The sequence below is a fragment of the Pteropus medius genome, unplaced genomic scaffold (genome assembly GCF_902729225.1).
Source record: "Pteropus medius unplaced genomic scaffold, Ma_sr-lr_union100, whole genome shotgun sequence".
In the NCBI taxonomy this organism is placed as follows: domain Eukaryota; kingdom Metazoa; phylum Chordata; class Mammalia; order Chiroptera; family Pteropodidae; genus Pteropus; species Pteropus medius.
The window spans coordinates 9,633,515-9,705,603 of record NW_024345601.1 but is presented as its reverse complement, the minus strand read 5'-3'; positions in this window follow the sequence as shown (position 1 = coordinate 9,705,603).

Genomic DNA, 72,089 nt, shown 5'->3' with positions numbered 1-72,089 from the left:
TTCAGGGATAAGTACATTAACCCCATTTTCAGGCTCATATGTGCAGTTAGTGCCAAATCATGATCCATACTTTTTTTTTTTTCTTCACTAACATTGTAGAAGAAGGAATACTAGATCGAAAATAAAAGGAAATGAATACAATATCTGCTCCACCACTTACTGACTATATGACTTTGGCAAAATCAAGAATCTTTCTAAGCTTTCATTTCTTCATACTTAGAACAGGGCTCAGAATCAGGTGGGGAGGTCATTTATTTTCCCAGCTGATCCTTCCTTAGTGACACTAAGCTGTTCCTAAACTACATCATTCTCACAAGGCTATCAGTCATGATCCATACCCCTAAACCTAGTGGGTCAAGTAACACACACTAATGCAATCACATTTCCTTCCCCAAATTTAAATCTTGAATGGAGATTCAAAGAATGGAAAGCAAAGGAACTAAGTCACTTTAGTGATTCCATGAATTCTAAATATTTTACTGAAGGCTAAGCACCTGGCATTGTGTTTTACATAAATCAGCTCCTTTAGTTCTTACAAGCACTTGATCTATGATACCAATCTATGAGCTACGATATTATTGTCTTAAATTGGATTTCTCCAAAAGCAGAACCCATAGCAGAATTTGAGAGCAAGTAGTTTCTTTAGAAGGTGAACCCAGGAGGTATGGGGTATTTGCAGTGAGACAGGGAAGGGAGAAAAGCCAATAAAGATTATGGTCACAATCTACAGGTTTCATAATGTGCAGTGTGAATTATAACCTCCCAAGGATTCCAAATCATACGTAAAACTATTTCCATGCTTTGTGTGAGTGGATTTTTTAATGATTTTTTTATTATTATTATTATTATAGTGTCTTGTGAAAATCAAAGAATACTTTTCTTTTTGGCTCAATGTGGGGTGCGATGTAATTGGTGTAGATGAAAACAGAAGCTTAGAAACAGAAGACACTAAGTTTTTTAGGGCTCATAGAAGTTACAGGGTGAACTTTAAGATTTCACAGTATATAGAATGGCTGAGAATGTGAAATTGGGAGTTGCACTGTTTTTTCCTAATTTTCAAGATATCTAACTTAAATTAAGTGAAATAAGAACAAAGTCGCGTCTGTCCACTTTTGAACTTTCAGGATCAATATTTATTCAAATTTTAGGCCACAGTAAAGTATAAGTTCTGGATTTGGATTGATTCTCGATATGTTCTACTTGTAAGACCAAACTGGATGAGTTCACCTTAAATATTACAATAAATAGCACCTGGTGCCTTTATAATTTGTACATTCTTTCCTATGATGTCACCTAGTAATATAGCTTTGCCAAAGATTTGAGATCCTTCAAGTAGAAAATCTGAAATATGAAATTTAAATTCTATTTTATTTTTATATTTAAGTATACAAGATGGATCCCAGGAAGGAGAAAAACTGACTTCATTTTCCTTACACACAGGAAAAATAAAGTTTTACTCAGCAAACAGGCCAAATACATCCTGACTACATCATGAGTTTTTCCAACAGCATCTTAAATCTAAGTTATTACTCCAAGTTGTTTATCTGGTACTTTGTACTGCTTAACACTTGCTGCTGACAGATTTAGGATATAGTATAAGTCTTGCTTTGTACTTGAATCTTTGAATAACCTGAAGATGGAAAACAGTAAAGACAGAGCTGGTTGAGATGGCTGCAAGAAACACAGCCCCAGTAACAAGAGATAAGGTACACCTTTTAAGGACATGATCAGGTTCTCAAACTTGGTTATCCATAGAAAGTAAGCATGAATTCTCACTGCTGTCAGAAAATTCACATGCCTAGATCTAAAATCTTATCTCCTTTTCGAAAATGAGGATCAAGGTTTGGTAAAGGCAAGTCAACAAGCATGCACTGAACTCTTGCTTTGTTACCAGCACTGGCACAAGTATTCTGGAGTCAGAGGTCATCTGTGGTGTCCCTAAGTCTTCAGAGCTAGGTATGTCTGCTCACGTTTCCAGTCTATCCTCGATGGAATATCAAAGTCTTTCCTCAAGATACTTGAGGAATACAGGGATGCCTGTACTCTTAGTATATCCCTGTCAATTCTCATATTTGCCATAGATTGGCTTAACATCCTATATATTTAGCATTGGTTAAGCTACATACATTCCCACCCTCCGCACTATGTAAGCCTACACAAGGAACTCATTTTCGTCAACATTCAAGAAACAAACATAAACCAAAAGCACCCACAATGCATGTCAGTGTGCAATGATTTCATTTAGAATTTAGAATGACACATTTTGGGGTTATATTGTAGCCATGGAAACAACTCATATGGAATATTAGGTATTATTCATAAAACTCTTTACATTCTGCACTTCCAGTAATTGTCAGTTCTTTTCATGTACTACTTCATTTAAATCTCACATCACTATATAGTAGGTACAGTTATCATCATCCCCCTTTACAGATGAGGAAATAAAAGCTCAAGAGAGATAGGATTTTGTCAAGGTCACCCATTTACAAAACATCAAGATCTTAATTCACGTTCATCAGGGTCCAATGCTCACCTTCTAATCACACTGCTATTCTCAGACTACTCTGCCTTACTTACTTCCCACCAAATCCTCAAGCTGATGTCACATCTATCTAACATCCTGGACATCCTGCTTATGACTCTCAGCCTAAAACAGTTCTTTCACTTTTCTACCTCCTGCTCAAGAACTTGCAGTGCCTCCCTTAATATTAAGGCGGTTCAAAATCCACCAAACCATCTAATAATACCAACTCCATGTCTAATTCTTTCCTGAATGCCTACCCAGCTCCTCCAGTCCAAAAGGATTTATTTTTCCCAATTGCATTTGTAGACTCAAAGCCTAGTAATTGTTTATCACTTATGTTAGCTTGATATCATGTCTAAATTGAAGGCTACTCTAAGGCAAGAACAGGGGGTTGTTATTTTGTTTTGTTTTTACTGTTTTTCTCCCTTCCTCTGGAACTAAAGAGTATATGACACTTAGTAAGTATTAAATAAATGCTTATTTATTGACCTCAGGGCAAACCATATTTTCTGTTCACCTTTCGTTTTTGTTTTGTTTTGCAAATAGAAGCAAATAAAGTAGGATGATTAGAATCCTAGAAAAGAAAAGATGCCCAGATTATGCACTTTTTTTTTCTTTAGATGTTTATGCCAAGCATTGCTTTGGTCGATGTAGTTTAGGCAACAGATAATTCTTAGAGATGATTAATTCCAGGTAGATCAAACCTTAATATCCTTTTGAGGATGATTCACTTCAATTTGCTGCATCATTACTTTTAGGAGGCAGCAAATGACATCAAACATTATACTCTCTTGCACATTCTCTCCAACTTCCCTCCCAAGTTGAAAACCATTTAAAAATAATTTGAGATAAAGTTCAGTCAGTTAGCTAGTTATAGCATTCTCTTAGGGTAACATTAGCATTAATTAATGTTTGTGGACTGCTTTGAAAATCACAAATGCTATGGAAGTGCTGACTATTAATTTAGTAAAAGCAGAAGCCATGAAAGCTGAAATTTAAACGCAGTTTTGCACTGCTGAAATGTTTTAATATTTAAATGAACCAGCCTGAAGAAAGTCTCTGACATTCCATGTTTATAAATCAGAGGAAAGAAGTCTGAAGTGGAGAAATTTAAAATTATTTAGAAGAAAATACTAAGGGGGAAGTGAATAGGAATGATTGTTGACTTTTAGAAGAGGGTAGCTGCACTCATGGATGACCAAAATCAGGATTGGGCATTCATACATCCAACAATTTGAGATTCTTCCTTGTGCTGGGCACTGATAGTGACTTAGGATGTGAGACATGGGGGAGGAAGAGGAGGAAGAAAAAGAGAAAAAAGAAAACTAAAAGGAAGAAAAAGAAGAAAAAAGAGATGAAGAAGAAAAAGAAAAATGAGGTGGAAAGATAAGGAGTTCTCTTAACTGAGATTTAAAATGATGATGAAACAGGCATTTCTTCCTCGCAAGTCAGCCAAAGGGCCAATTACATCACAATGACTCCAAATTGAAACCACCTCCTGATTCTGTCCTCACTAAGAGTCATCTCTGAATCCCCCTCCACTACTGGTTGACATGTGAATCTGAGTAAGTTTTTGTTCCCCCGCCAACCATAGGTCATCTGCATCCTTTTGCATTTATAACGTGGCTTCCAGAGATATGGCTGGCATCCTATGCTCCTTCTCACCCTCATCCTCCACTTTCACCAAAACGCTCGGAGAAACTGGCCCTGCTGCCTTCCATATACTTCTTGTGTGATTTTTAATTTTTTCTTTAAGACTGTCCTTGATATTCAACTTTTCCAGTATAGTCACGACACTAGGCTTTGTCTACATATAACTGTTATTTTGATGGCTAAGACCTACATGTTCTATCCAATGAAGATTTCCAGGATAATATATTTCCATGACTGCACCCATTGTTAAACCACTGAACTTGTTCCTTGGATGGAACTTTCTAGATAACTTTGCTGTGGCACTAGTAGAAGTTAGGAGCATGAATTAAATGACTAATATAACAACCTGTGATGTTATAAAAAGTCCTTATAGAAGAGGTTAAGGAGGTTAGAAGAGATTGTTTTCTTTCCCTCCTTTTTCTTTCCTCTCTCTTCCAGTTATTTTTTAAAGCATATGTTTATATTGCAGGATATTTGGAAAATAGAAAAAACATATAAAAGTAAAAAGATAACTGTAGCTCATCTTCCCAGGTATTTCCACACTGCATTCATAGCTTCTGTATTATATTTATTCACACTTATATTACATAATAATCCATAAGTTATGTTATATTATATATAACTGCATATTTATATGTTAAATATTTCTAAATATAAATATATTTATTCTTATATCTAGGTATTTTATAATATAAATATGATAAATATGTTTACATGATACATATTGAATATATTATATAACATAGAATATACTCATTATATTTTACATTGATGTCTTTATAAGGGATATTTAATATTGTGTCATATGGCTATACTGTAACCATCCTTTAAATTTAGAATTATACTTTTATTATTCTCACAATATATGTCCTTAATAAATAATGTTGTAATAAATATTAGGCAAATGTTTTTGTCATAATTTTTATTAAGATAAGGCCTATTTTCAACAGTCATTTAAATTTTATATTTTCTACTTTTCTTACCATAACTTTCTATAAATTGTAAAATATGAAATTGAAAAAAGTTTCTCCTAGTCAGGGTAATCAGGTAATCTTTGTGAGTATGATAATCACCGCTTTTTAACAGACTTTCTATTCTAATCAGAGATTTCAAAGCCTGTGTAAAGAGCAAACAAAATGAATTAACCTTTCTAAGACGTCTGTTAAATGCCCAAATGTGCCAGGTGCTGAGAACACCAAGATGGTGCTAAAGAAACCAACGTGAATAAAGCATGATCGCTGCGTGTAAAAGTCTCCTGACTCTTCATTTGATTTGTGTCGTAGACTGATTGCCAAAATTGTCACAGTTCTTCCCTTCCCTGTATTCACAGCAGTGGCAGTGTGATGTTGAAGCATTTTCTGTCTATTCCCTACCTCTTGGGTCTGGGCTGGCCATGTGACTTGCGTTCACCAATAGAACGCACCATATGTGACTATGTGCTGGTTCCAGTCTGAGACTCAGGGATTTTGAGTGCCTTGCTTGCTCTCTTGGAACCCAGCTACTGACATGGACAAGCCCAGACTAGCCTGCTGGAGGATGAGCGACCACATAGAGCAGAGATGAAGTGGCCTACAGAGGTCACCTTAAATAGCCAGCCCCCAGCCATGCCGACTAAAACCAGAAGAACCATTCAACTTCTCCAGAATCCTGAGCTAAACAAATGTTGTTTGGCATGGTTTGTAACACAGGAGATGCCAATAAATACAGCCTATAAACCAATCACAGCAATGTGCTCAGTATCATAATAGAGCAAGAGGTAAGGAGCTATAAGCAGTTGGCTCCTTTTTTCCTCAGCTGTTTTTGATCTTGTTGACACCACAATTTAAGGCAATGAGTGTTACGTTCTTAAGAGAGCTTTCTACAAAGGAGTGAAAACATTCTTATAAAGGAGAAAGTTCATTTTTTTTTTCCCTTAAACAACTTTATTCCAACACACTTACCTTCCCTGGGCTAGGATGCAAGTTTACTCAAGTAAGGTGACTACTGCTGAACTGAGCTACAGATTCTCTTGTTTTGGGATCTGGTGATGGGTAATCATTGATGCTGCCAGCGAAGCAATGGCACAGACATTCTGACTCTGAGAGGCAAAATTATTGAGAACTGTCTGATATGTCCAAGCTAAATCTGTTAATCAAATACTTCTTTTCTGCTCCAAGCAGTAGCTTTAAATCTGTAGCCCTGGTTTAGTTAAGCCAGCATCTGACTTTCTTTCCCAAACTTCTCCTTATTCCCATCAAAATCTAGCAGCCAATTGGCCCTTTCCCCAGACTCCTGCTTTCTGCTACATCAGTGCATCTCAAACTTTAATGTACACAGGAATCACCCTGAGGATATTGTTATATGCATTCTGAATCAGTAGATCTAGAGTGGCAACCAAGATTTCGAATTTCTAACACATTGCCAGATGATATTGCTGCTACTCACAGTATAACATTTTGAATATTAAGTTACTACATTACAAATGAACTAATCTTTGCAAATCAAAGACTTGTTAATGGATAACCTAAGTTAGAGAAGGCCCAATCTTGGTTAAAATCTTCCTGCTCTCATTCATAGTCAGGAAAGCATATCATGACCTCTGCCCTCCAGACTAGCTGTGATAGTTCTGTGAGATGAGTATGCCAATAAAGATGTTTTCTCAGGTATAGAATCTTTTATTTCTAAGGACGCACTCACTAGGGTTCACCTATAACAGGGTGCAACAGTGGTTTTCTATAAACTCCAGAACTCCTACTTGTCTCTTCCTTATTTTATCCCTGACAGTGCTATTTGTAATCATCTCTTATTCCTTTGTCCCTTCCTTGCATAGCCCCTCCAAATTAAAATAGATTTGGCTAATTTCCCCAAAACTCCCAACTCCTATTTAATTTTATGAGTTCCAGGAGCCCCTACTCCTAGTACATTTGTTGGCAGCTCTGCTAGGGTATGGTTGATTTTTAACACTTGCTTCTCCTCAAAGAAGCTATTCTTTTTTAAAGTATAGGCATTAGCTCTTTGCCCAGCCATGCTTTTGACAGTGCAGATGCTCAACACTCAAGGCATGATCCATGGATCAGCACTATCATCTGGGAGCCTGACAGAAATGCAGAAACTCCAACTCCATCCCACTATACTGAATTACAATCCATTTTAGCAAAATTGCCAGGTGACTTTAATTAAAATCTGAGCCTTACCAGCAAAGAAATGTCAAAACATCTAGCTATTTCTGCAGTGCGCATTTCAGGGCAACTCTTACACTATGAGAAAAGACCTGGCTTTAAACTAGTCTTTCCTGTCACTAAGTGTATGATCTTTTATATCTGAGAATAGATAATGGGATTGCAGCTACTTATAAAGTTGTGACAATGAAATGTGTTAAGATATACAAAAACATTTTGTTCATCTGCCACACTGATGGTATGGAATAAAGAATTTGTTTTGTTTAATGAAAGATAAATATGAAAAACTTTGAAAGATATCAAGCTGAAATTAATACATTTAAGAATAAAATGAAACAACAGAGCTGACATTGATTAGTGCTTTCTAAGCACAGAGCAATATATATTTCTTAATTTTGCTTATTAGCTTGGAATGAAATGAGTTAAGAAGTATATAAGTGCACATATTTTAAAAATTAATACAACCAAACCTGACTGTGCTAGAAATGTGAAGTCAGAGATATGTTTGCTTTACCATTGTCCAAAAATTCACATGGTTGCATTTTGCTCACAAATATAACATAACATGTCATTCTAATACAGAATACAGATGTTTATAAAGAGCTAAATTACTGCTGACGATGGCGAGATTTCAAAAAGAAGTTACTTTCTAAACATCCAAACTCAGTGGGGAGTTAGATTAAATAAAATCACATGGAGTTTGATGTTTCCTTGGAACACTGTTTATGTGGTTACAGAAAGGTAGGTCTCCTTGTAAACTGGGATTGTCCTTGAGCAATATCAATTGCCCACACCAGGTTTTGTATATCCTGAAATCAACAATAAACAGAGCAGCTCAACATGATTACACACTTTCGGGCATAAAAAAAAAAAATCCATACAAAGATTTATACAAAGCTTTGTGTATCTTTAAATCAATACAAAGATATTTTTGTATCTTGAAATCAACAATAAAGGAGAAAATCTCCCAATGATCACCTACTTCAACGTATCTCTCTCGAAATTCATTTTGAATATCAAGAAAAAACCACGTTGCTTTCAAAGGCCACAGCTAGAGTTCATTAAACCATTAATTATCCCTAACTATCCTTTTCTATACTAACAGGATAGGTGAGCAAAATCTGTCTTTGTTTCTTTTTTTATAAGCAGATCCATTTTAATATCAAATTGCTCTTAAAATATGAATTGCTCTTTGAGAAATCTCAGGCCATCTACCAAAAGTATCCAAGTTGTTTTTCAGACTCATTTTAGATTTAAACTTTAAAAATAGTCTAAAAACATGTCACATCATCTGTTAGATTGAGCCACATGACACTGCCAATACTTGATTCTTGACCCATGATAATGGCAATTTCATATGGTTCAACTAACAGTTTCCTCTCCCACACTTTAAAAAAATCGCTCCATGTAGCATGTTCTATTTATCGTAATGTTAGTCAGGAAAATGTATTTTTAAGTGGCCAAGGACCTAAGTTGCTTTCTGATTCAATTCCTGTCATTCCTGGGGTCACATAAACTAGAAGTCTTTGCAAATGTAAACTACCTAGTAAGCAGACCAGTCTTATACTGTTCTAATTAATTCTTGGTAGTTGTGTCAGCAGCCATGAGGGTGAATACTCCCTTATAATTAGAGGAGAAAACAAGAAACTAGGTGGCTTCTCTAAAAGCTTCATTTGAGAAAATTGAACAATAAAATGGCTTTAAAAAACGTTCCCTTTAGGTAAATGCCTTGACCAAAAATTCTTATATATGGATCGATTATAACATAACTGAATAACACTCATGTCCCTAATTCTAGTTTTAATGGTTGAATGAACACAGTTGCCAGATTTTTGCTCAATAGTTGGAGTGTGTCGTGGAATGAAACAGAATCAGGCCATGCACCCACCCTTTCATGTTTGCTGTCCAGCACTGAGAAAAGTGTTTTTAATGATTACACAGAAGAATGGGAAAATCCTGAACGGCCTTCAAAGCCATTAAAGAGATTTAGCTATGTTCAGCAGAGCATTAGACATTTATGTATGTCATTGCTTCTCAATTTCCTGAAAACTTGTAAACTGCTGACTCTTACAGAATGATGGTATACAGAATTAACTTTGATGTGGGCTATCTAAAAGTCTATATATACTACTCTTCTGAATAATGAAAAATTCTTTTGAAAAGAGGTTTGTGACATCTCATCTCTTTCAGATGATGAATGAATTCCTGGCCTTCAGATCAAATGTCTTACAAATCAGGATGCACCATTAGAAAGTACAGTGACTCACCTGCCACACCCACAGGAAGCCTATGAAGTTCCTCACTCTAATTAAATACCTTCTTTTATCCTGCTCAGCAGTGAGAGAGCAAGTTTTCTTATATTCAGTGACCATTATTATCACATGAGAAGAGCCCTGGACCTAGTGTCTATATAGAGCTTCAATTTCCTGGTGAACAAGACAGAAAAGAAAGGCCCAACCTCTTAAGAGAAAACTGATCTGAAGCTTGCCACTTCATCTAAACGTAACATCATTTGTAGGAAAAAAAATAATAGACTGAAGGTATGTAAGATTCATCTGCCCCAAATCCAACATATTCGAACTGAACATAAAAGAAATGTGCCTGTTAGCACCTATTAATCTTTCTTTAGTGATCTGTAAATCATCTCTCTCAAGCAATAAAATATCCTTGGAAGAATCTCTAAATATGTCAGAAGGGTAAGTAAATCTGGCCCAGAAAGAAGCTCTACAAATTTATGGACATTTCGAATCTCCTTGATGAAGACAGAAGATATATTATAAAACAATATTAAGCAAGAATCAACTGAAGAAACAAAGCTGGTGTGAAGTTCGCTCAAAACTTTCAAGAAGGAAATACTTTGACACATACCTGATCTAGTTGTATTGAATATGGGATTCATAGGCTAGCACTTATTCAAACAGGAAGCGGTTAGAGCCCACAGAATGGCCATGTGACTTCAAGGTAACTGTAGTACCTAATGGAGAGGCAGGGACATATGCTGGAATGAGCTGAGCATCAGGAGCTGCTCGCAGAATGGCAGAATCGGTGTCCCAAGTGCTGCGCCCTAACCACTCTTCCCAGAAGGACAGCAGGGGAATGCTGGGATGAGACACACCTAGGTGCCTGGGGTGCCAGAGGCCCGTCCTTCCAAGACTCCACGCTAAGAAGTCTAGCTCACATCACCTATCACGTGTACCCCAATACTCCATGGATTCTTTGTACCCGTCCCTCAGCGGCATAGTACAAGGGAGCCTCACCCCCAGAAGCCGGGCCAGGTGCTGGGAAGGGCTCTGGCTCAAAGGCTTTGTAGGAGAGGAACTGCCTGAGGCCATAAGGGGAAGTGGTCTGCGCATGCTCGGGCTGCAAATCTGAAGCTTTCCGGAAGTGCAAAGTGCCTGGGCCACACGGGCCTAAGAGCAGAAACCAGGAGGCCTGGTCCAAACTATTTCTTACGGTTCCGCACAGAGATTAACACAGAAATTTCAAAAAATACTAATAAGCTTTTATTTTAATTCAACTGAATAATTTTATGTCTGTTGAATCTAATATTAATATATTTGGACTTGAATTTTATGTTTTAAAATTTATTTAGTAACTTACATTTTATTTTACAAAAATATTGGTCCACAACAGGTTGGAAATTAAAATAAATAAATGGCAAACGAAAGCAAGAACAAGAAACTGTTCCTTCCTTGTAGAAGTTCTAGTCAATCTCTAGCTTCCAAATTCTTACTAAAGCTGGCCATTGCCAAATGTTTTCATTTTGTTTTTAAGGATACCAGGGAAAAATAATTTTATGACCTCCCTTGGAGTTCATTTTGGTGTTTGATGCCCTCATTAGTAGGAAACCCAGGTTTACAGCAAACGTAAATCTGGAGGCTGCTCTGTGGTAGACATGGGGCACAGGCTACCATATTCTTTCTAGTCCATTCTCCAAAACTGAGGATAATATTGCTTCTGTTCTCTCTGCCCATCTTCCGAGCTACCTCCACCTTCCCCTTTATGCAAGGGAAGAATGTAAGAACAGAGAGAAAGTGAAGCTGGTTGGTTTTTAACTAAACTAAATTTTAATGCAGTTTAGAAAAATAAGCAGCCCACCATTACATTTATTTTTCTTTATTTTTTCTAATTACCATGAGGATAGAGTTAGACTTGCTTTTATTCAAAGCTCATGAGGGGTTCCCAAACATCTGGCCAAGATGTGCTCTTCTAAAGAGGTCGGACCAGGGATATGGCCCTGCGTTAGAGACAGTGTGCCTTGAAATTTGGCTTACTGTGATTGCTTTGTCCTTCAGTCTAGACACTGAGGGTCCTCATCTCTTTATCATCAGTGGGATTTTTTAAGTCAGCAGTGGCTCTCATTATGCATCATTTAACCTTAATATAGTTCTTTTGTAACAGCACAACCAGAGAGTTCACTTAACAAACAGCTTGACAAACACTGTCATTTAAAATTCTTTCCAAACATATCACTTTCTTAATCAGGAAGTAAGGTTGTGAAGACTCTGTATTTACAGACATTATTTGGGAAACCACAGTAGAGAAGATGGGGCCAGTTCCTCTTTACGCTCCTTAAGTGCATTGGTTACAGTGGAATGTGCTGCCATGGATGGATACATGGGGCAGTGCCATGAAGAACACCACTCTGCACATTTGCTCCAGTAGGGCAATAAAATGATATCGAGTTAATAAAGTAAGTTTTATTTTTTGAGGAAAAATTAGAAAATGAAAGGAGGCATTTCATGGAAATAAAAAAAGGATTTGAGACTGATCTTTTTCCTGTTTCTATTAAGAAGAAAGTCACACATACACTATAAATTTAACAGAAAATGCTGACAAGTGCGGTGTTTTAACCTATATCTTTGGAATCTTTAAAGTATGGGATCCAGTTTTTAAAGGATATAATTCTATTTATTCAAGTTATGATTTACAGTATTCAACAGATCTTTTATATTGAACTTGCACATTACTTATTCTTTTGTTCCTTTGTAAATAGAATCATTTCTTTCAACATATTTGATTTTATTTAAAAATAATTTAACATGAAATCTACCATATGAAAATGTAAAGAATATGTGTATGTAGTATTTTAAGAAAACTTATGATACTTAACATCCATCTTAAGAACTAGAACATTAATAGTAGTTTTAAATCCCCGTGTTCTCCCTTATTATACCACCCTCCTTCCTCCACTCCAGAAATATCTTCTCCTAAATTTGTGCTAATAATTTTCTTCATTATGGTTAGAGTTCCCCCACCTATGTGTAGTATAAATCTAAATTAAATGTAATCATACACATTTTTGGCATTTATATAAGTGAAATCACATTGTAATATTATTTAAATTTTTCCATCAATATATTTTTGACATTCATCAAGTATATGTATAACCCAACTTCTTTTGTCTTCACTGTTGTAAGTTATTCTGTCATATAACTATTATTAAAAAATCTAATGATCTACTCTAATGATGCTGAACATTAAGACTGTATCACAGGCAGAATTCCAGAATGACCCCAAGTTTTCCAATCCCTTGTATACACATACTCTCTCGTATTTATTCAATCAAACACTAATCTAGGTATTGCTGTAAAGGGACTTTGCAAATGAAATTAAAATCCGTAATCAGTTGACTTTAAGTTAGAGAACTATTCATGGGTGAGCCTGATCTATTCAGGTGATCCTTTAAAAGAAATCAGAGATCTGAAGCATGAGAGGGCCACATAGCAAGTAACTGCTGACAACTTCTGGAGCTGAGACTGGCCCCCAACTAACAGTCAACACCTTGACTCCAACCTTATGAGAACTTAAGCAGAGAATTCAGCTAGGCCATGTGCAGACCTTTGACCAACAGAAACTGTGAGATTATAAATGGGTGTTGTTTTAAGCCATCTAATCTATGGCCATTTGTTATGTAGCAGTGGAAAGCTAATGTGAGTCATTTGCAGAATTGTGCTATTAGAGACAATGTTGGTCTGAACACTTTTGTACATGTTCCCTGGAGCACATGTGCAGGAGTTTAAGGCACATGATTAGGAACAGAATAGAAAGGAACCATTACATGATATGCACATTACTGAATAATGTAAATTATTTTCCAGCATAATTTTAATTTATACTTTGACCAGCAATCGAAAAAGTTTCCTTTGCTTCACATCATTCCCAAAACATGGTATTGGTAAATTTAAAGTTTAGCCAGACTAATGACTGTGAAATGATATTTATTGCAGGTTTTAATTTGTAGTTCTCTGAATTATTGATGACAATGAGGATCTTTTCATGTTTATGTACCATCTGTATTTCTCCTCCTGTGAAGTGCCTTTTCAAGGAACTTATTCCTTCATGGGAATGGTCAATCATCTCCCTTCTAATCTGCTGAGCCAGTTTGAACAATATCAACTTTCGGATTCATGAATGTGCTTGCTTTTGGGCCTCTGTTTTGTGCCTATAGTATATATTTGTCTATTCCTATGATAATGACAATACCAGGCTGATATATATATATATACACATACATACACATACTTACCTATCGTACAAATTGCATTTATGTCTATTATGGGTCCTTGCTCTTCTATATACATTTTAGAATGAACTTATCACATTTTATTTTTAAAATTATATTTGATTTTATTATGTTGAATCTATAAATCTGAAAATAAATGGCATCTACGAGATGATGAGTTTTTCTATTATTCATGAAAACAATATGTTTGTATATGTAGTTGTTCTTTAATGTCACTTATTAAAGTTTTATAATTACATATATAATCTTATATTTTGTGATATATTTGTCCTATGTACTCAATACATTTATTGCTATTGTATACATCTTTTTTAATTGCTTTTTTGTAATTGTTTATGGATAATGTATGGAAATAAAATTGAACTTTTATGCATTGGTCACAAAATTAAATAAACCCAGAAAAGTCACTAAACTCTTATTAAATCTAATAATTTTTTGGTAGAAACTTTTCTGTGAGAAAAATCACATCATGAGACCATGAATATTTTGTTTCAGACTTCATAATCTTTCTTTGATTTCTTTTTCTTGTCTTATTGCAGTGGTTAGAACCAGTGGCACATGCTGGACAGAAAAGTTAGTAGCAGGCATCGTTGCCATGTTATTGGTTTTAAAGAAAACTCTTTTAAATGTTTATTATTGTAATGATTAATTTCATGTGTCAACCTGGCTTGGCTACAGTGCCCAGATAAATAGTCAAATTTTATTCTAGATGTTTGTGTGCAGATATTTTTGGATGAAATTAACATTTAAATCGGTGGACTTTGAGTGAAGCAGATTCCCCTCTGTAACCTGGATGGGCCTCAATCAATCAGTTGAAAGCTTGAATAGAGCAAAAGACTGACATCTCCCAAGGAAGAAGAAATTCTGCCAGCAGACAGCCTTCAGACTTGAACTGCAGTGTTGTTTCTTCCGTGGGTCTCCAGCCTGCTGGCCAACTCTGCAGATTTGGGACTTGCTAGCCTTCATAACTGGGTTAGCCAATTCCTTAAAATTAATCTCTATTGAGATATCTATCTATCTATCATCTACCGATATAAATACTGACATAGATATAGATATAAAGATCCTAATCCTGTTTGTTCTGTTTTCCTGTACAATCTGGCTAATACAGTCATTAAAAAAGATTTTGTGTTTGTTTCTTTTTTAAATAGAATTCATTATTTTTAATGTACTGATATGGAAAACTATGTCAGATATTAATCTTATATATGAGTAATAAATCCAACTTGGTCATAATGTATTATGCATTGTTTTCTTTTCAATGCTCAATTCATTTTGCTGTTGATTTGTTGAAGAATTTTACATTCATGTCCATGAGTGACTATATTATAATTTTCCTTTATCCCATTGTCCAACCCTGATTTTGGTATCAGGATTTTATTAGCTCTAAGACATGAGTTTCAAGGTACCCTCTCTTTCCAGTCTCTGAAAGAATGTTCTTAAGTTTAGAATTATCCATTCCTAAATATTTGGTATTACTTTCCTTTAAAAGTAAGTAAGATGGGAATAATTCAAGTCAAATTTTCTATTTTCTAGAAGTGTCCACATTTCTAGGAATATGTTTCAATTGCACTAAATTTTCCAATATGTTGGCATACATTTCTCCATAATTATCTCTAATATGATTTTATTATCTCTTTTGCCTTCCTAACATTGTTTGTGTTCTTTATTCTTCACATATTCTGTTAGCTGTCCATTTTTATAATCTTTTTAAAGAAATAGAATTGGCATTACTGATGGTATCTATGGTACATTTGTTTTCCTTTATGAATTCCTGCTCTTTATTACTTATCTTTTCCTATTTTTTTAGGTTTATGATGCTTTATTTTGTTTTGATTACTTTTTGTATTATTTTTTGATGCTTTTTCTTACATTGAAATATTAGCTCATTAATTTTCATCCTTCTTTTCTGGCAAAAGCCTTTGAGGTTATCATTTTCCTTCTAAGAAACATTTCCTGTCACACAAATTTTAACTAGTAGTAATTTTATTATTTAATACTAACAAATTGTTAAATACAAATAAAGTCTTTTGCTTCCTCTCTTTGTCTACATAAACATGTGAACCTTTAAAATGAGATTATCTCATGTTCTGCTTTTTTTATGTTGTGCTTTCCTTCTGTATCCAGACTTTACCTTCCATATGAAACTAATGATGGGTCTCAAGGCTCCCAATTCACTACAAAAATATGATTGGTATTTTGGCCTCACAAGAAATGATTTCTCTTTTTGTAATATTCCTTTCTAAGCTTAGTAATCACCTGAACTTTTAGTAGATACACTTCACAATTACCTATTACTAGTCTAAGAATGTGCTGAACTTAACTTGACCATTCCCTCTCATTTTATTCTATTATCAGTATTCATTTATCTAAACAACTTTAGATTCTGTCTCCACATAGATAGGAAAAACATATATTTTATTCCTGAACTTTTGATTAAAAAATAGTGTCTTCTGGCCCACGTGGAAATGACCATTGTTGTAGGAAAAAACAGACCTCTTCCCCTTTGCTGTGTCTGCCTGACGGGGATTTAACAGGCTTCATGAACATCAAAGGCTGTACAGAACAGAAAAGTCTCATAATGCCTTTCAAATCCTTTATCTTTCTTTTTCAAACCTGCAATGTATAAGTATTCATTTTATACAACTTGCATTCAAATTTCTGCTGTTAAAGCAGAAAAATGGCTTTTATCAATTTTAAATTCTTTAAATATTTCCTAATCCTCAACATGTAGGTTAGCACGAGCAGCCATTTAAGAAGATTGGAATAATTCCTCCTGATACTTGGACTTAGGCAAACTATTTTGACTACAAGTAACAAAAACACAATTGTACAAATAAAACACAAAGAGGGAATTTATTAGCAAATTGCAGGGGGTTTTATGAACTCCTTGATCTGTTAGGTCTGAGAAGGGTCTAAAAGCAGAAGTCGGAAACTACACATAGGCTGTTAGAGCCCAAAAGTCACTTTAAATTCTAATTATAAATTTTCAAGAGAGAGAAACCTCTATTGAGCATGTCTTGAGACAGATGCCTATTTACTATTTAACCAATGATGGTGATAGAGTGAGAACAGAGTATGAAAGAAGTTTGGAGATCAATTGTAAGGCCAACTATTTTTGAAGGAAAAGGAGTGGCTATTCCATAAAGAGCAGAATTGATCCTGCAATAAATGCTTGGAAATTTCTGCCAGAATTTAGAGGGAAAGGAGTCAAGCTAAAAGTGGTTGGAGAGAACATAATGTAATTTCATAGCAGCAAATGGAGAGCAAAGATGTGAATTAACTTTTCTTTAAAAAAAAAAAAAAGAAAGTAAAAAGGAGCACACTACAAACAATTGCTATTAAATCAAATTAATTAAACATAATGAAAAAAATCCTGAGATAAATAAAGATCTGACCAGGGAAAAAATAATTAAAGATATGACTCTAACACATAATGGTGAAAATATTAAATGTAAAGAAATAATGTATGAATATCACAAACACTCAACAGAAACAATACAAAGATGAACAAAAAAGACATGTAAATAAGAAAATTAGTCTGGCCTTTGATTTCTTTTATGAAATTTAGATGCCAGAACCACTTTGAGAACATCTAAAGATTTTGATTAGAAAATATGAGACTCCCATAATTTAAAATGGAGCACTTTTTCTTTTATGTGCATAAACCAAAGAAAGATATCTTTATCGAGGAAAAAGTATTCTAACAACTGAAACAACCTATTTCCTCAGCCTGTAGCGCTCCCACACTTCTCCTTATCTGGCAGCTTCTTTATGCTCATCATCCTTCAGAATCAGTTCAGTGGCAGTTCCTTCCATGGGCCCTCAGACTAAAGCATGTTGCCACGTTACTATCTCTTTCAAAGAATGAAATCATTTTCTAGCACATTTTAGAATTTGTGTTTATATATTAAATTACATTCGCCATTAAATACCAATCTTCACATCAGGTTATAAGACTCGTGAGGGCAGGCACAGTCCCTACATTGTTCAACACTGTATACACAGTGCATAGCACAGTATCTGGAAGAGCAAACACAATAGATGTGTTGAGAAGGAAAGGGAAGGAAGAGAAGGGAGTCAGACATCTCCCTTGAACTGGTGGGGTGCATGGGGGTGGGGCAGGAACCTGAAGCAAAAGGAGAAGAGCAGTAAAAGGCAGTAAGGTACAGTGTTAGGGCAACTCTAACAAAATACCACAAATTAGGTGGCTTATAAACAACAGAAATTCCTTTCTCAAAGTTCTCAAAGGGTGTCAGCAAGGTTGGGTTCTGCTAAGCTCTTCTTCCAGGTCGCAGACTGTACACTTGTTGTTTCCCCACATTGCAGGACAAGTGAGCTTTCTAGTGACTCTTACAAAGACACTAATCTCATTCATAAAGTTTTGACCCTCATGACCTCATCTAATCCTAATTACCTCCCAAAGGTCCCACCTCCTAATTGCATCACATTGTTGCGGGTAGTTTCAACATGTGAATTGTGGGGGGACACAAACATTCAATCCATAATAGGTAGACTGCTGGGCACATGATCTAAAGAGGGGTCCCAAGAGGTCTGCTAGAGAAGGCCTCATTCACATATGAGTATGGGATGTCGGTAGTTATATATGGCTATTCAGAGTGGAGAAAGAGATAAACGAAGGAGTTAATCTGTGAAAACATGGAGAGAGAAGGGATGAAAGATGAGACAAGAATATCTTTCTCTAATCTCCAACTAAAATCCTTCTCTTATAGATTAATTTTTATTGAATAAGTAAAAATTGTTTGTGTGTCTCAAAAAGACAGATTTCAGTTTATAACATCTCTCTAGATAGGGTGTTGTTCTATTCCAAGAGTTGACAATGAAAACTATTTTTTCTCTAAAAAAAAAATGTTTTTCATATTTTGTCTGTTTTGTTTAACTTCAGCCTTAGAAGGAAAACTATATCCAGCAAACCAGAGCATCTTAAAAGTAGTAAGTTCTCTCCAGCTCCCTTTGTAATGGGGGCGCTCTCATCACCTGTGTGACCAGTTCCAGGCTTTGCCTTCCATACCATTACAGTTTATCTGGCTATTAAGGGCTCCATTGTTTGTTGGGGTCACAAGGTAGTATGTCTATGCTTCTAAGTGTCACAGAATATTGTCATTGGAGGATTTTCTACACCAGGCAGTTCAAATAGAATTAGGCAAAATCCTAAGGGACAAGTGGCATTCCACTACTAGGACACTCATGGGTGCTATGCTGATGGAAATTCCAACATCCATAGTGAGAAATGAGCAGGTAACATAACTCTTCTGTCTGGGAAACAGACAGTGTTAGCACAAGATAGTAGCCTGGTTTGGCTCTCAGTGCTGGACACCAGCTGGGCGCAGCTCTCTCCCAGTGCCAATTCCAAGTACTCCTTATGGTTCATTTGGGTCAGAACTCTGACACCGCACCTCCCAACCCAGGCAAGTTTCCTTTAGCTTGGCTTTTTCTAAGTTTTGTTTCTTCAGAAGTTAAGAGTCAGCTTTCTCTTGCAAATTCCAGCATAAAATAAAAAATTAAGTGTTTATAATGCCCATTAAAGTGTTTAATATTTTGGTACATATTTCTTCTTTTATCCATGAATATTATATGTAGACTGTGAAACCAGGGGAAACAGACATATGTCTGAAGTCACATTACCAATCAGTGAGTAAACAATTATATATAAAAATCAATGTTATAAATGTTGTGGTTTAAATAACTTACATGCATTCTCATTTTTGTCAGCTTAATTTATTCATTTTAATAGAGTTTTGTTAAGATCTCCAATGTTTCTTGGTTGGTTAATTTCTCCTCATAGTACTGCAGGTTTTACTTTTATTAGCTTGAAGGTTATGTTTTTGATTGCCTACAAGTTCATGATTAGCATAGTTTCTTATTGGCTTGTTCTCTTTTTTTCATAATTATATGGCCTCTTGTTTTTATCCTAGTAATGCTGTTTTAAATTTTATTTTAACAGATATTATTTTTTTACACTGCTTTTTTTTTTTTTTACTTAGAATTTTGTTTCCATGCTTTTTGAATCTTTCTATATGATGCTGTTTTACGTTTTTTGTTTTTTGTTTTTTTTGTCTCATGGAAGCAGTCTATTTCAAATTCAATTTTACAAACTGTACTTTTTGAAAGGAAAGTTTAATCTATTCACATTTTCTGTGAGTTTAGTGGAGTTTATTTTTATCATCGTATTTTTGGTTGGAGATAACCATGCCTTTTTTATTGCTGTGATTCTCTTTCTCTGCCTTCTGTTGGTTTAGTAAAATGTTCTATTTTTCCTTTTTTTATTTGCTTTGCAATAAATTGTTTTGCTTGAACAATTTTGCTTGTCTGTTTGCTTGTCTGTTTTTGGTTTCACAGTTGTCTCATCTGGCCCTCCAGGGCCCTAATCTAGAGCCAAGTTCTCTTACCAGCAGTCAAATTGCAAATGTGGCAGATTCATGCTCAGATGAGTGGCCCAGTTGACACAGCTCCTGGTCATACAGATGTGTCTACATCCCCAACTTTCTCAGGCTTCAGCTCATTAGAAACTCTATCCCTAAGAAAACATTGGAAGAAGAATTTCACCTTCCCATCATAAATAGGGGTGTCCACCCAAGCATCTGTCATCTACAGAACACTTTTAGTCCACTTTACCTGGAAGCAACCAAAACTTCTTATAAAAACTGCCTGTTTCACATTCAAATTGCAGCAACGTCTTACCTTCTGCTCTACTCACCATTTTGCGTTTCTATCTGTCTACTGTGGCAACGCTTGCCTTTTATTGAGGCCAGTCGTGTTTCTCTATGTATATTTTCTCCCTCTTGCTTTACAATTGGAGCAAAAATGTCATCTTGACCTGAAAACTCTATTCTATAATTATGGCCTAAATATTGACTTGTCTCTCTCGAGCCATCCACTTTGATTCTCAAAAGACTGTTTTGGAAGTCAGAGAGCTGAACATGGACTGTTTCTTTTCCTTTTTTCTCTAATGATCTACTTATCCTCAAGGCAATGTAGATGCCTCTTACTGAGAAGGGGAAAGGTCGTGATAAAAAGGAAACACTAAAAAGCAAAAGCTCAAAAATTACTATTTTGAGATGTTTTTTATATATGTCCTTAATGAGGTATATGCTTAAAAGCCTAGCTTAAGCCACAAATGTGTGCATGGAATTAAGCATAGACCATTCTAGCAACAATTACTGAGATTGAATTAATGTGGCTTATTGACTTTCTCCAGCATTTTCTATTTCTTCTGGTGTGTCAACTACAGGAACTTGAGAAAGATGAGGAGGAGAATGTTGCATTCTTTAGGTCCTGCTGCCTAAAGTGAGGGACAGGGAGAAAGAAAGTTTGCCACAGTGGGAAGAGGAAGAGATGATAGAAGCAGATTTATCCTATGGGGACTGTGAATCCAGACCAATTCTTGGCTTTCATGGGGTTGTATAAAGAGGTAACAATGGAGTAACAGGATCAGGAACCCTCAAATAGGTAAGGGGAGTAAATGACTTTGAAAAAAAAATGTCCTGACATATTAAAATACATATCTACTAAGCTGTCCACTGTGTTCACATCCAAAATCCATTCACTTTCCGTTCTCTTCTGGCTGATCTTTTGTGAAACTCTTTCCTCTTCCAGGCCATGCTGAATGCTCAGGTGAACCAGATTCCATATGGACTTTAATGCCTGTGAAACAATATACGAACAATGTGGTGCCCATGGTTGACCTGGGCATATGGATCACTCAATAACAGTGGATTAAACTTAAAAAAAAAATCTATCTTGATACATATTTTTAACAGTAAATACACTGGGAATAGTGATGACAAAAACTGCAGCAAAACATTGACAGAATTTTACTTTTTAAAATCATATTTAGTGGATGGTGTGATGACCAGTTTTATGTGTCAGATTGGCTAGGCTATACATCCCAATATTTCAATCAAACACTAAAGGTATTGCTATGAGGTATATTATAGATTTGACTAACATCTACAACTGGTAGACTTTAAATCACAGGAATTATCCTCAAAAATCCAAATGCATCTCACTCAATTGTTTGAAAGGCCTTAAGAGCAGAACCAATGTGTCCTTGAGAAAGAAGAAATTCTGCCCATAGACTGCAGCTTAAGCTTGTGCCCAAGAATTTTCACCTTCTCTTTCTGGTTGCCCATCATATTCAGAGTTGCCTATCCAGCCCCCACAATCACACAAGCCAATTCCCTGTAATTAATCTCTCAATATGTGTGTGTGTGTGTGTGTGTGTGTGTGTATGCACATGTGTGTGTGTGTGTGCACACATGCGTGTATGTATCCTACTGGTTCTGTTTCTCTTGTGGAACCTTAACTGATACAGATTTTAATGCTGGAAGTGTTTTGAAAGGGATAGAATCTTAAGAACAAGTTTTCTGACTGGGTTCTCTAGTTTAATTAGATTTAAAAGCATTAATGCATATTTTCAGTGGTAAAGAGGAAACTGATAATCTATAGCATTAGAGATAGGCAAAATATCACCATTGGATACTCCTTATCAAATACCTATAAACAGCAAGATTCTGGGAAAACACATATTTGATACTGTATAACAATTTAGTCAAGCTAAGCAATATAATGGAATTGGCAGGCTGCTTTTTAGCTTACACTGGAGAAAGTAAAAGGAAATGATGAGCTCAGAGCTCAAGCTCTGCATAAATGACTTGAAAGTTTCTATGTCTGCCCTGAAAGAAGCCTTTATCTCCTGTAGCTGCAGGAATGAGATTTATAAAAACCAAACTCAGAGTCTTGTCCTGAGAGTGGCTGGATTAGAATGCAAATTGAATTCTTAGCCTTATGGATGTTTCCTATTAAGGTGATGTCATTGAGTAGAAAAAGATCCTGAAAATTGGAATGGAGACATATGAGAAGATCTCAGTGAAGCTGGGCACATTGAATCCCTAAATTCTGCTGCATTTCCTTTGCCAGTAGAAGAGGACATTGCACTTGTGTCAAGAGAAGTTAAAACTGCTTTGCCCGAAAAGCCATAATGGTTTCTCCTTGAGGTAGCTGCCTCGAAAGACACTTTGATTCCCCTCAGGAACAACCCTCACCATTCCTCTTTGCTTTGACCTATAACTAGACTCAATTCCCAACGGGCTTCAGAGGATGAGATGCGAAGTGTGGCCTGAGATGAAATACGCTACACACCAAAAGGATACCATGATTTTTCCAAATTATACAGACAGAAATGTGAGTAATATGTATGGAAATAGATATTAAAGGTACAGGTGTGGGATAATGGTATAAGGAATATAAAAATGGATCAGGCCAGACTTATTGATATGGGCCCTCTTAATGGAGATTCTGCATTTAATGTTGCAGCTCGAGGGTTTAGAAAAGGCTTTTCTAGTCTGTCTGTTTGGTTTGCAGAAACATGGACCAAAAGGTGACTAAATGAAGTTGAATTGCCAGAACTGCCTTTATATACTGTAGAGGAAGGTATCCAAAGTCTTAGATATATTATAATATTAGAATAGATTTATCATTTAAGATCTGCTCACCCACTCTGGCACAGTCCAGGGGATACTTTCTTTGCCAGGACTGTGAGAAATAAATTTGTGAGGGGAACTCCAGTATCTTTAAGAACTCTGTGGTTGCTCTTCTCTGTAGGTCAGAAATTATAGCTGGAGCTACTGGCTGTCACCAAACTCTGATCCCTAAATGCAACAGGGATAATTAGATGCCAAGGTGGCAAGGTCCACATGGCACAACTTAATTGCCAAAGACAAGGAGGACATGGTTACCATAATGGGCAGTGGAATCACAGCAGTAATCGGAATAGTCTGTCAGATACCTATAATGTTGGCAGTTGATCACAGTGTCCCTGAAAAGAAATAGATGGTTAGTCAAATTATTACTTGATTTGTGTAAGTGGGAGTGTTCTATGTCAAGTGAATAGAAGTCTAACATGAATAATCAAAACAGTCATATCTCCTCAATCAATTCCCAGAGTTAAGTCAATTTATAGACTCAGAACTCCCTCAAGAAAAAGGAAGCCCTATCCTATGGAGGAAGGACCCTCCTATACTACCAAAAATGTGTACCTTCTTACTAGAATAGACATTTACACCAAAATGGATTGGCTTGTCCTGTACGCAATATTTCCACTAAAACTGTGGATTTATAAAATGACTGTTCACTCTCATGGTATTTCACACGGCATTGCTTCTGATTAAGAAATTCACTTTACAGCAAATGAAGTGCAGCAATTGGCCCAGGCTTATGAAATTCACCATGTTCCCCATCATTCTGAAGCAACTACTTGGAAGAACAGTGAAATGGCCTTTTAAAGATTCAGTTGCACTCTCAGCTAGGTAAAAGTACTTTGCAGAGCTGGGGCAATGCTTAACTCAGCATTCAATATATAGTGCTGATTCTCTAATAGCCTAGATTGACAGCTCCAGGAATCAAGAGCTGAAAATGGGAGTGGCATCACTCACTATCACCTCCAGTGTCCCATTAGTAAAAATTTTGCCTTCTATCTCCATGATCTTATGCTATGCTGGTCTAGAAGTCTTAGTTCTAAAGGAAGAATTTCTTCTATCAAGAGACACAACAATAATTTCATCAAAGCAGAAGACTGCCACCTGGCCACTTTGGACTCCTCCTGCCTTTGAATCAACAGGCAAAGAAGGATTTACTGTACTGAATGGCATGATTGATCTTGATTACCAAGTAAAAATTGAATTGTTGTAACACAATGGAAGTAAAAAAGGGTATGTCTGGAATACAGGAGATCCCTAGAATGTCTCTTAGTGCTACAATGTTTTATGATAAAGTCAATGGAAAACTACAATGATCCAATTAAAGCAGGACTGCTAATGGCCCAGACTCTTCAGAAGTGAAGGTTTGGGTCACCCCCACCAGGCGAAGAATTATGACTAGCTGAGGTGCATGTTGAGAGCAATGGGTAGTGAAAGAAGGTACTTACAAACACTGGCTTTGTAACTAAAACCATGTGGCCAGTTGCAGAAATGAAGACTTTAATAGTTATGACTATGTCTTCTTTATTTTGTTATGTATATGTTTATGTGTATACAGCAAATATTTTTGTTTTCTTTCCTGTTTTATCCCCTTATCATACAATATAAGATGCATTAATAGTTAACTTTACATCATTGTACTTAACTTATAGGATATCAAGAAAAAGAGTGAATATCACCCAAAGACTTTGTATTCTCTTCTGGGGAAAGAGTTAGAACATTTTCAGTTGCATTCAGGATAGTTACATTATTTTAGATGGAACTATCTTTGTTATTGTCTTTATTTAGATATTAAATATGGTTTAAGGAGCTGTGTATAGGCACCAAGTTGACAAGGGGTGAACTGTGATGATCAGCTTTATATGTAAGCTTAGCTAGGCTATAGTCCCTAGTTATTAAGTCAAACACTAATCTATATGCACCTGATTGATACAGATGGGCAGAAGAAAAAGAAAACCCAACCTCATGTTTCCATACATAAAGCATTAGTTTTCCAAAATAAGGGTTATGTATAATACTGATTAGTAATAGTTAGGTGCTTTATATATAGTGTCTCACTTAATCTTCACCATGATCTGTGAAGATAAGTGATGAGAATACAGAGGGCAAATAACTAGCTTGAAATCTTTCAATTAGTAAGTTCAAGATCAGGATTTAAACCCAAATTGTCTGATTTGAAAACCCAACCTTTCTTTACTGAGATACATAGCCTGCCCTACAGCAACTAAAAATTCCAAAAACACTTAGAAACAGTATGCTACTATGCAAACTGCTCATTCTAGCTTTCCCTATCATTATCCCTTATCTTATTTACAACAATCGAGATTGTTTTCTGAACCAAGTGGTTTTTTTAATAGCCTTAGGACTATTATTTTATTTGTTCATCTGTTAATTTTGAATTTGAATTCTTGCTGAAAGAAGACAGTATAATTTAAATAATCAGGGAATGGAAGACAGCCCAGCAATCCTCCCATTCTTTGCTTATGTACTTGGGCAAATCACTTAAATCTACTGGGCCCCAATTTTATTCCTCATTTATTAAGAAATAATAATAATAAAGAAGTGATAATCATTATCTAAATTCTTCACACAATTTTTGTGAGGATCTTTTGAGATACCGTAAGTGAAGCCTCAGCATAAATTTAAGAATTGAGTTCTATATTTATATTTTCTATTGACTTAGACTGTAAAGTGCTTGATGATAGTTTCATATCTTGCTCACCTTTGTCAAACCTGTGGCACATGATCCAATGCAAAACAGTTATCACAATAAATATGCATTTGGGTGAATAGTAGGTACTAAGTTATAAAAAGGTTATATACTTCATAAAGGTGATGGTTATGTCTGTTTTATTTTTTGTTTTTACTGCTCTATCTCCAATGTCCAATATTAGCCTGACATACAATCAAAATAAACAAATAACAATTAAAAGAGCATGACAGTCAAGAAGTCTTTTGATGGACATTGAGAAAATAATTATCCAAGCCTGTCTATAACTTCCTATTTTCTCTCTGTCCCTTTCAAGCTTTCATATTTATGTTCATCTTTAAGAAGCCATACTTCTTAAATGTCTGGCCTGAATCACAACAGTCTTCTCCTTACTGTTTATTCTTTCCTGCTTTCTCCTCCTGAAAGTGTGCCCTTAGAGGTCACTAACAGTCACTGGTCAAAGGATGCCAATGAAACTCTGGGATCCCCTTTGACTCTTTAAATTTTTTTCAATTTTAATTTTTTTTATTTTTGCTCTTTTTTCCATCTCAAATCATAAGGGAAATATAAGTTCTTCTTCATCTAGTGGATATGATGTTGACTTGCTACAAAAGGGATAAACATTTGGAATTATTGTTGTGACAAATATCAATAATAAAAACCATTAAATATTTTCAAAATGAATGGATGAAGGTTCTTAATTTTTTAAGGCTCATTTTCTTGCCTACGAAATTGAGCTTTCATAAATATAGTAAATTTAAAAAACACTTTGCTGGTAACATTTTTGTATGAAAGAAGTAGAAAGGGACTTAGATATTTTTGTCTCCAATAATTTACAGTCTCTGCTTTCCCTCTGCTCTTTTTCAGGGCCTTCCACCTTATGGGTTGCTCTCAGTCAGCAGGGACTGAGCTACACAGTGCATGGTATCCACATTATCTTCCCAAGAGCTCACTGTTGCCAACTCATGTACTTCAGGTAAGATGGAGTTAGAATTCTAATTAATCCAACAGCATCCTTTTCTGAAAGAAAGATGAAAGAAACAAGAGGAAAGTAGGAAGGGACAGAAGAAGGGAGGGAGGAAGTAAAGGAAAGAAAAAGGAAAGATGGAAGAGGAAATATTTAATTTCCATGATGATGTTCATCCAATATTTAGTAGTAGAAGCGATTCCCATGAATTCTAAAATACTAAAAAGTGAATATTTAAGAGTTACACTTCCATGTTAAATTAATAATTTTGAAGGTGAAGGAGGAAGAAACCGTGGAGACTTTCCTTATGTTTTAATATAAACAACCCGTGGGTCCTGAAATAATTGGATAAGGTCTCTCTCTCTACCAATAATTGCCTAATGAGCCACAGAGCTCTATCTGCCAGGGGCTCTTGGAAGAAAATGGATGGTCGAGAACCAGCAATCTAGGCTCAGACAACTCAGCTCCTGGAACATGAATCCAGACTATTTTAGCACCCCTGCAAAGGGCCAAACGTGAGCCTCAGAAGGTTCACTTTCACTTCGGAGAAAATCCAAGAGAGGTGCTAGGAATATTTTCACCATACTCAGTCTGAAAGTTTGGGATTCTCTTCTCTTGTGCTATCAAGCTACATCACCTGTGAAACCGCTGCTGTGGAACAAGAGATCTCCAAACCTGCTCTTTTCAAAATCCGTGTCCCAGATTACTGGAGGAGACAGAGCTAGAAGTAGGACCCTCTGGCTTGAACTTTAAGCCCTTGTCATTGGAAGTTATAATTCTTCCAGCAATGCTGTGCACTTACAGTGGCTCATGGCAACTGGGCCCTCTTTCTGAACTTGAGTTTCTCATCTATAAAAAGGTAAGTGGGAACAGACAGCTGAATTGTAAAACATTGTCATGTGAAGGCTCTATTATTGGCCAAAGAAAAGCCTGCTGAGTTATTATTTTCCAGTACATTTGCTTTACCTGGGAGTACAGTGGGTTGGGATGGATAGAGGTACATGTATATTCCTTTGTTCGACTCCAGGGGGCAGCAGCTTCATGGGTAAAGAGAGGTCAGTAGGAATAAACAACATGTAGGGAATACGGTTATCCATCTCTTGTCTGAGGTAAGGAGACAGGTTCACCAAAATAAATTTTTCTAAAGAAACACAAAATTTTGTGAAATCAAGCCCAAATTCTAAAGAAACTATGCTTCCTGGGAGATCCTCAGAACATGAAAATCATTGGTGCAATGATAATATTTCTCCCGAAGGGTTTTCCTTAGATTTTCCTGGATGGGTTTTTGGTGAGAGCAGATTTATTTTTTAACAAGTGCACACACATGGCATCCTCTTTCTTGATGACAAGGACTTTCTATTTTTCCAAAATGTGCCTGGCAAGTCCCAAAGCCAGAGAAACAAGACTAGGAGGCCTGATGTTACACAATGTGTTACAAGTGCTAGCCTAAGCTGTTCTGGTTTCCTGGTCTCTCCTGATTCAACAGAGATGTGTTGCATGTGTTGCATTAACACTAAGGAGTTTCCTACCTAGCAGCAATTCTGCATCTTTACTTTATATTTTCATTTTCATTAGTGGGAAGGAAGGGAGAAAGGAAGGAAGGAAGGAAGAAAAAGGAAGGAAGGAAGGAAGGAAGGAAGGAAGGAAGGAAGGAAGGAAGGAAGGAAGGAAGGAAGGAAGGAAGGAAGGAACACAATAGCAGAAGACTCAGATTATTTTTACAGAATTTCCAGCTTTTAATTTTTTCCCCTGTGTGGCTTTAAGTCCAGTGCTTACAGCAGAGGCTTTTAAAATTCTTGCAGCTAAAAAGTTGATGTTTCTGAAAGAATGAATATGCATGACACACATCATCTACAATTTATTAGTCTGCTTCATTGGTCATTATTGAGATTTGATTGTAATGCTTGGTGGCATTAACATCCTCTCCAAATCTCCCTAACAACATTTATGGTCAGTAATAATATTTGTTCAGTCCTTGAGCTGTGCTTTGCAGAATGAATCTGCTAGGGCTCATCTTGCCTCATTACTCCTATCAGGGCTCCCGTAGTCATGCCACACTCCAGTGACATGCCAAACCCAAACGATGTCTTTTAAATATTTTCTCTGACATATTTCATTTGAAATGCTTGCCATTCCATTAGTGCTATGCACCAGGAAGTGACAGATTATGGAGGAAGAGTTGTTTTCTTCAGGTGAGCATAATAATAGGCAGATGTCATAACCATATTGGGGGGGCTAGAGAAGACCTCTATGAACATGTCCAGGAAAGCTCCTTTGAAGTCATTTCCTCAGCCCAGACACACAATGTTGGTGCCCCATTCAGATGTCCTCATATCACTTTTATTGGCATTGTGTACCCATTCCCCCAGCTTTTGCACATTTTGCTACTAATGGCTGCCTCCTGCCACCATGGGCATTGCAGCTGCCCCGACACTGCCCCACAAAGGAGCTTATAGCTAATAACTGACTGGTGCAGAAGAGCAAAAGCCCAGGTCCTTTGCCTTGAGGCTGGACAAACTTGGAGGTGTAATTGATGCTCCAGAGCCCCTCGCAGGATCAAGCTGTGGCTGGGGCTTCACTTGAAATCACACCCATGCTTGGCCTCCTCCCCCTCTCTTTCCTGCTTCCCACCATTGCTTACTGGCCTCTCCAGGGAGCCCTTCCTTGATAAATCACTTACATAGGAATGTTTGGTTCAGGCTCTGCTTCTAGGAAAACCTGATCTCAGTGGACTGGGCAGGCTCTTGACTCTCCAGCTGTGTGCAAGCCTTATGAACATTCTGCTTCTGAATTTGCTTCTCTACAGCAGGAAAATTTCCTGGCAGCTCAAAGTTTATATCCTCCCAAACTTCTCCACCTCCACTCAAGGCCTGAGGTCCTCCAGCAGCTTGGGCTTTTTGTACAAAATGGCTTAAAAGGAATCGACATTTTTTGATTGCTTACTGTTGTCATTTATGTACATACTTCCATTTTATTTTCTCGCCAACCTTTGCAAGCACATGTTAGTAGATCATTTTATAGTTAAGGAAACCAAAGTTCAGAAAGGTGATGAAAACTGAATAAATTCCCACACCCAAAGAATGTGAGGCCTTTAACCCAAGCTTTCATCTCCAAGCTCCGTGAATTTTTCACATACTTTACTATGATGGTCTCACTGGTAGCTAGGACATGATGTTCCCAACTGAATATAAGTAATGCTCAGATAAGGCCACATCACAGTTACATCTGCAATGAGACAGAGGCCTGTTCATAACCATAACAATGATTAAACATCCTCCTATTTAACATGAGTAACTGTTGTCCTTAACCAATGACAATCCAAGCCTCACTTTGGTCTTCCTGCCTCATAGATAAAATTTACTCTAATTTTTTGGTAGTACCTAATCTAGAACTAGCCTCTGCTTCCTTAATTTCTCCTTAGATGCATCCAAAGTCCAAATTCTACCAGAAGCCTTGCCCCAATGCCCCTGAGAAGTTCCCGGGATTTTATTCTTCTTTGCTGCAACACCTAAATAAACCTAACTTCATTTACTTTAGGTATATTCCTTATAGTTTCGTCATCCAGATTTCATCACCTATCAAGATATTCTCCAAAATAATTTCTCCTAAGAACAATTATGCCATTGCCTTGGACCACGTTTCATGAAATGTTAGGCTCTATTAATTATAAAAGGCACATGTACCAACAAAAAGAAGAAAATATGCTGCCAATTAAACTATGACATAATGCCTTTATGATAGTCCTATGCAATGCATGAATTGGTCTCTTCAGTGTCTTGTGGCTCTGTTCATTTACTTATTTTTATGTATTCCAAGGGATGTGACCATTTCTCCTGACTGAAATTGCATTGGTTGGTATGTTTTTGCTAGGCCCTCAGTAACATAACTTACTACTCTATTTGTGGGTCTCTTCCTTTCTTTATTCTCTTAAAGTAGCTGGTGTACCTTTTCAAGAAAATATGGAACTGTGTTCATTCTTCCAATATCAAATATTTGCTTTATTAATATCAAATTTATACCCCAGAGCTCTATTCTTATGTATTTCTGCCTCAAAATATTTCATTTCAATATCACATTATTCAGGAAAACTAAACAGAACACAGTACCAACATGATACATAAAGTAGGTGACCATGTTTTCACAGAAACAGGCAACGCTACTAGGTCTCAACTTTCATCTGACCCGCAGAGATTGTAAGAAGCAGAATGTATCACAATTTTGGCAATATTAGAATGCGGAAAAACATGAATTTTAGTATTGATGAAATAATGAATGTAGCTGCAATTAGTTTTTATTTTGAATAGAATTTTTCATTGTACTACTTTAGAGTTAAGTATAAAATAGAAAAAGACCCCTTTTAAAAGGCACAGAAGTAAATAAGAATGGTGTTAACTTTTCTCTCAACTAAAGGAAACGTATGAAGGTGAATAGTTTTCCTTCTTTTTAAATCTATAAAAAACAAAAATATTCCTAGGACCTATACCTAAATAGTAATGTTAGTAATACTCCCTACTCCTTTTTCAATGTATATTCAGTTTTGTCATCTGAAAAAAAAATAATGTACTCCAAATAAATGCTATAACTCAAATAAATGCTATAACAAGTATTCTATATATATACTTGTTATAGCATTTATTTGAATATATATATATATATATATATATATATATATATATATATATATATACTTGTTATAGCATTTATTTGAATATATAAACATCTCCCTTTGTCACCTATATATATATATATATATAGGTGACAAAGGGAGATGTTTGGTTACATGGAAGAAAATGTTTCTTGATTCCATCTCGTGCCAGGAGTCAAACCTTTATAATACTGACCTTTAATGACCCTTTCCATTGTATCAAATACTGGATGACCCACTCATTTGTTTTAAGTGGTCAAACTTTAGCATATATGGTAAGTGAAATTGGTGCCCAACCCAAACCTCCTTTAATGGGCTGTTTTAGCCATTCCCCCAGCCACTGTGAGTATTGGCTGCTAATGGCTTAGAGTAGACCTCTACGTAATTGACTTTTCACCTATAGATAGGTAAGGAGTTAGATAAATAAGTAGATAGGTTATTCTCCCATCCCCTGGGAGTGGCCTATAGCCAGTGATTTCAGCTTATGCCATTAGGAGGCAGATAGAAATTGGTTGTCCCTTGCCTCACAGTGGGAATTACTCTGTGGTACAAGTCATGCTCCAGAGCTCATGGTGAATGAGGCTTAAAGCTAGACTCATATCCTTACATGACCCCTTCCTCTTACTTAACTTGCTGCCTTCACTTCCCCTGCCCATGTTTCCCTTGAGAGTCCCCCTCAAAAAACTGCCTGCACAAGAATTTCCAGCTCCAGCTCCAGACCCAGGAGAACCTAAAATGAAAGTAAACCTGATCCTAAGAGTCTTTGTATTTTCATATTAACCTGTTTCTTTTTCTCTCTCCACATGCAGTTCTTCTCACAGAATTTAAATCAGGAAGACAAAGCTGGCTTCCCCTTAGCTAAGTTAACTCTGCATCTGCTCCCACCCCTGTCTCATGGGGAAAAGAAAAACAGAAACTTCAAGCTGAATCCTTCATCTATCCAGCCCAGAGTAAGGAAATGAAGAGATGGAGACTTCTCAGTCACTCCCTAGAGAGAATTTCAGAGCTTATAGAGAAGGTCTTAAGGAAAAGTTACTTTTCAAACCTTGGACTTTGCCGGCATTCATCCACCCTTTTACTAATTCTCATATATGCTTTTAGAAGACAACTCTTTGGAATCTCCATCTCTCTGTGTATTGTTCCTTCCCTAGGCCAGCTGTGTGTGGCAGACTTAACCTGTGCACAGCTAATTGCCTGTATGCTTTCTTCTCTCTTCAGAGTGCTTATTTTTTTCTAAGTCCTTTCTTTTTCTCTGGACAGTTCTGAAAACAAAGCCCCCGAAGGATTTGAATTAAAAATGTCTGTATTAGAGAAAGAAGAAATATACTTCTGAATCAGAAACCTAAAAAATCAAAGAAATTTCTTTGAGGTAATGTTTGCTAAAGTTTATCCTCCTGCTCTAATACTCTCTTTCTATCACCAAATACTCTCCTCTTTTTTTTTTTTTTTTTTTTTTTTTTTTTGCCGGTGATTTAATTATCATTATGTCACCTGTATTGAATAGATAGATGTTCAGCTCAAATTACTCTATATATAATTCTCTAAGATTTTTCACTCTTAAAATTCCATTCTGTTCCTTCCACATAGTTTATGTTGGCATGTTTATCTTTTCCTTATATTCAGTCCCCGATTTATAGTGGTCAAACTCTTTTAGGAGATTTATATAAGATATACACATAAGAAAAAGGTTTAGAAGAAATAAATTCTCTGAAACCCACTTTTTATTTATTTATTTATTTTTTTTGGAGTTCTTTTTGACCCAACTAGTTTTTTTTCTTGATTTTATAAAGGGTAGAGCTTTTATAAAGGGTAAAAATCTTAAAGTCATAAATAAGCCAAAGGATGCCCAAGTGGTCAGTTGTGATAAAGTAATTGACCTCAGACTCAGATCTGCTCGAACAGGAGATCATGGCCTCTGTCCAGACTCTCTGCCATGTATCAAGGACATTTGAATCCACTTGCCTTCTCCCATATCTCCAAGGTGTCAAGAGGACACTAGGAGTCAAAGATTTTCTATAAAAGACCACATGGTAGGAATCTCAAGCTTTGCAAGCCATAATGTCTCTGTCACAACTCCTGATCCTGAATTGTGGTGAAAAAACACATATAGATAATATATAAATGAATGGATATGTCTGTGTTCCAATAAAACTTTATTTAAAAAACAAGTCATAGGCTGTATTTGGTCCATGAGCCATAATTTGCTGACCTCTGAGTTGAAAGAGGAGGGGATTCTGATATCTAAGATAAAAAAAATCTTTGCACTACTATAGTATAGGTATTTTATTATACTATATTTTAGCATAGTATAGAGATTTTAAAGATTCATTAAGATATACAAATGAAAAAGAGAAGTCTTGGACTTTATCCATTAGTTTGATACTATTGTTAAAGGAAAATGTCCTATAATAAAATGTCTAATAATTTCACTTTATTATATTTTTTATCTGTGGTCTGTTGAAACCTTGTGCAAAAATTCTGTTTTAACGAAACAATCTGATGTATTCATACTACAGTAAGAATGGATGATGAATCTTGATACATTATCATTCCCAAAGTCATTTGCAATTTAACAGTCTAAGCCTATATAACATGAAATAGAAGAAAAGGGGCATCATGGGAGGATATCAATCATTAAGAAGCTAGATCTTTTTTTTTTTTTTTGGCATCCTTTTTTCTTGTTGCTGTTCTGATTGGCATGGGGATGTAAGGTATAGCACGAGGAATATAGTCAATAATGGTATAATAACTATGTACGATGTCAGATGGGTAATATATTTTTGGGGTGATCATTTTGTAAGTTATATAAGTGTACCAGTGTCTAATCACTATGTCTAATCAACCCACTAATCAACATAGTGATTAGACACTGGTACACTTATATAACTTACAGTAATTTGAGCTGAACATCTATCTATTCAATGCACTATGAAACTGATATAATGTATGCCAACTGTAATTTAAAAATTTTTCTAAATTTTTAAAAGAAACAGCTAGAAGCTGGAGGAAAAGAAACCTAACACTTATTTGGTACTAACTGGGTGCCAGTTCCTAGGTGCAAATCGTATCATTTTTTATGTCTTTCACTAACCTTCTAAGATACAAGATACTATTATTTCCATTTTAAAAATGTAAAAACAAGTTTAGAGTGATTAACTTAGAAACAATTAGTTGATAAATGGCAAAGCTGAAACTCAATGGCCATTCCTTCTTTTGCAGTGGCTCCAAAGGGGGCTGGCATCCCCCTTTGATATTCTGTTGTAAGCTACAGATCCCAGAAATAAAAAAAAAATACCTGTAAACAATTTTAGGAGCTTCACACTATTTTGCATGGTATGTCAAGTGCTTCACAAATATATCCAGGTCTCATTCTCCAGAGATATATTCCTTCACAGAGAGGTTCTTTAGAAGCCTGAAATTATGTCATATACCAGCTGTCTACTGACCCTTAGACCCAGCACATTCATCCTGGGAGGCCCTAAAAATACCAAACCAGCCCCATAGCAGTGTTGGACAGAAAAGAAAGATGAGGGAGGGTAAATCTTTTCTGTAAATTTGCTTCTTGAATGTTTTGAATTTATCATACATTTACTATATGCCAGACAGTGCGTTCATATTTGAGATGCACTATGTCATCAAAAGAGGCAAAATAACATGCACACACACACACACACACACACACACACACACACACACACACACACACCCTCAGCAGCAAAAGGACTCGAACTAAGGATGTTATTCTCCAGGGTACCTGTTCTTAACCACTTACTCACCCGGAATATCTTTCCATAGACCTGTAGGTGGAGACACAGTGTTCTCTGTGTCCTACATAAAAACAACTGGCAATCTCTGTGATGAATATTTATAATGTAAAGTGCCTGGTGTTTGTGCTGTATGCATTGTCATCATTAAAAATGTGAAGGTAAATATTTATAAACAGCTGTTAAGGAAACTAGACTTCTGGGGAAGAATTTTGAACTTGAATATCTGCTTGGAAGTTTTCTTAACAATGGAAATATGCAGATTGACTCTAAACAGGCACCTTCTTCCTATTGCAATTCCTACTTTTCACTGCCCAGCAAAGCCTCCCCTAGAATTTAGCGCTAGGTCCCCAGACTGCTTTAAAAAAGTTTAGCTGCAGTGAGATACTACTCACCCACTACAAGAGCAAAAGCAATCAAGACTAGCAATACCAAGGAAAAGGATGTGGAGCAACTGGGATTCTCAAACACTGCTGCAGGAAGTGAAAAATGGTACAACTCCTCTGCAAAATTGTTTGGCAGTTCCTAATAATGTTAAATTTGTTCACCTACCCTATGACTCAAGGATTTCACTCCTATATATTTATCCAAGAGAAATAATAACATAGATCTACCCAAAGAAACACATAAGAATTTTTCAGTGCAGCTTTCTTCATAAGAGCCACAAATTGGACACAACCGAAATGTCTATCGACAGAGGAATGCATGAACAAATTATGCTATAGCCATACAATAGTACGCTGCTCCATAAATGGGAACTAGCTACTGATAGATGCTACTCATATTGCCTGCTACATACATAGAAGAACATCAAAAACATTGTCCTGAGCAAACAAAGCCAGACCAAAAAAAAAAAAACTGTATACTACATTCTTTCATTTATATGACACTTTAGAAACTGCAAACTATAGTGGCAGAAAATAGGTCAGTGGGTTCCTTTGATGGGTGAGGGAGTGAAGCAAAAGAGCATGCAGGAATTTGTTGATGAGTGTAGCTGCATCTTGCTCTGTATCTCGATGGGTGGTGGGTACTTGTCAAAACTCATTGATTCCTATACTTAAAAATCTGTGCCTTTTATTGTATTTAAATTATACCTTAATAAATTAGAATTCTGAAAGAAAACAAAACAGTTTAGACGATGAATGTGCATCCTTGGCAGGCTCAGCTGATGGCCCCGCCTCCTAAGGCACAGGCCTCCACGATATTCACAGATCCTTGCAGGTTCTTTGGCTGGCCCCCTCTGGTGTGGGGGGAGGGACAAGGCAGGAAACATGCCTTTGAAGATCTGCTGCTATAGTGTTCCAGCAGCAGATTTGTATGAAGCTAGAAAAAGGGGCAATCTTTACATGCTTCCAAATTCCAAAAAGCTGCAAGGATAGAAACAATTAGTCTTGACTTTCCCCATGTTTAGTGTCTGGAGTCCCAGACCTGAGAAATGACTGTGAAACTCCCAGCAGAGCATTGTTTTGGTGGCTTCAGTACTAGTTTTGGTTGATATGGTACTAGTTTGGACTACATTTGGGGATTCCACTTAGGGCTGGGAGAGTTAAAAGGGACGTGCCATTACAAGAAGGTACATTTCCAAAGGCACATATTTTCTATGAGAGCTCTCCTTCTGGATTCTGATAAGCTCCCATTTGCTTGGCCTCCAAAGGAAGTGCATGGGGTATATGGTGGGGGCAGAAGTAATGGACATCACCACAGCCTAGATGGAGTAAATGACTGCCAGTTTCCATGAGGCCTTTCAGGGGTGACTAACCCTCCTATATACTTAATAAATTTAGAGACATTCGCCTGATTTACATAACAATACTTTTTAAAAAACACATAATTGCTTTGGAGAATTATCTTCCTTTTTTTCCTTCCTCAAACTGAACTGTGGTGTTACAAATAACCTCCCAGAGAGCCTCAGAGGCAAATTTGGCAGAGCTAAGAGAGAACATAGAACAATCCATGCCTCGCAAATGCCAAGAGGAAAAGCAATCTGGAATTAGTTGGCAAATCAATCCTTAACTGCGGGATTTGGGGATAGGGCAGGGATCTTAAAAATCATCTGATGTGGGGAAAAATGCATTCCCCGCTCCTGGAAAACAGTGCTGCTTGTTGGTTTATCTCAGGCTCCTGGAGGCCCTCTAGTCCTTCAGAGAGCAGATCTATGAGGGGACAGAATGCTTCACAGTGGTGGTTACCCGGCTGCCAAGAGGCAGGCGTGCGCTCAGCTCTGCAGTGTGGCAGGCTGCCAGGCCCCAGGGCGCAGCGGCAGCCTTCCTCAGAGCACCTGTTCTTCCTCTCCTTGCATTGGGAATGTGCCATCTTCCCCCACCCCATGCTGCTTTCCCCTGCATGGCTTGATTTTGTCTTTCCCAATGGCAGATGCCAACTGCCTTCCTCCCAGCACTTGCATGGTGCCGGAGGACCTGACGGCCTTTTCAGGAGCATCCCTCTCCTGGGCACACTCCTAAATCCCAGGTTATCAGTCGGCACCAGGTACTGTGACTTGATAAACACTCAGGCCCTCAGTGACTGGATGCATCACATGCTGTGTCTCAGAGTCTCCGATATCTCATCAATCACAGCCTTGGTTATGCCTCTCAGGGTCTCCATGCTCAACTTTGGGCTACAAACAAAATTTATTACGAGCTGAACTTTCTTATTTCCAATGTGAGCAGGGCTGTCTTGTTTAAAACAGTATAATTCAGCTAGATCAAACTTGCACACTCAAATTGGCCAACATTTTCTCTTGTCAATATTTCTTAGGTGCACATCAGTCACAAGAAGTTGCTGGGGAATTTCACTCACCTGCATCCTTCCATTTTTTGCTACAATTGAGGGATGCACTTTGCTGTCCCTCAGAGTTCTGCATTTGAGGGAAGGCTGTGACTGTCAGCATACACTAACTGATAAACAGAGATCCTCTCATGGAACAGGAAGAGAGGAAGGTTTCTGCTGATAATTAAAAGCTTGGTTCTAACTAGCTGCCTACATGGCACGAGGCTCTTTATCAACTAGCATGATTAAGCTGGTAGCCGTGTCCAGCCATGTGTAAGACTATTTGAGGACACACAGGTCGGAAAAATATGATTGCTGCTCAGGAGAACTTCAAAATCTAGTTGGAGAGAAAATCTTGCAAATACTTGTATAGGAAAATATTGACCAAACTTCTTTGCCTGGTAATGAAGGCATTCTAGAGTCTGACCACAGTAGGCAGGTCCTCCCATGCCTTCCTAGTTGGTTCACTCCTTTCTCTCAGAATATCCACTGTGTTTTATTCCTATAGACTTGACCTCGTGGCATTGTCTTCACCTGGAGCCCCATTTTTCACATATTTCTCTAAATCAGAGGTCAATGAGTTTAGGCCAGGTATTAAATATTTTAGGCTTTGTGGACCGAAATCCAGCAACTACTCTTGCTGAAAGGTTAATAGTCTTGCTTACATTTCATCTTGTTTCTTGTTTACGTTTTACATTTAAGAATGTAAAAACCATTATTAGCTCATGGACCATACAAAAATAGGTAGCGGGCTGGATTTGGCCTGAGGGCTGTAGTTTGCTGACCCCAATCTAAATCCTATTTGTCTTTCAAAACCCAGCTCAAACCCCAGCTGCTATGTGAAATGTATCTGACATTCCTCATCCAAAATTCTTCTCTCTTAGAAATGTCTAATTTATACAATTTGTCTAGAAAGTATTCTTACATTTATGTATGCATCTATCAGGCAGCATGTTTGGAAATTTTAAAATCAGACAGAATAACATTCAAACCCTGATTTCTCAACTTACAGTTGGGAGGCACTGTGAAAACCACTTTAATTCTCTCAGAACAATATTAAAAGGAAATACATTAAAATATGTTTACATCTGTGTAGGAGGTGATATCTCTTTCATTTCCTTATCTAGACTTTTTGAAATTCTTTACGTTAAATATGTATCCCTTTTATCATACAAATATGCCAATTACCAAATTCACAAGGTGATTTGCATTAAATAAAATGATATGCCTGAAATGTTGTAAAGGCTCAGTGACTATTTTCTTTCATCTCTTCATGAATTCTTTCTATATCCTCATCAAGGGTACATGTCTTATGTCTAAAACTAAATTGCATTTTTCTTGAGGTCAAAGACACCACCTTATACTGTAAGCCCTCCACAATGCTTAATTGAGACATCATATTTGGCTAGTGGTCAGAATTATTTACTATTAATTTAAATGGTACCCAAAATCTGTTCATACTAAAACTTCAAAGGAATTTTCTCTATTTATTTCTATTTGCTTGGCCTACTCCTCAATCTAAATCAATCTGTCTTCTCTCACCATCACCAGATCAACCTCCATGCCTCTGAAGCCAGGGAACACATTTCAGAGCTCACCTTATTTGACTTTTCATCAGCATCAGATTCAAACACTCCCTTCTTCTTGACACCTCAGTCCCTTTGATTTCCATAAGAGATTTCCTGGACTTTCTCCTTATTCCTAATCTTTTCATTTCTATCTTATTTGTAGGACCGTCCTTCTTCAGAGACCCTTAACCACTGGCATTTCTAAAGAGATTATCCTTGTTTATTATCTCCCTACGCATTTCCATTTCTGCCCCTGGTTTCAGATAACATATATACACAGATACAATATTTAATCTTTCCCCAAGATCTCTTCTCTAAGATGTAGCTCATTGGTCTCACTTAGAGATCCCTCAAAGTCAACAGGACAAAAACTAAATCCATGATCCATACTTACTTCTCATGCCTGCCACCCGAAGCTAGTCTTCCTTGAGAGTTTTCTCAAGGAAAGAGGTCACCATTCTTCTTGTCAAACAAACCAGAAACCTAGGCAGTATTATGAAGTCCTACCTCTCTCTCTCTCATCCTGATAGCTAATTTATCACCAAGCTCTGTGGATCATGCTCCTTTAATAGTTCTTGAATCTTTCTCTATTTAATGATAAATGTTACTGCTGTAGAACGACAAGAGTCATTTGATGCCTAGATGCTAGCTTACCTCCACTTTTCTGCTCCTCCTCATCTGTCCTCTATACCACAAAGTGATGTTCTCATAGTCCAAAACTCAAATTTATAACCTCCCACTTACCCTTCATATCAACTCGTATCAATTTCCAAGAGACAGCTTTTCTTAACTCCATCTTCTAGAGCATAACCTCAAAATAATTCTTTCTCCTTCAGAGCTCTTGTTTCAACATGTAATTACTCTCTCAGTTTGATTATTATCTGATAGTTTATTTCCCTATCTAGACTAGAGGATTTTTGAGAGCATCTAATATATCTAAGTTTGCTGATTATTGAAACTCAAGCATGTGGCACAATGCCTAGCAAATAATATGTGCTCAACTAACATTTTTGCCAAAATAAATGAATGGACACATTAGAAAAATAATTGAAAAAAAAATTGGCCACTAAATCTCTCTGGATTACCTAAAGAATCAACAATAAAGTAGTATCTTAAGTTAAAGAATTAATGTTTTTTATTTAAATAAATGGATTATTTGGGGAGTTCTAACCTTCACCATCTATTTACACAGCATCCATATGCTTCTTTTCCAGATTATTTGGCCCATCATTTTACACTGTCAGTTCTTTCTGATATAAGATGCAGAGACCCATCCAGAGGAACTCAAGTAACGAGAATTGATTGTAAAAATAACTTGGAAACAAAAAAAGTAAGACTTTTCCCCAAATCAGGTTACAAGAGAACTGGGGGGACCAGGAAGAAAGGGTTATTTGAGATGAGATCACCTCATTTGCCTCTCAGCAGCAGCAGGCAATGGGACTTCATTCTCATGGTCGCCCCTTAATGTAAGGCAGGTGCCATCTGAGACCTGACACTCTGAATCCAATCCTCTAGATGCCAACTATTTGCTGAGATACAATCTAATTGTCCCAGGTAGTGAACACTTAGCCTCTTCAAACAGATTTTTGCCCATGCCATCATCCAGCCTATGGACTGTTGACTCATCATCAGGTTTGTATAAGTAACAGGAAATGAGGTGGGGATTATGGACATAAAATTGACTTCACATGCCCTAGAAACAGCATAGAACTACTTTTCTCAGAAGGGTATGTCGGCAAATGCTTCTGGGGCCCCACTCATCTCTGTGGAGATCTCTTTGGAAGCCAGACCACCCAACTCCCAGATGTTTTTGTCGTTGGCTCCTGGGGAGCACATGTGCACCCTTTTCCAGAGAACTGCCCTTAGCTGTTGGAAGTGACCATCTGTGGCCTGCTGGAGAAGTTGGTATAATAGTACAGCTCCCTTTAATTCTGGATGCAAAATACTCTAGTGTCTCAAGAAAAGGAGAAGAAAAGCCACAGACTGGGAGAATATTTTTTCAAATGACACATCTGATAAAAGACTATCCAAAACATGCAAAGGACTCTTAAAATTCAACAAGAAGAAAATAAACAACCTGATTTAAAAATGAGCAAACCCCTGAACAGTCACTTTGACAAAGAAGATATATAGATAGCAAATAAGCATATGAAAAGATGTTCAACAGCATATGTCATTAGAAAATTGCAAATTAAAACAACTATGAGATGCCACTACATATTTAATAGAATGGCAAAATTTCCAAACACTAACAATGCCAAATGCTGGCAAGAATGTGAAGTAACAGAAACTTTCATTCATTGCTAGTGGAAATGCAATATGGTAGGGCCACTTTGTAAGACATTTTGGCAGTTTTTTTACAAATCTAAACTCTCACCATATGATCCAGCCATCACACTCCTTGGCATTTACCCAAATGGGTTGAAAACTTATGTTTACACAAAACCTGAATAGATGTTTATAACATCTTCATTCATAATTGCTAAAACTTGAAAGGAACCAAGATGTCCTTCAGTAGGTGAATGGATAAATAAATTGTGGTACATCCAGGCAATAGAATATTATTCAGCAATAAAAAGAGCTCTATTGAGACATGAAAAGCTATGGAGGAAATATAAATGCATATTATTAAGTGAAAGAAGCCATTCTTAAAAGGCTACATTGATTCTAACCACATAACATTCTGGAAAGGGCGAAACCATGGAGACAGTAAAAACGTTAGTGGTTGCCAAGGATTTCGGGGTGGGAGGGATCAATAGGCAGAGCAAAGAGGATTTTTAGGCAATGAAAATATTCTGTATGATACTACAACAGTAGATATCTGTCATTTTATATCTGCCAAAACCCACAGAATGTGCAACACCAAGAGTGAATCTTATTGTAAACTATGGATAATGATGAGTTGATATAAGTACACTGATTTTAACAAAAGTACTACTGTGGTGCAGGATGTCAGTAGTGAAGGAGGTTGTATGTGTTTGGTTTATGTGTTGTATGTGTTGAGTACTTGCTACTCAGTTTTCCTGTAAACCTGAAACTGTTCTATAAAACAGTCCATTAATTTTTTTAAAAAAAGCTCTGGTGTCATTTGTCATTTATTTTGTGTAGAATCAGGCTGAAGTTAGACTTCATGCAGACCCACATCTTTTGCTTACTTTATTCTCCTGCCCTATTCTACTTCCCACTCTCTTTTCTCCTGAGATGATTCCCTCAATAAATCACTTAGGTACAAATCTCCATCGCAGGCTCTGCTTCTAGGGAACCAACCTAAGACAGAGCTGTAGGCATGGCATGCATTATTGCTGACCTGTTCAGAACTTTTCTTCTACTTAAAAGAGTAGGATGTGGCAGAGTGATCTTTGTTGGAAGAGGAAAAGAGTTAACAGAAGTCTGGAATATAAGCTGATAGAAAAAAATGGGCCTGGAGAGAGTTGAAATCTCCTCCACATTACATCACCACAGCTAGGGAGGTGGAAATATGCCAAGGACAAATTTTACCTATTTTAAAGATCTGTCTGGTTTCCAATTTCTAATTCTTTGAAAAGGAAACGAAATGCTCTTAATTCCTTTCACTCACTGTATTTGTTTCCTGTGGCTGCTGTAACAAATTATTACAAATTGGATAGCTTCTAATAACAGAAATTTATTCTCTCGTAGTTTTGGAGGTCTGACATCCAAAATCAAAGTGTTGACAAAGCCATACTCTCTCTGGAGGCCCTAGGGTAGAATCCTTTGTTTCTTCTAGGTTCTTGTGGCTATTAGCAACCCCTGGCTTCCTTGGCTTGTGGCCACATCACTCTAATCTCTGCGTCTGTGTTCACGTGGCCTTCTTCTCTCTGTTTGTTTTCCCCTCTGTGTGTCTTTTAAAAGGACACTTTCCATTGCACTTAGGGTCCACCCAGATGATCTCAGATGATCTCAAGATCTTTAACATAATTACATCTACAAAGACCCTTGTTCCAAATAAGAAAACATTCCCAGATTCCAGGGATTGGGAGGCAGCCATATCTTTTTTGGTTGCTTCCATTCAGTCCATTATACTCATTAGATCCTTTTTCCCTAATTCTATATAATAATATTTCTTATGCTTATATGTCGATTTACAGTCTGTCTAGTTCTTTCAACTAATGTCTTATTAATTACCATAATAAATAAATATAAGAATAAGATTACCCATTGCTGATATAGTTTTCTTGTGCCCCAGACATACCCTTTAAGTAGTTATTATTCCTATTTTGCAGTTGAGGAAACTGAGGCTGGGGCGAGCTTTAAATTTTCACCCTTAGTATTTTAAACTTGGTAACTCCACTGTGCTTCTGTCCCTAATGAGAGCTAGAATTAGAAGGGTTTCCAACAGGAAAGAATTCACTTTAATCCCTGGGTTACTGTTCTGAGTATAAGGCAAATAGTATCATTCTTAGGAGCATAGTAGACTAAGAATTTAGGCTGGCATGGACAGGCCCTCATTTGTACTGCAGAGTGGTATAGTAGAAAGAACAAGTGCTCTGTGTCTTACAGAGGTAGCTGGAGTTCTTCACTATGTATTCTTACTAGCTTCCCGAGTTTTGGCAAGTCTCCAAATTTCTCTAATGCTGATTCCTAATCCATTAAATTAGGATGTTCCCACACTGCTCACATAGCTGGTTAAGGAGTAACTGAGCTAAAAGAAAAATCACCTTCACTAGATCCAGTACACAGTGATACTTATCTTCCGTTATGTATTTTGTGGACTACAAGCAAGAAGGCACCTGGGATATCTTCACATCCCTCCATTTTTTAATCTTTGACAAAGGACTCCCACCCACTCCTGCATGCTAGCTTCCTCCTCCACCACCAGGTCGGAAGATGAAACTCATATACTATGAGAATATAAATGTTCTCTTCTCATCTCAATCGATGCTTCTATTTTTATATAAGTACTGTTCTTCAATTACACATAAAATACCCTTTTCTAAAGGACTGCAGGCCTACATCCGTCTAACATGAGTTACAGAGCAGAGTCTACTTTCTTTTTAGCACCCCCTTTCCTACATCACCATCCCCACCAAATGGTCAAAATTTAATGATTTAATGTATGAACCTCTTAGGCAAAAGAGATAGTAAGTTCACTATTTTGTAGAAAAAGGAAGTCATTTAGCAAATTGGGGCCACCATTAGGATGTTTCAGTGGCCTCTTCAGCCTCACTCTTCCAAGTATGGAGCAGCAACAGCATTGCCTGGGGACTTGAGAGGCATGGACATATACAGCACACCCTAGAATCTGAACCTTTGCAGTGGAGCCCATGAGTGTGCACTTAACAAGCCCTCCGGGTGATTCTGATGCTCACTAAAGTTTTAGAAGTGCTTTACTACAGCAGTGGTTCTCAAACTCTAGCATGCATCAGAATCACCTGGAGGCTTGTTAAAACATATTGGTAAGCTTCACTCCCAGAGTTTATGGTTCACAGTTTTGAGGCTGGGCCAGAGGTTCTGCATTTCTCATAAACTTCCAGGTGATACTGATGCAGCTGGTCCAAGGACTACAATTTGAGAATGGCCGTACGACCGCACATCCAGAGGTAAATTCATCAGTTTCTTTTCTCTCTCAGGGTATGAAAACTTGAATAGGGAATACTACCTGAAGAAAAAGAAAACAAATCCATGATTTAGAAGATTACTTTTATCTCTGGCTTTCCCATTATATCTAGGGTTCTTGTATTCTACTTTGATATTGGTTATGAACCAGTTCCTCCATTTCTACGGGCGTGAAGTCACCAAGTCTCTTCATGTCTCCATGAAAATCTCTTTCAGACCCATACTTTGCCTCCTGAGGTTGATTATTGCTCCAAGATGGCTCTTTCTGCCTGCAAATCCATTCCATTTCTCTCTGTTTTCTTTATATTATCACCAGATACACCTTTCTTAAGCTACACTTTGATTGCAAAGTATAAACTTTGTAAATTTTTCAAGGATCCTCGTTCCTACCACACCAAATCTAAACTCTTCCTCTTGGTTTTCAAGACCCTGTGTCATCTAATTTCTCTTTACAAACACTCCTCTTACTAACTCTCTGCTCTGCTCAAATTGGTCTCTTTCTTGTACCACACACATACAAATTCGTTTTTCATTCTTGTTATTGTCTTTACTTAGAATGCTCTTCTTTCTCCATCTAAAACCAACACATCCTTAAAGGCCCAGAAGATGAGCCATTCTCAACCAAGTTTTGCACACCAGCCACTTCTCCCTGTTCACAGCATTGTTACTAGTCAATCATGTAACACAAGCTGAGATACTAGATGTCGCCTCTGGATCCTACTTAACAACAGTCGAGGCCACAACTACCAATCAAAGTGTGCACAGAAGATGAAACTTCAGTATTCTACCCCTTTGTGGCTTTTGTTATTCAAACTACCCCAGAATCCACCATCTGGTATCTATTAATTCTTATTTACTAATTGCAGGCTCCCTTAGGAGAGGGGTAAGGCTTAAAATATTTCTGTATACCTCTAGAATCTCATATAGTCCTGAGTATAAGGTAAGACCTGAGAATACCAGTTTTTTTTTTCTAATTAGACAGAAAGTATTGTAACAGATATCATTAACTCTTATACTTGATCTGGCTGATGTCACTGGAGAGCCAATATCCCCTGAGTTCCTCAAAAAATAATACTAGAAATATTTGTTTAATTAATTCCATAGGTTCCCACAGAATAATATGGGATTTATCCTCATCTCTTCAGTAGGGAAGGAAGCAGAGAGCTATGAAATTTCTATCAGCTCAAAAGCAAACTAACTCCAAATAAGGTTATAAACTAAGCATTGTGTCTAATATAAGAGCAATAGTATAAGAAAATGACAATTTTTGATAGTGGCACTATGTAAATATCGAGCCTTATATCTTGGTTTGAATGAACATTTACAGGAGTTTTTCCTTTTTTAATCTGAAATAAAATCTTGACCTCAATTTTGTTTATTCCTCTTCATATCCTGACATATAAAATACTAAGGGAGATGTGGGGGAGGCACAGAGGCTGTGATTAAATCTGCTTCTTGAATCTATTATCTTCTTACTTTTCAGAGCTCTAATTTAAACATCTTATTTATAGTGTAATGTTCTTAAGTGTTTGCTGGGTGTATTTAAATGGGGATAGTTAATTCGGATGGTTCTAGCAGAAGTCGGGCCCAATCTCATTTTCCTAGGTGGCAGTTCCTTTCTGCTCCTAAAAAATAATGTAATTTCCTCTTTTTCAGTCTAATTTCATGTTCATTGTTACTGCTCTGAATATTGTGACCTCAGGCTGTATAAGTTTAATGATGTTTTTAGTTTTCATATTATCACTAATATTTGCAATCTTCACATCATGAATTTGGTATCTTCCTACAGAACTTTACATACTTCTTGACATAGAAAATAAGTAAAGTCTAAAGCAGGGAATGACTTAAAAATAGTATGAGTTAGGAATTGAGAAAAAAGTGAAAACTAAATGCTATGTTTTAAATACATATTTATTAAATGAGCATAGAAAATGAACAGAAACTATTTTCAATCACACATAAAGTTGTTTTACCATCTACTCTTGTTCCCAGCTAATAAACAACTTAGGTAATAAGTACAATTCTATTATTTATGGCTTGCTTGAATAATTTCATACCAGTATATAGGGCCAGATGCAAAGTTAGATTAATTTATACACTTGCTTCTCTTGTTCTCCCCAAATTACCTTTTTTTTCCTTTTTTCTTTCTTTTGTTATTTTTTGGTTGAGTCCTCTAGAAGCAGATCCTGAGACCAGGGTAAGTTGTTTTTTAGCGACGTGGTCTGGGAGAAACTGGTAAGAGATGGGAGAACAGGAGTGAAAAGGGTACAAGACCATGAAGGGGGGTTATTTCAGATCAGGTCTCAACCGCTGCCTGATCTGTGGGGAAGCTCCAAGTATAAATGACACTTCAGGGTTTACTCCTCCCTGAGACAAGGGAACCGGGCTTTCACTGGCTACTGGTAACTCCTGGGGAACATAACCTCCCAGGCACTTCTGCCTCTCAGTATGTCTGGGCAAGTTGTCTCCAGTAGTCCTAAAGTAGATCGATAAAGAAGATTGCAAGTGCCAGGTGTTTTCATTGATCATCTAGCCCATCAGGTCAGCTACAAGGATGCATCATTGCTTCCCCTAAGAATGTGCTTTTGGAGAACAGCCTCCAGTCATACCTTTCTCAGCCCATCAGAACTTCTCCACAGGGAAGTGTGCCTGGTCATAGACCTCCACAATTACTATTTGCCCATACTTCCAAATGCAGGGACACTATCTCTTCTTCATCAGGTCTCCCATCTCCTCACTCACCCCTGATACTGCTACATAACAAATTATAAATACAATTTAAGTGTCTTAAGACAATAACAATTTATTTAATGTAGGATTCTGTGGGTCCCAGGCCTGGCTGGTCCCAGGTCTAGCTGTGATCCAGGCTTGTGGCTAGGATTTAGAATGTTACATTAGTGTAGTAGGGCACCTGTGCCTAAAATATGTAAACATAATTCAGCTTAATTGTATCACGCATGTGTGGCTGAATGCCACTATTGTACTCTGCTATGTGGGGAGCCATGTGGTCCCCTAGGGAGAAGAAGGGGAGCACAAGAAAGGGGAGCAGAAGAATAGCAGCAGCAGAAGCACATTCCCCACAATAAAGTTGGTGCCTGCAATTTCATTCTTATGTCAGCCCCTCGTGCATTCTTTCAACTGAGTGTCTCACCACCGAAACCTTCCCCTCTCAATCAGCTTGGCACTGACAGAGTCTATGGGTCGGCAAGTTAATCTGGGCTCAACTGAATGGTTCTTCTGGTCCTGCTGGGTTCCCTCATGTGTCTAAGGTCAACTGCAAAGTCAGGTAGGAGGACTTCTTGATCCTGTATGAACTCTATCTTATCCCTAGGGCTTCAGTTGGGATAATTGAAATGATTCGTGTTCCTGCACTTGGAATGTGTTCTCTCATCCTTCAACAAGCTATCCCAAGCTTATTCATATGACAGAGAGAGATCCCAATAGAACAAGTAGCATTGTACAAAGTCTCATGAGATCTAGGCTCAGTACTAGCTCCCTATCACTTCTGTCACATTCCATTACTAAAAGCAACTTACACAGCCAGGCCAGATTCAAGAGGTGGAAATTAGATGCAGTCATATTGCAAAGGACATGGATATAGATATTAATAATTATGCATATTTTTTGCAACGTACCACAGCCTCTCAATGCATGATCCTCCTACTCCCAAAAGCATCAGCTTAATTCCAGGATGAGCCTAAACTTCCCAACAGAGTTTTAAGTGGAGGTTTTCTTTATCTTGTCTCCTGACATTCAAAGACACTATCCCCACTTCAGTACAAGATCTTCTATGTTCTCAGGCAGTATATTGGTCAAGATTCTCCAGAGAAACCAAACCAATAGGATATATAAAAAGAGATTTATTGTGAGAGATTGGATCTTCCAGAAACACTCTCATAAATGCACTCAGAAATAACATTTACTATATATCTGGGCATCCCTTAGCCCTGTCAAGTTGTCACATAAAACTAACCATCATGGACACATAGAGTAGGGAGGGGAGTTAAGATCATTTCCTTTTTCCCCAAGCAGCACAGCTTGAATAAGACAAAAATTACTTTCAGTAGATTACCCCTCTAGATATATTCAACAATGCTTATTTTCTGTTAATTTTGTGTGTTTGGGTGGGGGGGTTCATGCATCTTGTGTATCTCCATGTGACATCTGATGATTGAGAATCACAAAAGAGAGTGAAAAACATAATTCTGTTTTCAGATGCTGGGCACATTTAGCTGTTTTGCCAGATCATTCTCAGTAACTCTAACTTGTGAATTGGATAATGATAAAGGGTCTTTGGGTGCCCTCACATTCAGGTATCCATTTTAAATAAGATAACTTACAACTGAAGGCTGTCCACAGAGTGTGAGGCTGATTGCTACAAACCTCAAATGATAAAATCTGTCCCCAAAGAATTTCTTTACAAGATATAAAAGCCATTACATATTTCATCAGTTCTAAGATGCTTATTTTTCATATTTTAACAGCTCTGAAGTTGAGATGCATCTTAAAATTGACAATCTCTTAAGATTATTTGGCAGCATTTTCTTTAGGGCCCATAAAATAGTGATGAATCTTACAACCGATGTTGTCTTAGACTCGATCATATATGATAACAAGTGTAGTTGTTTCCTCATAGAAAAAACTGGCCTGCAAAGCACACATGCTTGTTAAAGGGTAACAGTCAAGCCTTTTGACATGTCTGATAATTCAACTTAATTCTGATACTGTCTATCCTGAGATAGCATCAGATTCCACAGGTTAAGGGTTCAGTCCTACAAGAACGTCCCCCCCTACCACACACATTTCAGCCACAAGCCACAAGCCACAAGGCCAGGCTCTTTCCTGTGCTTCTGACTAATCAGCTATAGAAAAGAGGTTCCAGTGAGCCCCTCCAACTTAGAATGCCAATCGTCAGGTCCAGGTTGTTACCTATACTTCTGACCAACTGGCTATATAAATCAGAAGTTCCTACAACCCCCTCCTTGGGTTCAATTAATCTGCTAGAACAGCTCATAGAACTCAGAGAAACAGTTTACTTACTAGATCATGTTATTGTAAGAGGATGTAACTCAGGACCAGCCAGATGGAAGAGATGCATAGGGCAAGGTATGTGTGAAGGGGCACAGAGCTTTAATGTCCTCTCCAGGCGTGCCACTCTCCCCGGTCTCCACATGTTCACCCACTTGCTCCACATGGTCTCCAAATCCCATCCTCCTGAGTTTTTATGGAGGCTTCATTATATAGGCATGGTTGATTAAATCACTGGTCATTGGCAATTGATCTCCAGATCCTCTCTCCTTTCTTGAGGCTGGAGGGGTGGGGCAGAAAGTTCCAATTCTTGAATCACATGGTGGGTTGGTTCTCCTAGCAACCAGCCCCCATCCTTAGGTGCTTCTGAACAGTTACCTCATTAACATAACAAAACATATCCTTCTCACTTTCAACATTAAGGAAATTCTAAGAATTTTGGGAGCTATGAGCCAGGAATTGTGGGTGAAAACCAAACATATATGAGAAATATATTTTGGCAATCTGAATAATAAGATTATAAGAAATAATCTTATTTCTTATAACTCACAATATTGCACCATGACTAATTTCCAGTCAACAGCGCACCCAAATGTGCTCACCTATTTAAATTAAAATGTATATGTTAGAGAATTCAGGGTATCTTTAAAATCTCCTTTCTGCACCTTCCTACATCTTGTCAATTTTTCCCAGTACATATGTATTCTCTTGATAATCAGACAATTTGTTTAAATAAAGGAAAATTATCTGCAGAACAGCAGAAAAGATCACTACAAACACAAGAAGTGAACAAGATAATAAAAGAAGCCAATTCAATTGTTCAACTTATTATATGCCAGGCCACTGACCAATGGAATCCTCACATCTTCATGTGGTCAGTACTGCTGTAGTCACCACTTTACAGGTGAAGAAAAAGTGACATGGAAGGATTACATAGCTTGCCTCTGACTGCAGGTCTGTTAGTGGGGAAGAAGGATTTGAAGGTGAGCAATTAGGCTCCAGAGTCCGTGCTACCTACACTCTGAAGAATAAACAGGAAAGTAACATGAATGAGCAGGTCAGAGCCTCAAGAAGTCATTCTATTTTATCACCTCTTTGTAGCTGCGCTGTGAATGGATAATTTTATCTCTCTAAACCTCAATTTCCTAATTTGTAATGTGGGAATATTGGTGTTAATAACTGGCCCCTTGTGAGGATCAAATATAACCATAAATAAATATGCCTTGTAAATTGTCAAGTGATGTGTATATGTTATTAGTAATATCATCCTCTTTTTGCCTTCAGAACTTGGGTAAGAAAACAAGAAGTAGTTACCTCCCAAGAATCTGCTCCCCAATCTTTCTGCATTCTTCTATTCTGACGATAAAGTACTATTTTCTCTTGTACCTCAGAACTACCTACCACAGCACAGCTTCAATTCTCTTTGTGCCACGAGTATCTTGGCCAGGATTTCACAGCCAAGACAGTAAATGCATGTGTCACAACTAACCCATTCTTTGTCCATGTCAGACATTGATAACCAAACATAGATCTCATGCCAGCTTAGCCGAAACTCAAATGCTGCCTTAGAATCCTTAACAAGTGATCTCAGCAGCCACTTGCTACTACCAATCAATGAACAGTTGAAATTAAATCTACTTACCAATCCTGTTGCAAAGCAGTCCAAAAGCAGAAACTGGAATTAAAAAGTAGAGAAACTCTTTGAAATATGAGGTCAATAACAGAAGTTGCGCTACTTCAGGTCTGACATAAATTGACTATTGTGCAGGTCATTTGGCCTTTTGCATCTCCATTTCCTCATAGTTTTAATGAAAGAGTTGGCTTCTGGTCTCTAGCAAAATCAGCTTTTATTCCAGCCTATAGATTCCTTTTCTAACTACTAATGTCTTCAAAAGTAGTTTCTTCCTTTCCTGTTAAGCACCTGAATTGCCACCCCTAATTCTTTCTCTCAATTCATTTAAGCCATATTTTGACACTTTCAAATTCCATACCCACTACAAAGCTATTTTGTGGCTACTCCAGTTAATAGGGACCTTGCCTTCCACTGACTGACTTTTAACATTAATTGTCATGGACTCAGTGGGCATCATATGTTCTGGTGAACTAGATTGCAAGCTCCAGTGAGGTGGGGCAGGTCCAGGGATCAAATATCTTTCAATCTCAGTGCCTTATATCAGTAGTCCCTAACCATTTTGGCACCAGGGACCAGTGCTCCTATGAAAATCTAAGGCTTGATGATCTGAGGTGGAGCTGAGACAGTGATGCTGGCACTTGAAAGCAGCTGCAAATACAGATGAAGCTTCACTGGCTCACCAGATGCTCACCTCTTACTGTGCAGCCCAGTTCCTAATAGGCCACAGACCGGTACTGGTCCGCAGCCCAGGTTTGGGGACCCCTGCCTTACACAGTTTTATATATAATAGATGCTCAATGAAAAATACCTGAGTTTGTATTGAGTATTAGAATTTTCAAAGAACTTTCAAGTTTGCTTTTTCTAAATTGATCCACTCAATTTCCCTTGTAATTTTAACTTCGGAAATGTTGGTTAATGTTAATATTTAGGAAAAGGACTAAAACCAGTCTTCCAGTTATCCTTTAAATTATTTATTTTTCTCCATAAAGACGACAGTCATTATGTCAGGAATATAAAGTGGGAAAAAAGAAGAGGTGAAAAAAATATCTCAAATAATAGACTCAGGTTCATTTCTTAGGACTCAACTTTAACATGCATTATTCTGAGGTAGATTTTAAGTACTTCTTTTAGTTATTTTATTTAATATTATTGTATGTACTTAAATATGTCTTATAACTGGTATATAATTGAATTATAATGATTGATATAAAGTATAATATAAACATCATTAGTTTATAATATAAATGTTTTATACTTTGAATAAATTATGTGATATCATACAATTTTGAGCCAACCAGATTTTATAATTATATTTAATACTTTGTAAAATAATTATTATTTATACCCTGTTTCTGTTTCCCCAAAAAACTCTGAGAGATTTTTTAGAGTATAGTTGAAGTAATAAGATGTATATAAAAAAAGGCTTTGCATAGTTTTTACTCCCAACCCACCTCTACTCCACATTCTTTTGTTTGTTTTTATTGTGATGTGAAACATTTTGCTTTTCTTTTTTCTTTCTAATGCTGGCTTCCTCTCCGTGGACCCCTACAGTTAGGGCTTCAGGCCTACATCAGAGGGTATAAAGAAAGTACAAAGGATTAAGACACAGTTGGATTATACGATAAAGAATCTGACTGGAAAAGAAATTTCATTATCACCACCCTGGAAGTTGAGCTTCTTTCTTTACATCAAAGGGTGGAGGAGAAGGAGGGGGAAAAAAAATCTTCAAAACGGATTTCCTTTCATTTCCACTTCAATTCACTGCGGTTGGGTGTTCGGTACATTCAACACTCTCAGACCCTGAAAGGATCTGAATTTGACTTTAACACGTTGGAGTTTTCAACTCAAGCAGATCTGACAGAAGAAGACAGATGCCTAAACAGATGCAGCTTATATAGAAAGAGATTATTTTTTTAACCAAAGTTGCTGATTTTTCTTCTAAAACACCTCTCCCCTGATGAGATAAGTTTTAGTGTGAAAATTCTGACATTTTTCTTTGCACATCACAGGTTTACTGTGTTTATTTTTTTCATGGCTAATGTAATCATCCTACGGTGGGTTAAGAAGGCAATATTCAGATTCTGTCAAAACCCCTGGGATGTTGCCATGTTTTTAAAACTTATAGCACTTCCCTGTGCTTACCAGGGGCCTGGTTTCCCTGATGTGTGAATTGCTGCAGAAATTAAAATGTGGCCAATCCTGGAATTTCTGTTGACAACCTGATGAGGGCCATGTCCCTGGAGTTCCTCTCAAGTCTCACTGATCCTGTCAGAGAAATCACTACACCTGCTCCAAATTGCTACCTGAGGAGAAGAGTAGGACTTTATAGGCATCTGAGAAAGTTGTAAAAAAGAGGTGAGAATTCTCAGCAAAGAAATGGTTTTCATATGGCTGAGGGTGAATTGAGCTGGTGTGAAATGCGTAAATGACATCATGTTCTGTACCTACATGAAAAGATCTGAGAAGAACAAAAACAGTTATAAAGACAATGGAGGAAAATGAAATGAGTTCTCTTCCTATCAGTCCTACAGTTTTTGTAAGCCTGCAACAAAGCATACCACTTAAGTTGGTTGATTGACCAACATTGATTGATCAACACTGACCCTCAATATTCCTGAGACAGCAAAGCCAAGAAAGAATAATCCACATTTTCTGCATCCAACCTCCTCAATTCTTCTTAATGACACCATTCCCTCTTTTTTTTAGAGTAGCAGCCCTGAGTGTGGTCAAATAGACCAGCTGCATCATCGTCACCTGGGAACCTGTTAGATATGTTAAAAATAGGGCTTCATCCTAGACATACTGGCTCAGAAACTCTGGAATGGAGCTCAGCATTCTGTATTTTAACAAACTTGCAGTATGTTTCTAATGCACACAAAAGTTTGAAAACCACTGCTCTAGTGTAAAACATCGTTAGTCTCTCAATCTCAACTGATTTATTCTCATCAGCATGTAATATGTTCCAGTTCCTACTACATTAAAAAAATCCTTTCTTGTCTTCATAACTTCTAGCTATCGTCCCTCTCTCTTCTCTATCACAACATTTATTTTAAAATCTTTTCTGTAGAGCAAGGTAAAGAAATATAAAGCTTCAGACTTTGTTTTTCCACAAAGACACTGGATTAACAATATACAGGCCAAAAAGCCTTTATGAGAACTCCAGAAACCAGTTAAGAAGTTGCGGTATCCAGGCATGATCAAAACCAAGTTGCAGTAACCAGGCATGATCAGCTGCAATCAAACAGGTTAGAAAAAAACATTTCTTCTCACCCATATAGCACCTTTCCCAAGCCAGCACAGCTCAGCACAGTTAAGAGTAAATGCCCAATTCATGGCTTCTCTATCAGCAGAGGGGAGGAAGGAGAAGAGTGGAATGTATATTTACCTCTCCCGCTTTTCGGGAGACTACCTGAGGGGCTGGTTTCCATCTTGTCTGACTCAGCACTGATGGAAATCTGGCATACTTTGGATGTTTGGAGATTGTTGAGGGGAAAAAAAAGAGCTCCTTGTTTTGTTGTAGCATCAGAGAATCTATAATACTGAAGACAGACACCAGAGCAAAAAAGAGATTACAAGCTCACGAAAAAGAAACCAGCAAAGAGACCCACGCCAAGAGGCATTATAATTAAAATGTCAAAAGTTAAGGACAAGGAGAGAATCTTAAAAGCAGCAAGAGAAAAATAACTTGTTATATACAAGGGAACTCTGATAAGACTATCATCAGATTTTTTAGCAGAAACTTTTCAGGCCAGAGGGTGTGGCATTATATATTCAGTGTTGAAAGCAAAAGAACTTTCAACCAAAAATACTCTATCCAGGAAAGTTAAGATTCAGAATCAAAAGAGAGATAGTTTTCCAGGTAACCAAGCGATAAAGGAGTTCATCACCACTAAACTGGCCTTATAAGAAAGGTTAAAGAAACTTCTTTAAGCTGAAAAGAAAGAGCACTAACTAGCAGCAGGAACACATATGAAAGAATAAATATCGTTGAAAAGTGAACTATACAGTAAAGGTAGTGGATTAATGAAGATATGATGGTTCAAAGACAAAAGTTAAAAAACTAACTGTAAATATAACTAGTTAAGGAATACAAGATAAAGAAGAGTAAATGGAACATCAAAACAAAACATTAGGGGAAGAGTAAATATGTTGAACTTTAAATTGGGATCAAACTTAAGCAATTATCAATTTAGACTGTTATATTGTATATATTATCATATTGTTATATGTAAGCCTAACGGTAACCATAAAACAGAAAATCTATAGTAAATATGCAAAAGATAAAGAAATATAAGCATATGACTAAAGAAAGTCATTAAACTGCAAAAGAATTAGAGATAAAAAAGGAACAGAGAAGAAATATAAAAACAAGAAAATAGTGAACAAAATGAAAATAAGCACATGCCTATTAATAATTACTTAATGTAAATGGACTAAACTCTCCAATCAAAAGACACAGAGTAGCTGAATGGATGAAAAAACAAGTTCCATCTATGTGCTGCATTTAAGAGACTCATTTTAGAAGTAAGGACACACAGAGCTATCCCATGCAAGCGGAAAGCAAAAGGAAACTGGAGTAACTATACTTACGTCAGACAAAATAGACTTCAAAACAAATCAGTAATAAGACAAAGATGGACTTTACATAGTGATAAAAGGGTCAATCCAACAAGATAACATAAACATTTGTAAATATTTATGTACTCAATATACAAGCACCTAAATATATAAAGCACATATTAACATACATAAAGGAAAAAATAGACAACAATACAATAGGTGGGGATTTTAATACCCCACTTACATCAATGAACAGATAATCTAGAAAATCAATAAGAAAACATTGACCTCAAACGACACATTTGACTTAACAGATATTTACAGAACATTCTATCCAAAAGCAACAGAATACACATTCTTCTTAAATGTACATAAACATTCTCCAGGAGAGATTATGTGTTGGACCATAAAACAAGAATTAATAAATTTAAGAAGACTTGAAATCATATCAAGCATATTTTCTGACCACAATATGGGAAACTAGAATTTAATTACATGAAGAAAACTGAAAAAAATTCACAAATATGTGGAGATTAAACAACATGCGACTCAACAACTAATGGGTCAAAGAAGAATTCAAAGGAGAAATCAAAAAATACCTTGAGACAAACAAAAATGAAAATGTAACAAAGCAAAATTTTTGGGGTACAGCAAAAACAGTTTTAAGAGGAAACTTCATAGTGATAATGCCTACCTTAAGAAACAAAAAATGTCTCAAATAAAAAACCTAACTTTACAGTTTCAAGGAACAAGAAAAAGAAGAAGAAACACAGTCCAAAGTTAGTAGAAGGAAAGAACAAAGATTAGAACAGAAATAAATGGAGAGTAAAAAATAGAAAAGATCAATGAAACTAAGAGGTGCTTGTTTATCATGATAAACAAAATTGACAAGCCTTTAACTAGAATCACTAAGAAAAAAGATAGGATCCAAATAAATAAAATCAGAAATGAAAGAGGAGATCTTACAAGTGTAACCACAGAAATACAAAGGGTGATGAGATTACTGTGAACAATTATACACCAACAAATACAACAACTGAGAAGAAATAGATAATTCTTAAAAACAGAAAACTTATTAAGATTGAATCATGATCAAACAGAAAATCTGCATAGACCGATTACTATTAAAGAGTTTGGATTGGTAATCAAAAATATCCCAATAAACAAAAGTTGAAGACCAAACATTCAAAGAATAAATAGCAATCATTCTCGAACCCTTTCAAAAAAAATACAAAAAGAGTGAATACTTTCAAACTTATTTTCAAGGCCAGCATTACCCTGATACTAAAACCAGATGCCACGGGAAAATTATAGGTCAACAACACCAATAACATAGGTGCAAAATTTCTCAAGAAAATATTAGTAAACTGAATTCAACAACACATTAAAAGAAGTATACACTATGATCAAGTGAAGTTTATTTCAGGGATACAAGGATGGTTCAACATCTGCTAATGAATGTGATACACATCAACAAAATGAAGGATAAAAATCATATGATCATCTCAATAGATGCAGAAAAAGCATTTAACAAAATTCAACGTATTTTTATAATAAAAAATTTTAACAAAGTGGGTATAAAGGAAACATACCTCAACATAATAAAGGCCATATATAATAAGCCCACAACTAACATTACACTTAATGATAAAAAGCTGAAAGCTTTCTCTCTAAGTTCAGAGACAAGATGAGGATGCCCACTCTCATTACTTTAATTCAACATAATATTGAAGTTGTAGCCAGAGAAATTATGCAAGAAAAAAAAAGGCATCCAATTTTTTTAAAAAAGAAGTACAACTGTCGCTATTTAAAGATGACATAATATTATATATAGAAAATCCTAAAGACGTCATCAAAAAACTGTTAAAAGAGGCACCTAAAAATGGTGTAGATGATAGAAGCTTTGTTCATCCTTCTTGCGACCACATCAAAATTAAGATGGAAACACGGAGCAAACAGCAAGCAAAGTCACCTGGGATCTAGATGAACAGAAGCACTACAACTAGGGAGAGAAATAAGAAATCACCCTGCAATGGTAGAAAGTAGGAGGGGGCAAAGACATGAAGCTACCCAGTCCTGAGAAGCTGAGTGAGACAGAGGCTACGGCAGTGGCAGCCAGCAGCTGCAGATGCCTCTTAAAGGAGCAGTGTCTGCGAGCAGACTTTCATGGTGACGGACCTGCTCACTCTGAGCACCTGTGCCAACTGCTCAGGGGGCACCAGAGACTCGTAGGAGGACACTGAGTTGTCAGAGCGAGGGCTGGAGGTAAGGCTCTCTCCTAGCAGAAGGGTGGTATCCATTATTCCTCTCTTGAGCCGTCCTCCCTCCCAATGTGTGGACACAGAGCCGACGTAGCTGAAACGTCATCAAACTGGATAATACAGGTCATTCTGCCCAGAGGATTCCCTGAAACTCCATCTCCCTCAACTCGTGGCCCCATTCAAGCCACATCCACTTGTATGCAGTGAGTCCAATGCTCCTTACTGAGCCAACCCTAAGATCCACATTGGTGGCAACTGGCCTCAGTTTCTGGCATGGTTTCTTGAGGCAACTATAAGCACAGCACCTGTGGATTGCTTGCTGAATCCTAATAATAGGTGGCCCTGGAGGGGCACAGGCTGGGGCTAAACTTGGCCTATAGCTGAACCCCTCCCAGGACTGTGCTACTGGAGACCTACTACACAAAGCCATGCTAATAAGACCAGGAGACGTAGGAGCTTTGTTTAGTACGTGGAAACAGACAAAGAGAGAGAGCAAAAATGGGAAGACAAAGAAGCAGAAACCATATGAGAGAACAAAACAGAGACCCAGGAGTATTGGAGTCAAGCAATCTAACAGATGCAGAGTTCAAAACACTGCTTATAAAGATGCTCGATGAACTTAGAGAAAGAGTAGATGAACTCAGTGAGAACTTTCACAAAGAGATAAAAAACAAAAATGGAAATGGAAATTATAAAAGGGAACCAGTCAGAAATGAAGAACGCATTATCTGGGATGAAGAGTATATTAGAGGCAATCAACAGAGTGGAGGAAGAAGAGGTTTGAACCACCAATATAAAGGATGGGGAAGCCAAGGACACTCAATCAGAATGGCAAGAAAAATGAAGCCAAGACTATAATAATAATTTAAGGAGCCTATGGGATACTATTAAATGTAAAAATATCTGTGTCATAGGGATACTTGAAGGAATACAAGACGTTGAAGAGCTTTTTAAAGAAATAATGATGGAAAAACTTCTCTAACTTGGTGAAGGAAATAGATATAAAACCCCAGGAAGCTCAGAGAGTCCCAAAAAAGATGAACCCAAAGAGGCCCACACCAAGACACATTATAATTAAAATACCAAAAGTTAAATACAAAGAGAGAATCTTAAAAGCAGCAAGAGAAAAGCAATTAGTTTCTTGAAAAGGAGCACCCATAAGACTGGCAGCTGATTTCTCTAAAGAAACTCTGCAGGACTGAAAGGCTTAGCACAAAATATTCAAAGTGATGAAAACCCAGGCTCTATGACCAAGAATTTTTTATCCAGCAAAGCTATCATTGAGAGTCCAAGGACAGATTAAAAGCTGCCCAGACAAAAATAAGCTAAAAGAATTTATCAACACCGAACCAGTTTTACAGGAAAAGTTGGAGGGACTTCTTTAAGAAGAAAAACATATATATCAAAACATGTATATCAAAAACGTGAATAAAGAATGGTAATAACTACATTCCTATCAACAAGTACCTCAAATGAAAAAGGATTAAATGCTCCAACCAAAGGATACAGTGGCTGAATGGATAAGAAAATAAGACCCCTACATATGTTGCCTATAAGAGACTCACTTCAGAATAAAAGACTCACAGACTAACAGGAAGGAGATGGAAAAAAATGTTGTCTTAATGAAACTAGAGGGTATTGCACTGAATGAAGTAAGTCAATAGAGAAAGACAAATACCACATGGTTTCACGTACATGTGGAATCTAAAGAACAAAACAAACAGCAATAACAAAAACAAAAACAAACTCATAGATACAGAGGATATTTTGAGGGCTACTAAATGGGAGGGGGGTGTTGGGAGAATAGCGAAAAAGGACAAAGGGATTAAGAAGTACAAATGGACAGTTACAAAATAGACATGGAGATAGAAAGTATAGCATAAGGAAAATAGTTAATGATGTTGTAAGAAATATGTAGGGGGGAAGAGGGGTACTAGATTTAGTGGGGTGATCGCTTTGTGAGTTATATATATCCCTAATCACTATGCTGTACAACTGAAACTAATATATTATTGTGTGCCAACTATAATTGAAAAAAAACCTCATTGAATTATACAATGTAAATATGAGCAACTAATTGTCTATTATATTTCAGTAAAGCTGGGAAAAAAACTGTTAGAGCTAATAAATTCAGTCAAGTTGCAGGATGCAAAATCAATATGCAAAAATCTGTTGTTACTATACATTAATAACAATCTATCAAAAAGAGAAAATTAGAAAACAATCCCATTTACAGTTGCATAAAAATATACCTAGGAATAAATTTAACCAAGGGAGGTGAAAGACCTATATATTGAAAACATATAAGATGTTAATGAAAAAATTGAAGGAGACACAATGAAAAGATTTCTGTGCTCACTGATTAGAAGAATTAATAATGTTAAAATGTCCATATTACCCAAAGCAAAATACAGATTCAATGCAATCCCTATGAAAATTACAATGGCATTTTTCACAGAAATAAAACAATCAATCCTAAAATTTGTATACACCCACTAAAGACTCTAAATAATCAAACAATCTTGAGAAAGAAGAATATAGCTTGTAACAAAATTCTTAGCTCAATTTCTGTTTCTAAGAACCTAACCTAAGACAATTGTCATTTAAAAAGTATTTTTAAAAAAACACTAATATAAATATACTGTTTAAAATTACAATAATGTATTATTTTCAAAAGTTTATCTTTTGGCATAGTCTTACGAGAGGTACAAAATCTGACATAGAAATCCTGAACAAGTGAAACGCTGAACTATTTTTCGAACCAAGACTCAAGGAAACAGATGTGCTAGCCATCTGCTGGTGGGTTAGAGATGATCTTCCCCAAAATGTATCAGTCTAGACATCAATTCAGGTAAGATTCGAGACCTACATTTTCCTCAATGCATTGTTTTGGAAACAATGCAATATTTATATATGCCTTACTGTTAAATTGTACACCTGAAACTTACTGGATTTCGTTAACCAATGTCGCCATAATAAAAAAGCAAAGAAAATGAGATTGAAGGAGCAGCCTTGTTTCTCTCTTTAAACCAAGGCAAGTGAGTCTAGTCAACGCCACAGTCACTTTAGAGAATGTCACTTCAGGGCCAGCTGTGCTTTTTCATTGAAGAGTCCTCTCACTTCATCCCCAGACAGGAGACAGTTCAGGCAGTCAGTGCAGACACCTGAGCTCCCTATGCCATAGGGACCATCCAACAGCACCATCCAGTACTTTCTGGGCTCCTGCAGGGTGCCTAGTTCCATCACCTCACGTTTCTTATTGTTTGACAAATGCCAAGACTTCTGCGAGGACACACCTCTCCCGTGGTTCATGGAACAGTGTCCAGCCTAGAGAAAATACACCACAGTATCTGAACGAGAATCACAAATGAAAGATTTCTGTACTGGTCAAATACAGACGCCGGGAAACATAAACCAGAGAAACAACCACACCTTAGCTAAACAATCAAGATCTTTCTCTTGCAGAGTTATTTATTTATAGAGAACTCACCTTTGGGAGGCATTTCGGACTGTTTTTACAATATCACTAGTGGAAATCACATGAATTGGCTGAAGGTTTTGTAGATAAAAGGAAGAGGAAAGAACAAAGAACTTTAGGGGCAGTCGCAAAACCAAAAATAGAATTTCCAGAAACTCAAAAACTAACCCCCAAGTAACCAGAGAGTAATTAACCTGATATTTTGTACAGAATAAGGACTTATTTTCCCATAGGATCCCTTGCTAATTAGAAACCAGTTGCCAGGATTTGTCAAATAAATTCTGGTTCATTCAGGTAATGGAACGTGATACAGCCATTTATGAAAAAAGACATTATATGTTTTGATACAGAATGCTCTCTAAGATAAAATATTTAATGAAAAAAAGATTCAAAACAATGTGCAAAATATTTATAGCAACATAATGAATATTCATTTAACATATGTGTATGCATATAAATGCATATATGTGTGTATGTAATACAATATATAACATATCATATACAAACACACACATGTATATTTAGAAGGAGATTAGGAAAGGGATGTAGAAGGGAGACTCTTTTCAATGTTTACCTTCTTCCTAGGATTTTATTCCATGTGTATCTACAACCTACTCAAAAACATTTTGAAAGACTACAACCCACAAACCAAAACAGGTGATAACACACTAACCAATAGGGTATTTTCTGGAGGGTGGATAGTTAAGTACTGCTATTCATTTCTGCTAAGTCCAATTTTTATTATGCATACATTATTCCGTGGAATTCCCACAGGTGCTTTGAAAATATTGTGATGATTGTAGCTTCCCGGGGTACCATGTTGTGCTCTTAAACCATAATTGCTATGTCCTAACAGAACAGTCTTAAATGCATTAGTGTTTCCTGATTTCAATCCTTAGGGAAAATGTACGTAGTGGGAGATACCACACTTTCCCACCCCCAATATAGTTCCCAAAGCTGCCTTGGGTAGAGATTGTCTTGAACAATGGGTCAAAATCCCTGCTGACTCACAGGAGGAAAAGACTTAAGTACCTTTGAATAAATAGGATATTTATTCCCTTGTAAGAAAGAGAGATTCTGAGGTAGATAAAGGCTTCAAAGTCCAGACTAATTCTTTAGGCACCTGTAATTGGGAGCAGCATCCTTAATCTTTTTGAAAATATTAGGAATGAAAACAGGAATCTAAGATGTTTATTTGAGAGCAAAGTGTAGCATCCTCCTAGTAACTCTCAAGGATGTAGCTGCTAAGAGCTAAAAATATCTTCCGGGGGATAGCTGTGCAGATGGGGCGTTGAGAGCAGAGGGGGTACACAGAGAACCCAGAAGAGCAGCCATCTGAGCAGATTTCACACGATTAATAGGGAGTTTGTTGGCTGATGGACTTTAAAAATAGAACCTCATTTCTGAGGGGTGGGTGTCCTGCTCCAGAGCCTTAGAAGGAGCCTGCTGAGAGGGATGATTAAAATGAAAGATTGTGCGGCTTTAAGGAAATGTTGGCATAAAGAAATGGCAGCGATTACTGATGCTCCAGCCACCTTCTAAAAGGTTTCTGCAAATTGCTTTCCTTGGATGAAATACCAAATATCTGTTCCCAAACGTTATGAAGCAAAATAAATCACATTCCATTGACACATCCAATATGTCGTATCAGAGGCCTTGAATCCAAACAAAGCAAAGCTGCCGTTACCCCAGTGCTATTACATTTCTTTCTCTTGCTCCTGTATTAAGGCTGCAAGATGAAAACTTGTTCCTTGTAAACAAAAAAATTATCTCTGCCTCCTCCCTGCAGGAAATGAAAAATCAAATCAGCCACTGACAAGTTTTCAGAGTTCAAAAGTAACTCAGAAATCATTTTCTCTGACCCCCGACTTATTTAATAAATGAAGAAGGTGAAGCTGAGAAGGGGTAAAGCACTCTGGCAAGGTAACATTGCTGGAGATGCACACAGGCCGGACTGGAATCAGGATCCCTCAACACTCAGCTTTTCAATAAATATCCCTTCTGCTAAATAATGTATGGTAAAGGGTTCAAGGTAGTATTCCTTTGAGAGATCTTACATTTTCACTAGAATCAAAGTTTTAAGAGAAAGGGATTTCTGAAGCAGTAGCCACTACATAAAGCAGGTTTTTCTTTCTCTTTTTCTTTCTTTCTTTCTTTTTTTTCTTTTTTCTTTTTTCTTTTTTTCTTTTTTTTTTTTTTTTTTTTTTTTTTTTTTTTTTTTTTTTTTGAGGTATGCAAAGAAAGAAATAGGGCTTAATTTCTTGATCTACAAAATAATTCAGTGTTAAAGTTACATGCACTATGGGACTAGTTACTGCTTTTCATAAATGTAAATACAGAGGCACAGTGCAATCAACAATATTTACCCAGGTGTAGTAGCTGCTATTGGATCACCTTCACCAGCAGGTGCCCCCATCTCTCAGCTACTGTGTGTTGCTGCTAAGAAGTCAGGTCTGTTCCCTTGGCCAGAGAATTTGCCTGCTCTCCTGGAGATGCTTGAGAGAATTACCTATGATGAATTGATGTGGGGATCTGAAAGGCCAGCCCTTAGCCTCAACCTTGTGGTTTTTATTCACTCCAGAGGTCTTTGTGGTATGAGGCTGAAGCTAGACTCCAGCTGTGACCACATCCTTGTTCAGCTCCTTCCCTTGCCCCATCCTGCTTCACTCATCACCTACAGGTTGTCCCAGAAGCCTGCCTTCAATAAATCAAGTGCTTTTAGAGAATCTGACCAAAAACACCAAATGACTGCGTAGGAGACATAATAAACACCATATAGCAACTTATAATATCCTTTGTCTCTTTCATCCATTTCCACTTTGGTTTCTATGCAAATGTGTATCTGAGACAGAGTTCTGCACCTAACGGAATCCCTGTGCTCTCCTTGTCTGGTAATATGGAATATTTCCCAGTTTTTCTGCTTAGTCATATGCTTTTTGACTTGTCCATCCAATTACACAATACCTTTTCTGTCATCTTTACATTTTCCTTAAAAACAAATAAACAAAAAACAGATTTTTTAGATGTGGTAATGACTGGCCAAGCAAAGAAACAGACCAGAAGATACAAATGTGAATTGTGAGTCACTGATCCTTTTAATAGGAACTTGGGTGGTTCTCCTGCCTTCTGTCTTCAGAGTTTTCCTTTTGTGTGCTAAGGGGCATGATACCAGCTGCTGAGACCATGATAAACACAGCAGATCGGAAGGACCTCAGCAGATATAAATAGTGATGAAAAGCTCATGGATTCTCTCCATTGATATTCTTTGGCTGTCAGCAACAGAAAATGACTCTGCCCTGCTTAAGCAAAAGGATATTTATTGCTAAGCTACGAGGGAACTCAAAAGGTTAGAATGACAAATACAGAGAGAGCAGAGTAGAGAATGCTGTGTGGCCTTGTTTAGAGCTGTTGCAGAATGGTTCTTCCATCCACTATCAAGATTCAGGGTTCTGGGAGGGAGTCTAGCTGGCCAAACTGAGGTCAGAGTCCCACTACTTGACTTTACTGGGTCAATGAGAGTAAAGCTCCAGGAAAGGAGTTACCTGACTTTGGCTGCACATTAAAATAATTGTGGGAAGCTTCATAAAACCCTGATACTTAAGCCATGCCACAGACCAATTACATCAGAATACCTGGAGTTGGGATTGAGGAAATTTGATATTTTTACCCCCGCACACACACCAAGAGATTTTATCAGGTAGCCAAGGTTGTAAAACTTTGATCAATAGGAAAAGCCTTAGGAGAATACTTAGTTCTTTCGTAGGAGATTATAATTCTTATAATCCTGGCATGACTGTGCCAAATTGGAAAGAAAGCAATCCCAAAAGAAAACTGGGAGGATGAATACTGAATGGCCAGTCAATCAATGAACAAAGATCATTTGCACATGCAATCTATTCAAACATGGTTCCAACACTTAGAATGAGGTCTGACACACAAAAGATGCTCAATAAATAGTTGTTGAATAAATGAATAAATAATATGAGGTTCTCAATATGTATGCATAATATAATTCTGCCAATCAAATTACCCATTTTTCTTATTTATTTCAAGAAACCCTCCCTCACAGATTACAAAGTATAAACCTTTATCAAGAGAAGACGTAACAAAAACAGGGGACAAAACTCAGTGATGCACCTATGCATCTATGAGAAATTGTTATGAGACTGTTGGAATCTTAAGTTATACACTCTTCTACTATTAACTAATCTTTTGTCTATCATCACCATTGATGAAAAAAAAATCTACTGATGTCAACTTCCTATATAGCAGTCTTTTTAATTTACATTTTCAGTACAATCATCATCTTTGATCAAATAAAGCTACTTATTTTATGGCTCTAACACTTTGGCACACAAAGTACGGTTGGAGGACCATCAGTGTCTCCACTGGAAGTTTTTTAGAAATGCAGAATTTAGGCTCTCACCCCAATCTACTGAATCTGCATCTACATTTTAATAAGATTTAGAGGATAGTCAGATATACTTTTAACTTTAAAAACAACTGGCCTAGCTCACAAGTCCATGTCTAAAATGGCAAACTATACCTGTCAATTGAACGAACCAGAGGGAAAGAAGTCTTGGAACATGACACTCCAAATATGGCATCTCTGCTCACTGCTCCCAACTCTAATCCCTTTGCTTCTCCCAGGCCAAATGGCAAATGGAAGCAGTGAGGCTCTGGCTGCTATTAAGGTCCTGGGCATAGATAAAGGTGTGGGCTTTTTGATCTTATAATCTGAGCAAGTAAATAAAAAAGAACATCATAATCAAGGGCCTAAAACACAGACAAAATAGATATCAAAATAAAAAAGGTAAAGAAAAATACTGAGGGACACTTCATAATGATAAAGGGAATCATGCACCAAGAAGAAGTAACACTTATTAATATCTATGCTCCCAATCAGGGAGCCCTGAGATATATAAAGCAATTACTAACATAACTAAAGGGAGAAACAGACCGAAATACCATCATAGTAGGGGACCTAAATAAACCACTGTCAGATATGGACAGATCATCCAAACAGAAAATCAGTGAGGAAATAACATCCTTAAATGACACAGACCAACTGGACATAATTGACATTTACAGAGCCTTCCATCCTAAAACAGCTGCTTATACATTCTTCTCTAGTGTACATAAAACATTCTCAAGAATCGATCACATACTAGGACACAGAGATAGCCTCAACAAATATAAGAGGGTTGAAATCATACCAAATATATTCTCTGATCATAATGCTTTGAAACTAGAGATCAATTGCAAAAAGAAATCAGAAAGAACCACAAATACATGAAGATTAAACAACATGTTACTGAAGAATAACTGGGTCAGAGAAGAAATAAAAACAGAGATCAAGAGATACATAGAAATGAATGATAATGATAGTACAACATATCGAAACTTTTGGGAAATGGCAAAAGCAGTCATAAGAGGAAAGTTTATATCATTACAGGCCTACCTCCAAAAACAAGAATGAGCCCAAATAAATAACCTAATGCTTCATATTTAAAAACTGCAAAAGGAAGAACAAATGAAGCCTAAAGTCAGCAGAAGGAAAGGAATCGTCAAAATTAGAGCAGAAATAAATAAAATTGAAAACAAAAGAACAATAGAAAAAATAAATGCAACAAAGAGCTGGTTCTTTGAGAAGGTTAATAATATTGACAAACCCCTGGCTAGACTAACTAAAGAAAAAAGAGAAAGGACACACAAAAAAATCAGGGATGAAAGAGGAGAAATTATGACTGACAGCGCAGAAATATAAAGGATCATACAAGAATACTATGAAAAAGTATATAACACCAAATTCAATAACCTAGAAGAAATGGACCAGTACTTAGAAAAATACAACCTTCCTAGACTGAATCAAGAAGAACTGGAAAATCTAAGTAGACCGATCAGCAGTATGGAAATTGAAATGATCATCAAAAACCTCTCAAAAAGTAAAAGTCCAGGACCAAATGGCCTCACTAGTGAATTCTACCTAACATTCAATGAAGATTTAATACTTATTCTCCTCAAACTCTCCCAAAAAATTGAAGAGGAGGTAATACTTCCCAACACATTGTATGAGACCAATATTACTGTGATACCAAAACCTGGTAAAGATAACAGAAAAAAAGAAAACTACAGACCAATATCTTGAACACAGATGCAAATCCTAAATAAGATACTAGCAAACCAAATACAGAAACATATTAAAAAGAATATACATGATCAAGTTGGCTTCATCCCAGGGGCACAAGGATGGTTCAATATATGCAAATAGATTAATGTGATATACCACATAAACAAATTTAGAAATAAGAATCATATGATCATATCAATAGATGCAGAAAAAGCCTTCGACAGGATACAGCATCCATTTATAATAAAAACACTGCACAAAATTGGTATAGAAGGAAAGTACCTTAACATAATAAAGGACATCTATGACAAACCCTCAACCAACATTATACTTAAAGGTGAAAAACTCTAAACTTTCCCTCTAAGATCAGGAACAAGGGAAGGCTGTCTACCATCGCTACTCTTATTCAATATAAGTGCAATCAGACAAGAGAAAAATATAAAAGGCATCCAAATAGTAATTGAAGAAGTCAAATTGTCACTATTTGCGGATGACATGATTCTCTAGATAGAAAACCCTAAAGACTCCATAAGAACACTACTAGAAACAACAAGCAAATACAGTAAAGTATCTAGATACAAAATCAATGTTCAAAAATCCATAGCGTTCCTATACTCTAATAACGAAGTGTCAGAAAAAGAAGTGAAAAAAATAATTCCTTTTGCAACTGCAACAAAAAGAATAAAATACCTAGGAATAAATTTAACAAAATTTTAAATACCTATGGAATGAAAACTACAAGACTCTACTAAAAGAAATCGAAGCAGATATAAAAAAAAAAATGGAAAGATATTCTGTGTTCTTGGATTGGAAGAATCAACATAGTTAAAATGACCATATTACCTAAAGCATTATACAGACTTAATGCAATCCCCATCAAAATCCCATCAGCATTTTTTAAAGAAATAGAACAAAAAATCATTAGATTTGTATGGAAGCATAAAAGACCCCAAATTGCCAAAGCCATCCTGAGGAAAAAAATGAGTCTGGAGGCATCACTTTGCCTGACTTCAAATTATACTACAAAGCAACAGTAATCAAAACAGCATTGTATTGGTAGGAAAACAGACACACAGACCAGTGGAACAGAATCGAGATTCCAGAAAGAAACCCATATTTATATGTGCAAATAATTTTCGACAAAAAAAGCCAAAAACATACAGTGGAGAAAGGAAAACCTCTTCAATAAATGATGCTGGGAAAACTGGAAAGCCATCTGCAAAAGAATGATACTAGACTATTGTCTATCACCACACACCAAAATTAACTCAAAATGAATTAAGGACCTGAATATAAGACCTGAAACAATAAAATACATAAAAGAAAACATAGCAACTAAACTCAAGGATCTTGGACTTAAAGAGGATTTTATGAATTTGACCTCAAAGACAAGGGAAGTAAAAGTAAAAATAAATGAATGGGACTACATCAAACTAAAAAGCTTTTGCTCAGCAAAAGAAACCATCAACAAGGTAAAGAGACAATCATCCGAATGTGAAAATATATTTGCAAGCAACACCTCCAATAAAGGTCTAATATCCAAAATATACAAAGAACTCATACAACTTAATAACAACAACAACAAAAACAAACGATCCAGTCGAAAAATGAGCAGAGGACTTCGACAGACACTTCTCCCTAGAGGACATCAAATGGCCAACAAATATATGAAAAGATACTCAACATCGCTAGCTTAGGGAAATGCAAATCAAAACCACAGTGAGATACCATCTCACACCTGTTAGAATGGCTATAATCAACAGGACAAGCAATAACAAATGTTAGAGAGGATGTGGAGAAACAGGAACCCTCATACACTGCTGGTGGGACTGCAAATTGGTACAGCCACTATGGAAAACAGTATGCAGGTTCCTCAAAAAACTAAGAATTGATCCATATGATCCAGCAATCCTTCTACTGGGTATTTACCCCAAAGACTTGAAAACTCATATCTATAAAGATCTTTGCACATCAATGTTCATAGCAATATTATTCACAGTGGCCAGGACATGGAAGCAACCAAAGTGCCCTACAATAATAGATGATTGGCTAATGAAGCTGTGGTACATATATACAATGGAATATTACTCAGCCATAAGAAGAGATGAAATACTGACATTTGCGACAACATGGATAGACCTTGAGAAAATCATGCTAAGTAAAATAAGCCAGACAGAAAAAGTTGAAAAGCACATGATATCACTTTTATGTGAGATATAAATGTAAAAGCAACAAATGAGCAGGACAAACAGAGACTCATGGAAAAGGACTATAGACTGGTGGTTACCAGAGGACTACAGAGTAGTGGTTACTAGTGGGGTGAGGGAGGAGGGGCAGAGGTAGACAGGGTAAAGGGGTCAAATATAGGCAGGTAAGAGGAGGGCGAAGTGGGTAAAGGGGATCAAATATATGGTAGCTGAAGGAAATTGGACTTTGGGTGATGAACACACAATAGAATATATAGATGTCAAATGATAATGCACACCTGAAAATTATGATTGTATTAACCAATGTTACCCCAATAAACTAATTTTAAAAAAGAAAGAATTAAATGGTAACAAAAAAAAATTCTAATGACCTGACAAATAAGTAGCATGCTCCTAGATAATTTTTGATCAAAAAGAAAATTAAAACCTGCCATAGCAAAATCTACAAAACACATCAAAAGCTGTATCCAGAGGAAAATTTATAGCCATAATTGCCTTCATTATTACAAAAGAAAGCTAGTGAACAAAATAGTTTTTCATCTAAAAACTGAAATATGAAGGCAAACTTAAACACAGTTAAGAAAAGAAAATTTAAAAGTATTTTTACATGGGGGAAAAAAATAGATGAACGAATGATTCCAAAAGCTCTTTCTTTGAAAATATTGATAAAGTAGATGAAATATGATTTTCATAAATGAAAAGGCCAAAAGCAAAAGTAAATGGAATAAAGAATGGGCATGAGACATAGCCAGGACACAAAAGAAATTAACATCATCTTGAAAAAATACTGTGTGCAACTCTATAGCTACAGATGAAAATGAATAATTTCTTAGCAAATTATCTCTAGCTCACCAACTTTTCATAACTTCTACCCTATTTCACCATTTTACTCTCCTTTTTATATATAACATTTCGATCAATCACCTTTTCTCTTATTCTCAACTCTGCACCCTTGATGGTCATATTTTCCTTCAATCAAGGGTCATTTTAGTTTTACTGGCCTAGTATGGATCCAGAAAGAGACTTTGTTTATTCCAGTTCAAATTCAATAAGGTTGAATTTTATACTTTCACTTTCACTTTCTTGGAGCATCTCCCATGAACCCCTTTAGCCTATACATGGTAGCTCTTTCATTTCTTTTAATATTTCCAAGCACTTTTACATTCATTGTAGTAGCAATTTTTAAAATTTTAGATTCTGAAGAAAATATTACCACTCCAGCAATAGTTCTGTATGAAAAGTAAAACAAATTTTTCTGAAAAGCTGAAAGTTTTTTTAATTATCGAATGTATTTCACACACACACACACACACACACACACACACACGTGCAAGCACATACACGTGCTCATGTACACACATACATAACATAGTTATGTTGCCAGGAAGATAGATCAGCCATGATTCTCAGCCCCCAAGAGACTTACAATCAAGTGAA